At 42.6% G+C, this 72089-nt stretch overlaps 1 pseudogene; it reads left to right on the forward strand.

Moving 5' to 3' along the window:
* Positions 1-1905: 1905 nt before the first annotated feature.
* On the forward strand, positions 1906-40580 carry LOC118389411 (VPS10 domain-containing receptor SorCS3-like; annotated as a pseudogene).
* Positions 40581-72089: the final 31509 nt, after the last annotated feature.

Genomic DNA, 72089 nt, shown 5'->3' on the forward strand with positions numbered 1-72089 from the left:
GTTTAGCAAAATATTTTAAAGGATATGCGACGAAAAATCTGTGAAATGATATATACAAGGGACACGACAGGACAAAGACGTCTTGACTGCTACGCCATCTTGGAATTACCCACCTGGACAACAGGAACTCCTATGTGAGAATGCTATTCATTAACTACAGCTCAGCGGTCAACACCATATTGTCCTTAAAGCTCATCACTAAGCTAAGGAGCCTGGGACTAAACATCTCCCTCTGCAACAGGTTTCTGGACTTCCTGACCCCCCTAGGTGGTAAGGGTATGTAATAACACATCTGCCACACTGAGGAGACTGAAAAGATTTGGCATGGGTCCTCCGATCCTCAAAAAGTTATACAGCTGCACCATTGAGAGCATCCTGACTTGTTGCATCACCGACTGGTTTTCTCAACTGGGGCCAAGCTTCCTGCCTTCCTGGACCTCTTTACCAGGCGGTGTTAGGAAGGCCCTAAAAATTAACAAAGACTCCAGCCACCCTAGTCTTAGACTGTTCTCTCTGCTACTGCATGGAAAGAGATACCGGAGGGCCAGGTCTAGGTTCTTAACAGATTCTACCCCCAATCCATAAGACTCCTGAACAGCTAATCAAATGGCTACCTGGGATTTTAACCCCCCCCAAGGTTTACACGTGTTGTATTCGGCCCATGTGGCAAATAACATTTGATTTGATTTGATTTGCCCACATCTACATTCTAAACCACAAAGGGCATCGACAACAGGAGAGGACCTGAGAGGAGCAGTTTCTGCTGTATGCTAGCCAGGAGATTTTATTGTTATATTCTCAATCGAAACATCTGGAAATAGCCATTTAAATTCCTTATGCATTAATGTTCCTCTCTGACGAAGTATACACAGAGTGTACAAAACATTAAGAGCGCCTGCTCTTTCCATGACATTGACAAAACATTTAATTGCCTTTGAACTGGGTATGGTAGTAGATGCCAGGCACATTGGTTTGAATGTTTCAAGAGCTGCAACGCTGCTGGATTTTTTTGTGTTCAACAGTTTCCTTTGTGTATCAAGAATGGTTCACCACCCAAAGGACATCTAGCCAATTTGACACAACTGTGGGAAGCATTGGAGTCAGCATGGGCCAGCATCGCTGTGAAACGCTTTCAACACATTGTGAAGTTCATGCCCCGACGGATTAAGGCTATTCTGAGGGCAAACGGTGGTGCAACTCAATATAAGGAAGGTATTCCTAATGTTTGTGCACTCGGTGTATATCTTTACATCATAAGTAATGTCATGCATGTTCACTTGTTTGAATGATGCAAGATGAGTAACGATTGATACATTTATGAAGGTTTTAGATTCATCCAAGGAGTTAATTCATGTTGACAATAATGAGTCACAGATGTGCAGCATGGACAAATGATACAAGTGAACACAAAGGGAATACTCAGTGTCTTGGCTCAATGTGTTCCAGGTTACTACAGCAGGACAGGCCAGCTATTATGTTTCCTACCAGAGGGATCCATTCCTCAAAATCAAACTGCCGAAATATTCTCTGCCTAAAGTAAGCAACATTTATTTTACAGTGATAAACACATGCCTCCGGATATACAGTACATGCAGTTGATCAAATATTCAGATTGAGTACTTTTTAGTGTTTAGCAAATTTGTTATACTTTTTAACTCTGCATTGATGGGAAAGAGCTCGTAAGTAAGCATTTCACAGTAAAGTCTACACCGTGCATGTGACATTACTACACAATGTAACATTACTACACAATGATGTGTAGTCTCATAGTGTGTATTCTCACTCTTCTATTGCAGCTGTTAAAAGACACTATATGTTGTGTAGAGAACATTGGCAGCTATAGTGTTAAATATTCAATATGCACACCAGACCTGATCATGTGACACCCAACACGTACTCGGCAGCATGTTACAACCCCAACCCATAGGATCCATCATTGCGGCGGTGCAGGAGTGGAACCAGAATGACATATACAACTTGTACCTCTCCGACACCCTGGCTATTGAGAACGTCAAGACCACCCAGATGCTGGACCTGTATGAGGTAAGTGTTCACAGTGTGTGTGTGTGTGTGTGTGTGTGTGTGTGTGTGTGGACATGGGATGACACCTACCACCGACACCACCGGACTGGTAATAGCCTTCTTATTCCTTATGTCATCACATAGGTAGCCAAGTGGTTAGAGCATTGGAATAGTAACCGAAAGGCTGCAAGACCGAGTCCCCAAGCCAACAAGGCAAAACTCTGTCGTTCTGTCCCTGAACAAGGCAGTTGACCCATTGTTCCTAGACCGCCATTGAAAATAAGAATGTGTTCTTAAATGACTTACCTACTTAAATAATGATGCTGTATGTATCGCCTCAAAGTTTCACTTTAATACTATTGTTTTTGAAGAGGAAGACTATTCCCCTGAGTTCCTCTGAAAAATACTACAGATATAAATCTGTCCAAAGTACTTTGTAGGAGTCCGAAGTGTTGTTGTCACATACCCTGGAGTGCTGGGCTTCAGAAACACAGTTGCCTCAAAGGCTCTGAGAGAGGCATCATTCACTAAGTACTTTGAGCTCAACAGGGACAGAGAGACTGAGTGAAATATCACATAATTCATTGCCCCTTGTCAGTATTCTCTCACTATCTTTCTCAGTCTTTCTTTTTTCAAAGAAATTATATTTATTTGGGGTGGCAGGGTAGCCTATTGGTTAGAGTGTTGGACTAGTAACCAGAAGGTTGCAAGTTCACCCCCCCCCCGAGCTGACAAGGTACAAATATGTCGTGCTGCCCCTGAACAGGCAGTTAACCCACTGCTCCTAGGCCATCATTGAAAATACGAATTTGTTCTTAACTGACTTGCCTAGTTAAATAAAGAGAAATAAAAATATATATTTCCAACATTAGCCAAATGGGAGTAATTTGAGTGTCAGTTGGATTCAATCTGGATAATCTTTCCTTCAATCAAAATGTTTTTCTATAACTCCCAGTTGAGTTAATCTTAGCCAATTAGTGCTAGGTGATTGATTCAATCCACCTCCCAGAGGTATGAACTTCAAAACTGATAATTACCGAACTTTCCTAACACAGTTAATACTCAGAGTGGTAGGCCTACAAATGGGTGAACACAAGCCAGAACAGCTTCAATGCACCTTGGGATATATTCTACTAGTGTGTGGAACTATATTGGAGGGAAGGGACACCATTATTCCACAATTCCATTATTTGGGGTTTTGTTGAGGGTGGTGGTAAGCACCCTCTCAGGCACCGCTCCAGAATGTCCCATTGCGTTGAGATCTGGTGACTGAGACAGCCATGGCATATGGTTTACATATTTTTCACACTCATCAAACCATTCAGTGACGACTCGTGCCCTGTGGATGGGAGCATTGCCATCAGGTTTGAACTGCTTCACCATAGGTTGACGTTTATCCCTCAGAATGGTTGTGTATTTATTGGTATTTACCTTGCACTCTAAGGGGTTGAGTGGACCTAAATCATGCCAGGAAAGAGACCCCCACTACCCTCATTTACTCAAAAGTTTCCTTTATTTTGGCAGTTACCTGTAGGTCCATATGTAATATTACTATTAAATGACATCCACACATACAGTTCCAGTCAAAAGTTTGGAAACACCTACTCATTCAAGGGTTTTTCTTTATTTTTCTTTGACAGCTTTGCACAATCTTGGCATTCTCTCAACCAGCTTAATGAGGTAGTAACCTGGAATGCATTTCAAGTAACATGTATGCATTGTGTATTTTCTTTCCTTCTTAATTAATGCATTGGAGCTAAACAGTTAGTGGTGGAATACAGAAAATAGCCCTATTTAGTAAAATACCAAGTCCATATTATGGCAAGAACAGCTCAAATAAGCTAAGAGAAACAACTGTCCATCATTACTTTAATGGTCTGTCAATGCAAAAAAATTGACGAACTTTGAAAAAACCATCAAGAGCTATGATGATACTGGCACAAAATGAGGACCACCACAGGAAAGGAAGACCCAGAGTTACCTCTGCTGCACAGGATCATTAGAGTTAACTCCACTTTGGATTGCAGCCCAAATAAATGCTTTACGGAGTTCAAGTAACAGACACAACTCAACATCAACTGTTCGGAGGAGACTGCGTAAATCAGGCCTTCATGGTCCAATTGCTGCAAAGAAACCACTACTAACGGACACCAATCAGAAGAGGAGACTTGCTTGGGCCAAGACATACAATCAATGGACATGAGACATGTGGAAATCTGTCCTTTGGTCTGATGAGACTAAATTTGATGTTTTTTGTTCCAACCTTTGTGTCTTTGTGAGATGCAGCGTAGGTGCATGTGGAGATGATCTCCACATGTGTGGTTCACACTGTGAAGCATGGAGGAGGAGGTGTGATGGTATGGGGGTGCATTGTTGGTGAAACTGTCTGATTTGTTTGTAAAAAAAATCAAGTGTTCTATATATACAGTATATGTAAATATATATATATATATTTATTTATTGTCAGGGGGTGTTGCAGCACCCCTATGTCTGTCAGGGGACATTTTGGGTGCTGTTCAGTGCTTGAAAAAGTAAACAAAAGGCATGCTGGTCGCTAGCAAGAGGCTAGACAACCAGGTAAAGTCCTACATCACCTATAACAAGGGCCGTGATTGGAAGTTACTACAGGCCCCGGCGACAGACCTGGCTGGCAACGACATCCACTGTATACTGGTGAGTAATACTGAAGCTAACAGGGAAGGTTCATCGTTGTGGTGATCATTTTTATTCATTTCTATTTTATTTTACCTTTATTTAACCAGGTAGGCAAGTTGAGAACAAGTTCTCATTTACAATTGCGACCTGGCCAAGATAAAGCAAAGCAGTTCGACAGATACAACGACACAGAGTTACACATGGAGTAAAACAAACATACAGTAAATAATACAGTATAAACAAGTCTATATACAATGTGAGCAATGAGGTGAGAAGGGAGGTAAAGGCAAAAAAGGCCATGGTGGCAAAGTAAATACAATATAGCAAGTAAAACACTGGAATGGTAGTTTTGCAATGGAAGAAAGTGCAAAGTAGAAATAAAAATAATGGGGTGCAAAGGAGCAAAATAAATAAATAAATAAAATACAGTTGGGAAAGAGGTAGTTGTTTGGGCTAAATTATAGGTGGGCTATGTACAGGTGCAGTAATCTGTGAGCTGCTCTGGCAGTTGGTGCTTAAAGCTAGTGAGGGAGAAAAGTGTTTCCAGTTTCAGAGATTTTTGTAGTTCGTTCCAGTCATTGGCAGTAGAGAACTGGAAGGAGAGGTGGCCGAAGAAAGAATTGGTTTTGGGGGTGACTAGAGAGATATACCTGCTGGAGCGTGTGCTACAGGTGGGAGATGCTATGGTGACCAGCGAGCTGAGATAAGGGGGTACTTTACCTAGCAGGGTCTTGTAGATGACATGGAGCCAGTGGGTTTGGCGACGAGTATGAAGCGAGGGCCAGCCAACGAGAGCGTACAGGTCGCAATGGTGGGTAGTATATGGGGCTTTGGTGACAAAACGGATTGCACTGTGATAGACTGCATCCAATTTGTTGAGTAGGGTATTGGAGGCTATTTTGTAAATGGCATTGAAGCTTGCCTGGAGGGTTGTTAACACAGTGTCCAAAGAAGGGCCGGAAGTATACAGAATGGTGTCGTCTGCGTAGAGGTGGATCAGAGACTCACCAGCAGCAAGAGCGACCTCATTGATGTATACAGAGAAGAGAGTCGGTCCAAGAATTGAACCCTGTGGCACCCCCATAGAGACTGCCAGAGGTCCGGACAGCAGACCCTCCGACTTGACACACTGAACTCTATCAGAGAAGTAGTTGGTGAACCAGGCGAGGAAATCATTTGAGAAACCAAGGCTGTTGAGTCTGCCGATGAGGATGTGGTGATTGACAGAGTCGAAAGCCTTGGCCAGATCAATGAATACGGCTGCACAGTAATGTTTCTTATCCATGGCGGTTAATATATCGTTTAGGACCTTGAGCGTGGCTGAGGTGCACCCATGACCAGCTCTGAAACCAGATTGCATAGCAGAGAAGGCATGGTGGGATTCTAAATGGTCGGTAATCTGTTTGTTGACTTGGCTTTCGAAGACCTTAGAAAGGCATGGTAGGATAGATATAGGTCTGTAGCAGTTTGTGTCAAGAGTATCCCCCCCTTTGAAGAGGGGGATGACCGCAGCTGCTTTCCAATCTTTGGGAATCTCAGACGACACGAAAGAGAGGTTGAATAGGCTAGTAATAGGGGTGGCAACAATTTTGGCAGATCATTTTAGAAAGAAAGGGTCCAGATTGTCTAGCCCGGCTGATTTGTAGGGGTCCAGATTTTGCAGCTCTTTCAGAACATCAGCTGAATGGATTTGGGAGAAGGAGAAATGGGGAAGGCTTGGGCGTGTTGCTATTGGGGGTGCAGTGCTGTTGACCGGGGTAGGAGTAGCCAGGTGGAAAGCATGGCCAGCCGTAGAAACATGTTTTTTGAAATTCTCAATTATAGTGGATTTATCAGTGGTGACAGTGTTTCCTATCTTCAGTGCAGTGGGCAGCTGGGAGGAGGTGTTTTTATTCTCCATGGACTTTACAGTGTCCCAGAACTTTTTTGAGTTAGTGTTGCAGGAAGCAAATTTCTGCTTGAAAAAGCTAGCCTTGGCTTTTCTAACTGCCTGTGTATAATGGTTTCTAGCTTCCCTGAACAGCTGCATATCGCGGGGGCTGTTCAATGCTAATGCAGAACGCCATAGGATATTTTTGTGTTGGTTAAGGGCAGTCAGGTCTGGGGAGAACCAAGGGCTATATCTGTTCCTGGTTCTACATTTCTTGAATGGGGCATGTTTATTTAAGATGGTTAGGAAGGCATTTAAAAAGAATATCCAGGCATCCTCTACTGACGGGATGAGATCACTCTCCTTCCAGGATACCCCGGCCAGGTCGATTAGAAAGGCCTGCTCGCTGAAGTGTTTCAGGGAGCGTTTTACAGTGATGAGTGGAGGTCGTTTAACCGCTGACCCATTACGGATGCAGGCAATGAGGCAGTGATCGCTGAGATCTTGGTTGAAGAGAGCAGAGGTGTATTTAGAGGGGAAGTTGGTTAGGATGATATCTATGAGGGTGCCCGTGTTTAAGGCTTTGGGGAGGTACCTGGTAGGTTCATTGATAATTTGTGTGAGATTGAGGGCATCAAGTTTAGATTGTAGGATGGCTGGGGTGTTAAGCATGTTCCAGTTTAGGTCGCCTAGCAGCACGAGCTCTGAAGATAGATGGGGGGCAATCACTTCACATATGGTGTCCAGAGCACAGCTGGGGGCAGAGGGTGGTCTATAGCAGGCGGCAACGGTGAGAGACTTGTTTTTAGAGAGGTGGATTTTTAAAAACAGAAGTTCAAATTGTTTGGGTACAGAACTGGATAGTAGGACAGAACTCTGCAGGCTATCTTTGCAGTAGATTGCAACACCGCCCCCTTTGGCAGTTCTATCTTGTCTGAAAATGTTGTAGTTTGGAATTAAAATTTCTGAATTTTTGGTGGTCTTCCTAAGCCAGGATTCAGACACAGCTAGAACATCTGGGTTGGCAGAGTGTGCTAAAGCAGTGAATAGAACAAACTTAGGGAGGAGGCTTCAAATGTTAACATGCATGAAACCAAGGCTATTACGGTTTCAGAAGTCGTCAAAAGAGAGCGCCTGGGGAATAGGAGTGGAGCTAGGCACTGCAGGGCCTGGATTCACCTCTACATCGCCAGAGGAACATAGGAGTAGAATAAGGGTGCGTCTAAAAGCAATAAGAATTGGTCGTCTAGAACGTCTGGAACAGAGAGTAAAAGGAGGTTTCTGGGGGCGATAAAATAGCATCAAGGTATAATGTACAGACAAAGTTATGGTAGGATGTGAATACAGTGGAGGTAAACCTTGGTATTGAGTGACGAAGAGAGAGATATTGTCTCTAGAAACCTCATTGAAACCAGCAGATGTCATTGCATGTGTGGGTGGTGGAACTAATAGGTTGGATAAGGTATAGTGAGCAGGACTAGAGGCTCTACAGTGAAATAAGCCAATAAACACTAACCAGAACAGCAATGGACAAGACATATTGACATTAAGGAGAGGCATGCTTAGTCGAGTGATCAAAAGGGTCCAGTGAGTGGAGAGGTTGGTTGGGAGTCACGGCGATTTAAACAGCAAGCCAGGCCATCGGTAGCAAGCTAACATAGGATGGAGGTCTGTTGTTAGCCACCTCTTGCTTTCCGTCAGTAGATTAGTGGGGTTCCGTGTGGTAGAGGGGATTAATCCAAATCACACAACAACAACAAAAATAAAAACAATAGATATAGTTATAGAGGCCCAATAAGAAAACATAATAATAATAAAAAATAAATAAATTGTCCGATTGTCCACTCAGATAGCAGCCGGTAAGACAGCTAACGGTTAGCAGGCCGCAGATGGGCGTTCAGGTAACGTCGCGACGGAGGAGCCAGCCGGATCTCCTTTGAGTAGATAACGTCGGCAGTCCAGTTGCGAAGGCCCGGTGGGGCTCCGCGTAGGCAGTAAAACGGGTCCGGATAGGTGACTGCAGCCCAGGAGTGATTGATGGAACTCAGGAGTGATTGACGGAGCTGGCTAGCTCCGGAATAATTGATGTTTGCTCCGGAATCGACGAAAGCCGATAGTCACACAGATAGCAGCTGAATGTCCAGAGAGCAGTTGAAATCCAGGGACATGGAGAGAAAAAATTGGTCCGGTATGTTCCGTTCCGAGCCTCACTGCGCCGTACAAAACTGGCGATAGATTTTCGAGGTAAAGGATAGCTGATGACCACAAACCGAGGTTTGCTGAATACTAACGATTTGCCAGTAAAGAAGCTAACTAGCTTCTGAACTAGCTTCTGAACTAGCTTCTGATTAGCTTCTGGATTAGCTTCTGGGCTAGCTTCTGGCTAGCTCCTGGCTAGCTTCTTGGAGCTTCTTGGAGTTTCTGGCTAGTTTCTGGCTAGCTTCTTGGAGGATTACAGATTTGAGGTAAATAATACTTTTTTATAAATATAAATTGGTGAGGCGGGTTGCAGGAGAGTGTTTTGAAGATGAGTTGATGGAAAATAAAAATAAAATGTACGTGAAAAAAGTTGTAAATATATATATATACAGGACATGACAAGACGAGGACAAAAGACGTCTGAACTGCTATGCCATCTTGATCATACATGATCTAAGACTGCCTGAACTCTTTGATGTGCTTTCCTAGACCCAGATTAAGCCTTGTCCAGGAGATTAAAAAAACATACTCAATAGATACTCTCCAATGACAGTTTATTTTAATCCAGGAATATGTGTTCAGTTCCCTTCAAGTTCTATACATAAATGATAACAGTCGCGTTACATCACACACTCAAGTAAATTTGCTTACTCATCTTGACTGAAAGGGAATTACTTTACATAATCACATTTAAATGATGATATGAAGACAAATTGTGTACACACTCCTTGCTATTTACAGTTATTATTCATTTAGGTGCTATCTTCCCTTTTATCCCATGTGACGTGACTGTAAAGGATGACTATAACTTTGAGAAATTAGCAGTAAGAATTCATAGTGCTTAAAAGGCAAGGGAGGCAATTGTGGGGGCTGCACGCTGTACGCTGAGTGGGCTACAGGTTGTATATGATTGTTCATTCATGTGACATTCTAATTACAGATTATTTTTGATGACCTTACAGCAAAGATTAAAGCAGACATTATTGATTATTATTATTATTATTGATTATAATTATTGACAAGCTGAGACTTGACAATTTCATTTAAAAAATCCTCCCTCCGTCTCTGTATTAATTACTGATAACGACAATTACAACAAACTATGGAGTCGCAGCATGGTTTTTCGGAGGGAAATGGCTTAGTTGTGTTTAGTTTTATTAATGTATTGTTAGCCAAATATAGCTTGTTGTATAGGTAACTGCTTATGTTATCATTGTTGTTAACATTTGGTGTAAATGTAGCTCACTGGAAGAATTCAGAATCAAAAGGATTCTATTACTCTGTATCTTCAGGCTTTCCTTATCTAAAGGACCTTCTCTTGAAATAAAAATCATATGCTTTGAGAAACTTTGATGATCAACCCAATTGTGTTGTATGTAACATTGGTGATTTGATTGACCAGTGTATAATCGCTTCATCAAATATAATGGACTGTCTGTCATTTCTCACCCCTCAGGCCTTCTGTTCCCTCCATCTCCAACTGCAGATGTCTGAAAACCCCTAACTGTCAGGCAGCATATCAAACAAGGCTTCAGCACCGGGAATCATAGTGACCACAGGTGGCCACAGGTACGAGAATACAAATGAACATTTGATGTATTAGATTATATTCCCTTAATGTCCATTTATGTGGAAATTCACATGACTGAATAGAAAGAGATGTCTATTCAATGTAGGTAACTGTCTATCTTTTCCAGGTCAGGGCTGAAATTACATTTGACTGTGACCATTATGATGATTATCCAATCCCTAAAATGTCTGATAGGGATCTGCAGGTCCTGCTATAAACAACTCATCTTTGATTGTGTGTGAAAATATTGTATCTTAGCAAAGACAACAAAAAATGACCTACATCCATGAATATGCTTTCTTGATCTCTGTCCTCAAACAATATTTGCCCTGTCCCCTCCTCCTATCCTCAAATCTCTTACTGGATCTGTGAGATCCCTAAGCCACTGTGAGCCTGTATAAATGTACTGAATACCAGAGACACACTATAACACTTCTGATGTTGTCCTTACTCACAGACGTTAGGTTTTGATGACTCAAAGTCACCCGGTTTATTTAAGTGGGCCAGGGCAGACTGAGAATACATGACACAATTTATTATCAAATAAAATCAAATGTTATTTGTCACATACACATGGTTAGCAGATGTTAATGCGAGTGTAGCGAAATGCTTGTGCTTCTAGTTCCGACAATGCAGTAATAACCAACAAGTAATCTAACTAACAATTCCAAAACTACTGTCTTATACACAGTGTAAGGGGACAAAGAACATGTACATAAAGATATATGAATGAGTGATGGTACAGAGCAGCATAGGCAAGATACAGTAGATGGTATCGAGTACAGTATATACATATGAGATGAGTATGTTAACAAAGTGGCATAGTTAAAGTGGCTAGTGATACATGTATTACGTAAGGATGCAGTAGATGATATAGAGTACAGTATATACGTATGCATATGAGATTAATAATGTGGGGCATGTAACATTATATTAGATAGCATTGTTTAAAGTGGCTAGTGAGATATTTGACATAATTTCCCATCAATTCCCATTATTAAAGTGGCTGGAGTTGAGTCAGTGTCAGTGTGTTGGCAGCAGCAGCAGCAGTGGTGGCTGTTTAACAGTCTGATGGCCTTGAGATAGAAGCTGTTTTTCAGTCTCTCGGTCCCAGCTTTGATGCACCTGTACTGACCTCGCCTTCTGGATGATAGCTGGGTGAACAGGCAGTGGCTCGGGTGGTTGTTGTCCTTGATGATCTTTATGGCCTTCCTGTAACATCGGGTGGTGTAGGTGTCCTGGAGGGCAGGTAGTTTGCCCCCGGTGATGCGTTGTGCAGACCTCACTACCCTCTGGAGAGCCTTGCGGTTGTGGGTGGAGCAGTTGCCATAGCAGGCGGTGATACAGCCCGCCAGGATGCTCTCAATTGTGCATCTGTAGAAGTTTGCGAGTGCTTTTGGTGACAAGCCAAATTTCTTCAGCCTCCTGAGGTTGAAGAGGCGCTGCTGCGCCTTCTTCACGATGCTGTCTGTGTGAGTGGACCAATTCAGTTTGTCTGTGATGTGTATGCCGAAGAACTTAAAACTTACTACCCTCTCCACTACTGTTCCATCGATGTGGATAGGGGGGTGTTCCCTCTGCTGTTTCCTGAAGTCCACAATCATCTCCTTAGTTTTGTTGACGTTGAGTGTGAGGTTATTTTCCTGACACCACACTCCGAGGGCCCTCACCTCCTCCCTGTAGGCCGTCTCGTCGTTGTTAGTAATCAAGCCTACCACTATTGTGTCGTCCGCAAACTTGATGATTGAGTTGGAGGCGTGCGTGGCCACGCAGTCGTGGGTGAACAGGGAGTACAGGAGAGGGCTCAGAACGCACCCTTGTGGGGCCCCAATGTTGAGGATCAGCGGGGTGGAAATGTTGTTGCCTACCCTCACCACCTGGGGGCGGCCCGTCAGGAAGTCCAGTACCCAGTTGCACAGGGCGGGGTCGAGACCCAGGGTCTCGAGCTTGATGACGAGCTTGGAGGGTACTATGGTGTTGAATGCCGAGCTGTAGTCGATGAACAGCATTCTCACTATGTTTGTGTGTGAGTTCGGATATCTCTACATAACCCTCTGCCTCGGCCCAGTGAAGCACTCGCCCTTGCTCCCTCACACACATACGCACACACACATGCACGCACACGTACAAGTCAGCTGGTGCTTAGATCAGTTGGTGAACCTGACAAACATGACACAGTTCAAAACTCATGTTTGTTGTATTTTTACCACAGGGAATATTGAGTCTGAGCTGCCGTACTATAATGTTGGAATGTTCATCTCATCTGATGCTGGTAACGACTGGAGACATATGAGTTTAGACACAGAATATTGTAGACTGGAGAATAAGTATTTTGGACATGTACTGCTGTCTCTGCCTTTTGATCATGAGGTGTTTTGAAAGTCTAATTATTCAGCTGTAAACTGCTGTAGTTTCTTACATCCAGAGATAGATGTGTACAGTAGGTATATAGTACAAACTGTATGTAAATATTATATTGAATTGTCTGTGTGTACTCTTTCAGATATTCGAGAAGGAGCACAACATCTGGTTTATGGATAATGAGGGGCCCTTGTCACTGTAAAACATTTACAGTATGTTTAAACCTAAATCATTGTTTGTGTCTCTGTAAATGGGTTGCTGTAATATGTTTGCCCTTCTATTGATGTCAATATTTTTTTTTTAATTTCACTTTATCTGTTGATTAAAGACCGTATTCAAGGTTGGAAAAACTTGCAAAGCACAAATATATGAAATCAATTTGATGTCACCTGAGTCAGCTCTCCATATTCGACCTGAGGTGCGTGCTAGCCGTCTGGTCAAGACTGTGCCAGCCCCACGCACCAGGCCTTCTGTGCGCCTCCCTAGCCCTGCACGTCTTGTGCCAGCTCGGCGCTCCAGACTCCAGTGCGCCTCCACAGCCCTGTGAGTCCTGCGTCGGCTCTACGCACAGTTTCCCCAGTTCGCCAGGAGAACCCAGTGCTGCCTGTTCCAGCTCCCTGCACGTGCCAGGCCAAAGTTGGCATGCAGCCAAGAGGAGCGGTGCAAGTGCTAAGCACCAGAGTTCCAGTGTTCCCCCACAGCCCGGTTCGACCTGTGCCTGCGCTCTGGAGGTGCCGGGCTAGATTAGGTATTCAGCCTGGAAGAGAGGTGCCAAGGCTACGCACCAGATCTCCAGAGCTCCCCCATAGCCCGGTTCATCCCGTGCCTCCTACATGGACCAGGCCTCCAGTAGGTCTCCCCAGCCTGGTTCATCCCGTGCCTCCTCCACGGACCAGGCCTCCAGTAGGTCTCCCCAGCCTGGTGAGTCCGGTGCCTGCTCCACAGGGTGCCCAGTCCGGAGCCTGCAGTGAGGGTGCCCAGTCCGGTGCCTGCTCCAGGGGCCAGTCCGGGGCCCTCAGAGAGGGTCCCCAGTCCGGGGTTGGCTGCGAGGGTCCACACACCAGAGGCACTATCAAAGTGGGGTGAGCCAGAGGTGGAGCGGGGTCTACGTCCCGCACTAGATCCGCCACCGCAGATAGATGTCCACCCAGACCCTCCCCTATAGGTTCAGGTTTTGCGGCCAGAGTCCGCACCTTTGAGGGGAGATACTGTCACGCCCTGACCTTAGAGAACCTTTTTATGGCTCTATTTGGTTTGGTCAGGGTGTGATTTGGGTGGGCATTCTATGTTCTTTATTTCTATGATTTATATGTCTATGTTTGGCCGGGTATGGTTCTCAATCATGGACAGCTGTCTATCGTAGTCTCTGATTGGAAATCATACTTAGGCAGCCTTTTCCCACCGGTGATTGTGGGTAGTTGAGTTTTGTTAGTGGCACTATAGCCCTGTAAGCTTCACGGTTGTTTCTTCGTTTGTTGTTTTGTTGGCGACATTGTAAATAAAATAATGTACGCTCAACACGCTGCACTTTGGTCCACTTCTATCGACTGCCGTGACACATTTTGGTGTTCGCTAAAAGGCATGTGGGAGACTCCCCAAACATATGGAAGGAGGTACTCTGGTCAGATGAGACTAAAATTGAGCTTTTTGGCCATCAAGGAAAACGTTATGTCTGGCACAAACCCAACAACTCTCATCACCCTGACCCCACCATGGTGGTGGCAGCATCATGCTGCGGGGATGTTTTTCATCGGTAGGGACTGGGAAACTGGTCAGAATTTAATGAATTATGGATGCACTAAATACAGGGAAATTCTTAACGGAAACCTGTTTCAGTCTTCCAGATATTTGAGACTAGGACGACGGTTCACCTTCCAGCAGGACAAGGACCCTAAGCATACTGCTAAATTAACACTCAAGTAGTTTAAGGGGAAACATTTAAATGTCTTGGAATGGCCTAGTCAAACCCCAGACCTCAATACAATTGAGAATATGTGGTATGACTTAAATATTGCTGTACACCAGCGGAACCCATCCAACTTGAAGGAGCTGGAGCAGTTTTTCTTTGAAGAATGGGAAAAAGTCCCAGAGGCTAGATGTGCCAAGCGTATAGAGACGTACCCCAAGAGTCTTGCAGCTGTAATTGCTGAAAAAGGTGGCTCTACAAAGTATTGACTTTGTGGGGATGAATAGTTATGCACACTCAAATTTTATTTATTGTTTGTTTCAAAATATGAAAAATATTTTGCATCTTCAAAGTAGTAGGCATGTTGTGTAAATCAAATGATTCAAACCACCCAAAAATCTATTTAATTCCAGGTTGTAAGGCAACAAAATCGGAAAAATGCCAAGGGGGCTGAATACTTTCGCAAGCCACTGACTGCATAATCATTAGTTTTCATGCCTTCTTAGGCTACATGTTTTGCTCCTGACTCGTTTAGAGTTATTATGTTGTTTAACCTCTCTGGGCCAAAAGCCAGAGAAAATACAGAGCACCAAATTCAAATAAATTACTATAAAAATCTAACTTTCATGAAATCACACATGTAAGATACCAAATTAAAGCTACATGTGTTGTGAATCCAGCCAACATGTCAGGTTTAAAAAAGGCTTTTCGGTGAAAGCAAACCATGCTATTATCTGAGGATAGCACCTCCATAAACAAAAGAGAGAAAACATATTTCAACCCTGCAGGCACGACACAAAATGCGGAAATAAAAATATAAATCATGCCTTACCTTTGATGAGCTTCTTCTGTTGGCACTCCAATATGTCCCATAAACATCACAAATGGTCCTTTTGTTCGATTAATTCCGTCGATATATATCCAAATTGTCCATTTATTTGGTGCATTTGATCCAGAAAAACACCCGTTCCAACTTGCGCAACGTGACTATAAAATATCTCAAAAGTTACCTCTAAACTTTGCCAAAACATTTCAAACTACTTTTGTAATACAACTTTAGGTATTTATTTAAGTAAATAATCGATAAAATTGAAGACGGGATGATCTGTGTTCAATACAGGAAGAAAACAAACTGACGCTACCTTTCTGGTCACGCGCCTCGTTTTGAACAGGGCTACTTCTTCATTACACAAAGGAAAAACCTCAACCAATTTCTAAACACTGGTGACATCCAGTGGAAGCGGTAGGAACTGCAAGAAGGTCCCTTAGAAATCTGGATTCCCAATGAAAGTCCATTGAAAAGACAGTGACCTCAAAATAAAAATCTGAATGGTTTTTCCTCAAGGTTTCGCCTGCTACATACGTTCTGTTATACTCACAGACATGATTCAAACAGTTTTAGAAACGTCAGATTGTTTTCTATCCAAATATCCTAATAACATGCATATCTTATCTTCTGGGGATGAGGAGCAGGCAGTTGAATTTGGGCATGCATTTCACCCGGATGTGAAAATACTGCCCCCTGTTAATACCCTGTTGAAATGTCAAACGTCAATTGATAGTGACAGAATCACACATTACTTCTCAAGCAAAGTACATGTTTTGTCTCCTCGGCTATAGAAGGTTGTAGCACAGCCTTTGAATGTCATAAAAACAAACCAACGATATCCCATCTGCATTGGAGTCACGTCTTTACCCACCATTTCACAGCTTGTTTCTAGCATTGCGGACTAATGCATCATTATAAAAATGTTTTCCCAAATTAACAAGTGAACAAGGGGGTAGGCTTATGCTTTTAGTAAAAAAAAATGTATTTAAACAAAAGCTACAATACCCTCACAGACATTTTTAAGGAGTGTTTGGTGTCTGAAGCACTTGGCTGGCAGTGTATGGATAGTAGACTATAATTGAATCTGCCTAACAGGTCGGTCTACCTCTTATTTCTTGAATAGGAAGAAATAGGCTCCCACACAAAGTCCTCTTGTTGTTAGTAGCCTAAAGTCAAATTAAACTAGTGCTGCTTCATAACAATTTAAGTTATGTAAATTACTTGAATATGGCTTATTGTGAGGTCAATACATCTGATTAACAGCTTCAATTCTCTCAGTAGCAAGCTCACCTCCGGTCATCCTTTTCATCTTCGTTCTCTACCTCTCAAACTGAACAGGGCATCAGTAGACCTAGTCCACGTGCACAGATATATACTTTTTTGACAAATAAAAAATCCAGAAGGAAGCCTTTGACTCGCCTTCTAAAGTGCCATCATACACAGCATAGTCATTCTGTTAGGCACCACAAAAGTGTTTACATCAGCAAGAGCAGGGCAAGCCGGGGCTCATGATTGGGAATGCCTATCCATTGCAGTGTGTAATGCAGTGTAACCTAGTTTTATATACACCATGCCAGCAGTGCAAAAACTTGCAAGAATGTTCATTTTCTTAGAAATATAACTTTGCCTTGTGCTTCTCCTTGAATGCTATTCGTAACGCCTAGGCGTATAGCATACGGCCTTATTCTAAATCTGATTAAATCGTTTTTTCCCTCATCAGTCTACACACAATACCCCATAATGACAAAGCAAAAACACATGTTTTGAAATGTTTGTTAACTTATAAAAACAAACAACTGAAATATCACATTTCAATAAGTATTCAGACCATTTTCTCAGTACATTGTTGAAGCACCTATGGCAACAATTACAGTGTTGAGTCTTCTTGGGTATGACGTGACAAGCTTGGCACACCTGTAATTTGGGAGTTTCTCCCATTCTTCTCTGCAGATCCTCTCAAGCGTATGTCAGGTTGGATGTGGAGTGTTGCTGCACAGCTATTTTCAGGTCTCTCCAGAGATGTTGGATTGGGTTCAACTCAGGGCACTGGCTGGGCCACTCAAGGACATTCAGAGTCTTGTCCTGAAGTCACTGCTGCGTTGTCTTGGCTGTGTGCTTAGGGTTGTTGTTCTGTTGCACTGTAAACCTTTGACACTGTCTGAGGTCCTGAGTGCTCTGGAGCAACTTTTCATCAAGGATCTCTCTGTACTTTGCCTCGATCCTGACTAGTCTCCCAGTCCCTGCCGCTGAAAAACATCCCCACGGCATGGTGCTTCCACCACAATGCTTCATTGTAGGCATGGTGCCAGGTTTCCTCCAAACATGACACTTGGCATTCAGGCCAAAGAGTTCAATCAATCTTAGTTTCATCAGACCAGATAATCTTGTTTCACATGGTCGGAGCGTCTTTAGGTACCCTTTGGCAAACTCAAAGAAGGCTGTCATGTGCCTTTACTGAGGAATGGCTTTCATCTGGCAACTCAACCATTAAGGCCTGATTGGTGGAGTGCTGCAGAGATGGTTGTCCTTCTGGAAGGTTCTCCCATGTCCACAGAGGAACTACGAAGCTCTGTCAGAGTGACCATCGGATTCTTGGTCACCTCCCTGACCAAAGCTCTTCTCCCCCGATTGCTTAGTTTGGGTGGGCGGCCAACTCTGGAAGAGTCTTGGTGATTCCAAACTTTTTCCATTTAAGAATGATGGAGGCCCCTGTGGTTTTGGGGATCTTCAAATTTGTAGAATATTTTTGCTACCCTTCCCCAGATCTGTGCCTTGACAAAATCCTGTCTCGGAGCTGTATGGACAATTCCTTTTGACCTCAAGGCTTGTTTTTTTTCTTTGAAATGCTCTGTCAACTGTGGGACCTTATATGGACAGGTGTGTGCCTTTCCAAATAATGTCCAATCAATTGAATTTACCACAGGTGGAGTTCAATCAAGTTGGTGAAACATCTCAAGGATGATTAATAGAAACAGGATGCACCTGAGCTCAATTTTGAGTGTCATGGCAAAGAGTCTGAATACTTATGTAAATAAGGTACTAGAGAGAACAAAAATATAAATGCAACATGCAACAATTTCAAAGATTTTACTGAGTTACAGTTCACATGAGGATATCAGTCCATTGGAAAAAAATAATTAAATTCACTAAACTATGGATTTTTCATGACTGGGAGTAAAGATATACATCTGTTGGTCATAGATACCTAAAATAAATTAGCCTTACGAGTCGTCACAGTATTTCTGTGCAAATTGTATTTATCACATTTCGTAAACAGCAGGTGTAGATTAACAGTGAAATGCTTACTTACGGGCCCTTCCCAACAATTCAGAGAGAAAAATATAGAAAAATAAGAATAAATACATAATGAGTAACAATAACTTAGCTACATACACGGGGAACCAAGACCGAGTTGACATAGAAAATAATAATAAATACATAATGAGTAACGATAACTTAGCTACATACACGGGGAACCAAGACCGAGTTGACATAGAAAATAATAATAAATACATAATGAGTAATGATAACTTAGCTACATACACGGGGAACCAAGACCGAGTTGACATAGAAAATAATAATAAATACATAATGAGTAACGATAACTTGGCTACATACACGGGGTACCAGTACTGATTTGACATGCAGGGGTATGAGGTAATTGAGGTAGATATGTACATGTACAGTAGGTAGAGTTAAAGTGTTGATATTGATCGCATTCTCTATGTGATTTGTTATAGTGATTATGGCTATGAACGGCATAGTGAATGGAACTGTCTACCAGCGTTCTGGTTCAACCCAGCTGTTGTATTAAGGAGCTGCAGCCAAGGACAGAACTACCTCAACAGCACAGGGTGAGTTGCACATAAGGACACTATTTTGTAGCGTTTCTATGTTGTCTATTCTAAATCTGTGTCCTAGGACTCTTGAAAGACCTGTGGAGCTCTCAGCAGTACACTATGTCACGCAGTATAGATCTACTGTCTGGTGAATGACTCAGGTCTAAAAAGCCAATATCACTATTCACACTAGGAGCCGTGCCAGAGGGTGTGACACCCTGACAGTGTTTCATTACAGTGGGAGATGGGAAGATGATAAGCATTGGCCAACCTATACAGAGAGATACTGTAGCCACTGTAAGTTTTAATGTGTTTTTGTACCTCTCTTTTGATATGTGTGATACCTATTCAGGCTTTTTAACATGGATCATATTATAACCATCATAATGTTTTACAAAATTAAATGGAAAACATTAAAGGAAAAATATTTGACCTTTCATTGAGCAGAAATATACAGAAGTGTTGCCTTCACAGATTAGGACACCTGAGGATGGATGAGGTCTGAGAAGAATGGAGAATCCTTCATTTTTGCATTTGTTTCCCCAAGGTTAAAAGTCAAGTTTTGTCTGGAGTTAGTAAGCATTTTGTAGTTTTGTCGATGTGACCGGCAAATACTGTACATCTTGTGTCAGACATTAACTTTCAGGGTTAAAAGTCATGTTTTGTTTAGTAATTACTAAGCATTTTTACGTTTAGTCAAATAATAGCAAGTCTTGTTCACTAGCTCAGTCACTTCCACAATCACTTCGAGGTTAAGAATAAAAACGTTGCGATTTCTTGTCAAGCTTCATTGATTTACGTGACCAATACCGTAGCCTTGTTAACTAGTAGTGTCATGAAGCCATAACCTCAGTCAACCACGCTTAACATGTACAAACTCATATATTCATATGGTATCTCCTTAAGGTACCGAAAGTGGTGTTCCAACAACTGCATCAAGGGAGTCAAGGACATGTACACACCCAGGAAGCAGATGTGTCCCAACAAGGTTCCAAAAGGCCTTTCTCTCTCCACCAGAGAGGGCAAGCTTACTGCCGACCTGCACACCAACGTCACCTTCCTGGTGCATCTGGATGAGGTAGGACTGGGCCAAAAGCCAAAATTGCCTCCTTTTTGTATATCATTCTTATGGGCCTGTAGGAGCCCCAATTGATGCCTTTGTATGCATCACTGTTATGAGTTGAATTGATTTCTACCTTAAGCCATGGAATATAAAACAACTTATTTTGTATTGTTATGCGTGGTTGTAAAAGTAGAACTAGCATCTGGTGTACAACTCACTCACTGTAGGCCTATGTTACTGAGTGAAATTTGGATGCATTTCCCATGTTCGACATGGATGCTTCTCCAGGCATACGCCTGAAATGATTTCCCTGTTATGTCATCCCATACACCATCTTCTGAAAGTTTGCAACACGCCATCACACACACACAGCTACAGGCCCCAAGCCCCGAGCTGAGAGACAGAGTAAGAGCTAAAGACCTAAGAGAGAGATGCACCCCCGTAGACCCCTTTATAGAGTGATAAACTCAGAGTAGCCTCCTTCTAGGGCCAGGGCCTTGCCTCGCTCCCTTCACTCCCTAGACACTGTTCAACTACCTAACATTAAATTCAGGTGGAATATGTGCGGTAGTGCACTGCTTTCCCCCTGCACTGCAGCTAAGAAGTAAGTGTCTCTCCAATGAGGTTTCTCCCGGGCCCAGCTGTCATATTACAGTGTGATGAGTTGAGGAAATGAAGATATATTTATTTCATTAAGAGAGGATTCCTCTGATAAGAGAGACATATGCCATGTGGTCAAAAAGTTTATGAAATGTATCTTATAATAGTTTCAGTCCCCCAAAAATTACAAACAACTATTACTATCACATGTCAAGATTTCAATATCACAAAGTGATCTTATAGCATGTCATGTGTACACCAACCATAAATCAAATAAAATCAGATTGTATATGTCACATGCACCGAAATCAACAGGTGTCGACCTTACAGTGAAATGCTTACTTACAAGCCCTTAACCAACAATGCAGTTTTAAGAAAATACATAAAAAAGTCAAAGATAAGAATAACCAACAATTAAAGAGCAGCAGTAAATAACAATAGCAGGGCTACAGTATATACTGGGAGTACCGGCACAGAGTCAATGTGCGGAGGCACCGGTGTCGAGGTAATATGTACATGTCGGTAGATTTATTAAAGTGACTATGCATAGATAATAACAGAGAGTAGCAGCAGCATAGAGGGTGGCCATTTAGTCTGGGTAGCCATTTGGTTATATGTTCCGGAATCTTATGGCTTGGGGGTAGAAGCTGTTTAGAAGCCTCTTGGGCCTAGACTTGGTGCTCCGTTACCGCTTGCCGTGTGGGAGCAGAAAAAACAGTCTCCGACTACGGTGGCTGGAGTCTTTGACAATTTTTAGGGCCTTCCTCTGACACCGCCTGGTATAGAGGTCCTGGCTGGCAGGAGGCTTGGCCCAGGTGACATACTGGGATGTACACACCAACCTCTGTAGTGCCTTGCGGTCAGAGGCCAAGCAGTTGCCATACCAGGCAGTGATGCAACCCGTCATGATGTTCTCGATGGTGCAGCTGTAAAACCTTTTGAGGATCTGGGGACCCATGCCACATCGTTCAGTCTCCTGAGGGGGAATAGGTTTTGTCATGGCCTCTTCATGACTGTCTTGGTGTGCTTGGACCATGTTAGTTTGTTGGTGATATGGACGCCAAGGAACCTGAATATCTGAACCTGCTCCATCCACTACAGCCCTGTCAATGAGAATGGGGGCATGTTCGGGCCTCCTTTTCCTGTAGTCCACATCTCCTTTGTCTTGATCACGTTGAACGAGAGGCTGTTGGGCTTGCACCACACAATCAGGTCTCTGACCTTCTTCCTATAGCCTGTCTCTTCGTTGTCTGTGATCATACCTACCACTGTTGTCGGCAAACTTAATGAAGGTGTTGGAGTCGTGCCTGGTCATGCAGTCATGAGTGAACAGGTAGTACAGAAGGGGACTGAGCACGCACCCCTGAGGGGCCCCCGTGTTGAGGATCAGCGTTGCGGATGTGTTGTTACCTATCCTTACCTATTGGGGGTGGCCCATCAGGAAGCCTTTCAAAGCATTTCATGTCTATATATTTACTGTACATTAGCTACCTTATGGCATGCAATGTACACCAACCATATTTACTGTACATTAGCTACCTTATAGCATGTCATGTTTACACCAACCAGATTTACTCTACATTAGCAACTTTATAGCATGTCATGTGTACACCAACCAGATTTACCCAACATTAGCATGTTATATTTACACCAAACATTTTTACCCAACATTAGCTACCTAATAGCATGTCATGTGTACACCAACCAGAACAGATGGAATAATCCCAAAAGTGACAATCTGTCCATCTAGCTCTCCAGGCAGGCTCAATCAAACGCCCAAAGCATTTCAAAGAAAGCAAAAACTATTTGAACCCAGGTATGACACACCATCAGCATGACAGCACTGACTTCACACCGTTTTTACCATCCTTTGTGTGTTGACATTCACCTGAACAAGAGTCCTGTTCGCAGTCCTGTGTTTGGACCTGAAATAAAAAAAAACATTATTGTCAACCAGCACTGCTGTCCAGACCATGACACTTACCCTATTATGCATTTTGGATTTGGTGGCCGTCTGAGTCACACATGGAGCCACGGACACAAAGCTTGACATTTAGCCAGCAGGCCAGCATCAGTCTCATGCAGATTAGCTAGTGATCCCAGGACACCTCGATAGAGAACTAGAAGTGTTCAGAGAGTGTGAACAACGGATATCAACAAAAGCCTGTGTGACATCGACGACACTGAAGACCTATTCCGAGTGCCATTTTGGCAAAGGATTGTGGGCCATTACAGTTCCACACAGTAGCTATCACTGTAATCCCTTTTCTTCCATTTTATTCTGCCTTTATTTATTTGGCTTATTCATATTTTTACATTTTCTGGGTATAATGGCGTGAAATATACCCCCAGAAGCCTTCCCCCATACACAACCCTCCCATGTTTTCACACTCTGCTGCGCTTGAAAAGAAGAAAAACAGATAGTGAATAAGGAGAGAGAGAGAGAAATCGTTTTTTTTTTGTTTGTTTCAGGACCGGAGCCCCCTTGTGCTAATGATTTGTTACAAATAAAGATCCCAATTGAATTGCGTTACAATGTGCTGCAGGGAGGCTGGGAGCTAGTTGTGATTGCTCGCAGGGTACCGGCGGGATAAGTGGGAGGAATTGGTCACAGTGGCAGCTGGAGCCACTGACAACTGCTGCAGATACTGTAAAGGCAGAGCAGGTAGTGTCTAACACACACATTAGCTCTTTCTCATTCACACACAGAGAGAGAGAGAGAGAGAGAGAGAGAGACACACACCCCATTAGCAGTAACAGGCAAACACACTGCTCTCACCGTGGGGCAGAATATGATGCAACCCCAATGTTTAGGGTAGTTCTGACTGCTTGTATCTGTGTGTGAATGTAGCCCAGCAGTCTGTCGACTCGTATACCTTTCACCCTACTGTCTCTTGATTACTACACTGTCTCGACCTCCCTGTGGTTCTCTCTCTCCATCTCACACGCACACACACACACGCACACACACACACACCACAGGAGCCAGACACTCCCAGTGGTGTTATATAACATGTCAGACTCAGAATGCAGTTAATGTGTCACACCAGCTGTTAGGATTTGGACAAAAACAAAGAATGATGCCCTGCCTGTGCCCATGCATGAGTGCTCATTACTGAGTGGTACTGTGGTTTTGCGGCATTGTATTAAACCCCATTTCAACAATGATATTGTCACGCCTTGGTCTTAGTATTTTGTGTTTTCTTTCTTTATTTGGTCAGACCAGGGTGTGACATGGGTTATTGTGGTGTGTTTTTTGTCTTGGGGTTTTGTGGGGTGACTAATTAGTCTATGGCTGCCTGAGGCGGTTCTCAATCAGAGTCAGCTGATTTTCGTTGTCTCTGATTGGGAACCATATTTAGGCAGCCATATTCTGTGAGTGTTTTGGTGGGTGATTGTTCCTGTCTCTGTGTTCGTTATCACAAGATAGGCTGTATAGGTTTTCGCGGTTTGTTTGTTGTTTTTGTATATTTAGTTATTTCATGTATCGTCTATTCTTCATTAAAGAACATGAGTAACCACCACGCTGCATTTTGGTCCGACTCTCCTTCAACAGACGAACGCCGTTTACAGATATGCATTTAAGTCTAGAATAAACACAAGTGCAAGCATCTGGCTGGGCTCTCAAATACAATTGCTGTATGTTTTTTATAATGATGAACTTTCTTTCTCTTTCTTTTTTTCTTTCTTCATCTGTAGTCCCTACTTGAGACTTCACTTGCTTTCCAGGGTAACTCAATGAGAACCAACATCCAACTGGATTTCGGAGATGGCACGGCAGACTCCTGCTCCAACCTGAGCTGGATCGAAGAGGGGATCAGACACATTTACAAGACTGCTGGATATTCCGTTTCTCGGCCTTGGCGGAAAACACCCTGGGATTTGATGCTACCACCTTGTATCTCCATGTTACGTGTACATCACCTCTATACATTCATCTATTTGACAGGGATATTTAATTTTCTGCCATCGAGGAATTAAGTACTTTTTGTTTTAGTTTCTACTATACCTGGTAGATAATTGGTCAGTTACTGTTATCTTCTTCGAGATAGGGGGCGCTCTTTTAATTTTTGGATAAAAAACGTTCCCGTTTTAAACAAGATATTTTGTCACGAAAAGATGCTCAACTATGCATGTAATTGACAGCTTTGGAAATAAAAAAACTCTGACGTTTCCAAAACTGCAAAGATATTATCTGTGAGTGCCCCAGAACTAATGCTACAGGCGAAACCAAGATGAAGTTTCATACAGGAAATGCCCCAGATTCTGAAGGCGCTGTGTTCCAATGTCTCCTTATATGGCTGTGAATGCGCCAGGAATGAGCCTGCCCTTTCTGTCGTTTCTTCAAGGTGTCTGCAGCATTGTGACATATTTGTAGGCATATCATTGGAAGATTGACCATAAGAGACTACATTTACCAGGTGTCCGCCCGGTGTCCTGTGTCGAAATTATTGCGTAATCTCTAGGTCCATGCGCGTTCCATTTCTTCAGAAGAGAAAGTCAACTGCCACGAAGGATTTATCATTGATAGATATGTGAAAAACACCTTGAGGATTGATTCTAAACATCGTTTGCCATGTTTCTGTCGATATTATGGAGTTAATTTGGAAACAAGTTAGCGTTTTAATGACTTAATTTATGATAATTTTTTTATATTTTTTTATTACCCAAACGTGATGAAGAAAAAGGAGCGATTTGTCAACACAAATAATCTTTTTGTAAAAACTGAACATTTGCTATCTAACTGAGAGTCTCATTGAAAACATCTGAAGTTCTTCAAAGGTAAATTATTTTATTTGAATGCTTTTCTGGTTTTTGTGAAAATGTTACATGCTGAATGCCAGGCATAATCCTAGGCGATCAATATTGTTGCAGAAATGCTTGTTTAGCTATGATTCAAAAGCATATTTTGAAAATCTGAGATGACAGTGTTGTTAACAAAAGGCTAAGCTTGAGAGCAAATAGATGTATTTCATTTCATTTGCTAAGCTTGAGAGCTAGCATATTGATTTCATTTCATTTGCGATTTTCATGAATAGTTAACGTTGCGTTATGGTAATGTGCTTGAGGCTGTAGTCACGATCCCGGATACGGGATGGCTCGACGCAAGAAGTTATGTTGGCCATTGATTGGCCAGATTGGTCGCTCACCTGGTGACCCAGGTCTGAATCAGTCCCTGATTGGAGGGAAAGGATGGAAAACAACAGTGTTGTGGTTCTCATGGATCAAAATTTAATATATCTGCCTTATATTTCTCTGTAACTAACCATCTTTCTAAGTATACAGCAGTGTACAATGGAGCCAGTTATAGGCAAAGTACCAGAATGCTTTGCACATAGTACAGCACATTGATGCTTTCTTGCTCTTTTCCTCTTGTAAATCAAATAGAATGTTACATACACGTGTTAAGCAGATGTTATTGCGGGTGTAACAAATTACTTGTGTTTCTAGCCCCAACAATTTCACAACAAAACACAAAATACACGTAAATTAATGGAAATAAAAATATATAAATATTTGGCCAATAATAATGCTAATTATGTGAACTGGAACACCATTTTAAGAGTGATTTCAGGTCTATGTAAACTGCTCAAAAAAATAAAGGGAACACTTAAACAACACAATGTAACTCCAAGCAAATCACACTTCTGTGAAATCAAACTGTCCACTTAGGAAGCAACACTGATTGACAAGAAATGTCACATTCTGTTGTGCAAATGGAATAGACAACAGGTGGAAATGATAGGCAATTAGCAAGACACCCCAAATAAAGGAGTGGTTCTGCAAGTGGGGACCACAGACCACTTCTCAGTTCCTATGCTTCCTAGCTGATATTTTGGTCACTTTTGAATGCTGGCGGTACTTTCACTCTAGTGGTAGGTAGCATGAGACGGAGTCTACAACCCACACAAGTGGCTCAGGTAGTGCAGCTCATCCAGGATGGCACATCAAGGCGAGCTGTGGCAAGAAGGTTTGCTGTGTCTGTCAGCGTCGTGTCCAGAGCATGGAGGCGCTACCAGGAGACAGGCCAGTACATCAGGAGATGTGGAGGAGGCCATAGGAAGGCAACAACCCAGCAGCAGGACCGCTACCTCTGCCTTTGTGCAAGGAGGAGCAGGAGGAGCACTGCCAGAGCCCTGCAAAATGACCTACAGCATGCCACAAATGTGCATGTGTCTGCTCAAACGGTCAGAAACAGACTCCATGAGGGTGGTATGAGGGCCCGACGTCCACAGGTGGGGGTTGTGCTTACAGCCCAACACCGTGCAGGACGTTTTTCATTTGCCAGAGAACACCAAGATTGGCAAATTCGCCACTGGCGCCCTGTGCTCTTCACAGATGATAGCAGGTTCACACTGAGCACATGTGACAGACGTGACAGTCTGGAGATGCCGTGGAGAACATTCTGCTACCTGCAACATCCTCCAGCATGACCGGTTTGGCGGTGGGTCAGTCATGGTGTGGGGTGGCATTTCTTTGGGGGGGCCGCACAGCCCTCCATGTGCTCGCCAGAGGTAGCCTGACTGCCATTAGGTACCGAGATGAGATCCTCAGACCCCTTGTGAGACCATATGCTGGTGCGGTTGGCCCTGGGTTCCTCCTAATCCAAGACAATGCTAGACCTCATGTGGCTGGAGTGTGACAGCAGTTCCTGCAAGAGGAAGACATTGATGCTATGGACTGGCCATACCGTTCCCCAGACCTGAATCTAATTGAGCACATCTGGAACATCATGTCTCGCTCTATCCACCAATACCACGTTGCACCACAGACTGTCCAGGAGTTGGCGGATGCTTTAGTCCAGGTCAGGGAGGAGATCCCTCAGAAGACCATCCCCCACCTCATCAAGAGCATGCCCAGGCATTGTAGGGAGGTAATACAGGCACGTGGAGGCCACACACACTACTGAGCCTCATTTAGACTTGTTTTAAGGAAATTACATCAAAGTTGGATCAGCCTGTAGTGTGGTTTTCCACTTTAATTTTGAGTGTGACTCCAAATCCAGACCTCCATGGTTTGATAAATTTGATTTCCATTGATCATTTTTGTGTGATTTTGTTGTCAGCACATTCAACTATGTAAAGAAAAAAGTATTTAATAAGAATATTTAATTCATTCAGATCTAGGATGTGTTATTTTAGTGTTCCCTTTATTTTTTTGAGCAGTGTATATAGGGCAGCAGCTTCTAATGTGCTAGTGATGACTATTTAACATTCTGATGGCCTTGAGATAGATGGTCTCTCACCTTCAGTCCCACACCTTATGGATGATAGCTGAGGGAACAGGCAGTGGCTCGGGTGGTTGTTGTTCTTGATTATCTTTTTGGCCTCCCTGTGACATTGGGTGCTGTAGATGTCCTGGAAGGCAGGTAGTTTGCCCCCAGTGATGCATTGGGCAGACCGCACCACTCTCTTGAGAGCCCTATGGCTGCGGGCGGTGCAATTACCGCACCAGGCGGTGAACAGCCCGACAGGATGCTCTCAATTGCGCATCTGTAAAATTTTGTGAGGGTTTTCGGTGACAAGAAGCCAGACAAATGTCAAGTAAATAATATCAGGGAGGCTTTCATCAATTTGTGAAGGTGCCATTTAAATGGTGTCTCTGGTCACCATAACACTTTCAATCAGTGTACTTTTTGATGGCATATATTCTTTTTTTTTCTCAATGGTTTGGACCATTTTGAGGTCATTTGCAGGGGAGAGAGTGGGCAGGTGATGATTTTAGCACAATACCAACACATATTTACATTTTTTATATTTTGTACAACAGACACAGTTTAGGAAGCCTGTCCAAATGACTCACATCACACACACACACACACACACACACACACACACACACACACACACACACACACACACACACACACACACACACACACACACTGCATTCATTTCAAAGCTTGGATGATAAAGATAATGATAAAGATTAGTCTCAGTTAAAGATGATAAGAGTTAACCGAAGCCCAGGAGGAGACATACACATCAGAGCGCCAAGTCACACCACTGTCGGCCTGAGTTTTACTGTTAAAATAGCGTGTTATATCTCCACTATAGGAAACTTCACCACTTAGATCACGATAATGCCACATACACCCACGTCAACTCCCATTATGGTCTCAGCATGTCAGACCACAGTATTACTCACATGGTATCACATCATAAACAGGATAACGCCAAAGTGTTTTAAGTCAAGAAAAATCTTGTTCTTCAACTAAATTCCATCAAACTATAAAACATTATGATAGTTATGATAATTGTTGAGTAAGATTTCATTCACCTTCCCTTTTCAGCTAAAATAGTCTTATTGAAAAGAATGTCCCATACATTACCCCAGTGATAATGATAAATGATACTGGCAAGCGCAGTGTGGGAGATCTTGTTTTCTCTAATTCTTCATTTAAGACAGTTGCTATTTTTTTCCAACACAACTGTAAAAGTAATCTTCAGATGTGCCAGTGCTTTTCATATTTAAACAAAAAATAGATATTTCGATGTGCGAGTGCTTTTCATATTGTGAAGAAGGTAGTCTGAAACAATATCCATGTAATTCCAATCATATATGGAGTCTGAATCATCCAACACTGAATCTGAATCATCATCTGTGTTTGTATCAGCTCCTGTGGCAATGTATCAGGTCCGTTTGTTGCCATCAAGAACAAGGAAGTAAACTTAACAGCGATGGTCTGGCCCATCCACTCTAGGACCCTCACCTATTTCTGGTGACTGGGGAACAGCAGCGAAGTAAACTGGACTTTAAACAATTGGTGTACAGAGAAGGGGGCCTAGAACTGAACCCTGTGGGACTCCAGTAGTGCAAACACATGGTGCAGACACAGATCCTCCTTTGATGTTGTGTATAGTGTACAGTATTCTGTATGTGGGGTACCAACTATACAACTTTAATAGAGGTGAACTGACACTATTCTACCATATAGTGTACATGTACTGCAGTGGTGGCTGGTGTCACTGCAACTAAATCAGAGGAGAGGCTTATTGTCATGGCTGGAATGGAATCAGTGGAACATCATCGAACACATCAAAGACCTGGTTTCCATCCCAGTTCAGCCATTATTATGAGCTGTCCTCCCTTCAGTAGCCTCCACTGATGTATATATGGGTTATACATGATGTCTATGGTATTACGTACATGAATCTCTTCTTTGATTGAAGGCGGCTATGATAGAGGTGGAGCAGTCTCTGATTTTGTATTTTGTTCAAACATCTTATTAGTGTGTCATAAGTTATTACCTTCGCTGCATTGGTTCTAGGTCTAATGGGGAGGATGTTTTTTTAAGGTTTTACTCAAGTCAGAATTTCATCAACTCCAACTACTCCAGTCAGAAGTTATGACTACTCTTAGTGAAAAGTTCAAGGAGAAGTTGTTATTATCTGAAATTGGTTTCTTTCGTGTTCCAGGGTTTTAAGCTAAAGGTTTTTAGGTGAAAGGATTATTACCTGATCAAAGTGTGATCACTCATTTTGTCCATGTTTCTTCTTCCTCCAGCCGGTGAACAGCTTACATGGGAGCATCTCGTACCCCTTCACCAGCGAGGGAATGAACACTGTTACTTTCCAAGTGTCTTCTACCAATGCCATACCTCAAGACACCAAGGCGATAGAAGTCCAAGATAAGGATCAGTAGTGATCTCCCCGAGTGGAGACAGGATTTGGGGAGAGTCATTAAGAAGGCTCTGCTTCAAGTAGGAGTGAATTCCTTCCTTCTCTCTTTTACTCCCTCTCTCTCTTCTCTTTCTATCCACTCAGTCGCTTCGGCATTCGCCCTTGGGCAGTCATGTTATTCGTTATCACACAGGTGCGAGAGACTCGGCTTCTTCTCCCCCCCACGAGGCAGCTTGCTAAGCGATAATAACTTATTTTCAGAAGTCAGAGTGATGAGTTACGTTCTTCGGAATTGGTCTGGAATGAAGGAGATCTTAGCCATTACTGTCGCATTGGATGTGCGTAGTATCTGCGGAGGAGGGCTAGTGCTGATATGACATAGTTAAGTGTGTTATTCTTCCACTTCATGTGAAGGTTTAAGCCTATAGCATGCAACTTGTGGTCTCTCTGTGTCTTCACCAACTCCAACATGGATTTGACATGAGAGCAGACTAAGGTGAGCTAGTGGTGTGGGGGCTGTGCTTTGGCAAAGTGGGTGGAGTTATATCCTTCCTGTTTGGCCCTGTCCGGGGGTGTCCTCGGATGGGGCCACAGTGTCTGCTGACCCCTCCTGTCTCAGCCTCCAGTATTTATGCTGCAGTAGTTTATGTGTCGGGGGCTAGGGTCAGTTTGTTATATCTGGAGTACTTCTCATATCCTATTCAGTGTCCTGTGTGAATCTAAGTGTGCGTTCTCTAATTCTCTCCTTCTCTCTTTCTTTCTCTCTCTCGGAGGACCTGAGCCCTAGGACCATGCCCCAGGACTACCTGACATGATGACTCCTTGCTGTCCCCAGTCCACCTGGCCGTGCTGCTACTCCAGTTTCAACTGTTCTGCCTTATTATTATTCGACCATGCTGGTCATTTATGAACATTTGAACATCTTGGCCATGTTCTGTTATAATCTCCACCCGGCACAGCCAGAAGAGGACTGGCCACCCCACATAGCCTGGTTCCTCTCTAGATTTCTTCCAAGGTTTTGGCCTTTCTAGGGAGTTTCTAGGGCTCACTCAGTTATAGAAAGCCAGAGATCTAGCTTGGGCTGTTAATTTCTAGCCTCAATAGTGTTACAGCACCTCTTTTCATATAAAATGTTTTGTTATACAACCTTTTAGGACCTACAATAGATACTTTATATGGTATATGGGTCTCTATTGAGTTTGTAAACACTAGTTCATGTGTCATGTGCTCCTCCATATACAGTTTAATCCTCCTTTCATCTCTTTCACCATTTCGCTAAAATAAATTACTATTAAGGCCTATTTATCCATGTACTGCTAGAGTTGACATAAGGTTCATAGTCTAGATATTGTGCAACAACCGCCATACAAATTTATATTTTTCTGCGGTTCGCATTCAGTTCACCTCCAAGTTCAAACATATTCCGTGTAAAGGTAAACAACTCCCCACAATAAAGCCAAGATGAGGAGAAGGGGCATCAACATCGCAATTAAAGTCAGGGTCCATTAAACTGCAGTGTTGCCGTATTACAGTACAGCTCTATGGCTGACAATAGTGAGAGTCAGGCAGGGATGCACTGTTGCTCCTCAGCTGATTCCAACCCAATGCCTAATAGAGGTTTGAATGGGGAGTTCAGTATTAGAAGCTAATTTAAGTTATTTTCAGAAGTCATTCCATCTCTCGTGTTCCAGACAGTGACTGGCCGGGGCTAAGAGATCCATTGGCAAATTCATATAATTTAGTATGTGTTGCGGATGCCCCCCTGGTTTCACCACCACCTGTTAAACTTATTGGTGACAGGGGGCAGCATTTTCACGTCCGGATTAAATGCTTGCCCAAATTCAACTGCCTGCTACTCATCCCCAGAAGATAAGATATGCATAATATTAGTAGATTTGGATAGAAACACTCTAAAGTTTCTAAAACTGTTTGAATCATGTCTGTGAGTATAACATAACTTATTTAGCAGGTGAAACCCCGAGGACAAACCTTTCAGATTTTGTTTTTGAGTTCACTCTCTTTTCAATAGGTTTTCATTGGGAATCCAGATTACAAAAGTAGTTTGAAATGTTTTGGCAAAGTTTACAGGTAACTTTTGAGATATTTTGTAGTCACGTTGCGCAAGTTGGAACCTGTCTTTTTCTGGATCAAACGCACCAAATAAATTGACCACTTGGATATATATTGACGGAATTAATCGAACAAAAGGACCATTTGTGATATTTATGAGACATATTGGAGTGCCAACAAAATAAGCTTGTCAAAGGTAAGGCATGAATAATATTTTTATTTCTGTGTTTTGTGTCACGCCTGCAGGGTTGAAATATGCTTCTCTCTCTGTATACTATGATGCTATCCTCAGATAATAGCATCGTTTGCTTTCACCAAAAAGACTTTTTGAAATTTGACATGTTGGCTGGATTCACAACAAGTGTAGTTAGATTTTTATAGTAATTTATTTGAATTTGGCGCTCTGCATTGTCACTGGCTTTTGGCCAGGTGGGACGCGTCCCACTTATCCCAGAGAGTGTGGTGCAAGAGGTTAACATGTCCTCTTTTTTACCCAAGAGTGTAACGGTTTTCTAGGTGTGAAGGAGAGTCGGACCAAACCGCAGCGTGTAGATTGCGGACCTTCTGTGGCTCAGTTGGTAGAGCATGGCGCTTGTAACGCCAGGGTAGTGGGTTCGATTCCCGGGACCACCCATACGTAGAATGTATGCACACATGACTGTAAGTCGCTTTGGATAAAAGCGTCAGCTAAATGGCATATATTTTTTATATATTTTTTTTAGATTGCGATCCATGTTTAATAAACAACGTAAACACGAATAAACACAAACACTACAAAACAATAAACGTAACGAAAACCGAAACAGCCTATACTTGTCAACTAACACAGCGACAGGAACAAAAACACTAAGGACAATCACCCACGACAAACTCAAAGAATATGGCTGCCTAAATATGGTTCCCAATCAGAGACAACGATAAACACCTGCCTCTGATTGAGAACCACTCCAGACAGCCATAGACTTTGCTAGATACCCCACTAAGCTACAATCCCAATACCAACACCAAAACCCCAAGACAAAACACACCACAATACAAAAACCCCATGCCACACCCTGGCCTGACCCAATACCTGAAGATAAACACAAATACTTCGACCAGGGCGTGACAAAGAGAGTGCATTTCTTGTGGGCATCCCTTTCTCATTATCGCCCCCTTCCTTTCCTGGGTGACAACTGTACTTTACTTCACAGAATAAAGTTATAGGTGAATCGTCATAAACTATTTATAACAACATTGTTGGAAATAATGCACTATGGAAGGTGTGATGAAGATATAATAACCCAATATCGTTCACGAAGAATGAAAAACAGAATCCACTTCATGGTGTGTTTATAATAGTATTTGACAACTGTTTCATCTGATTTTTTTTAAAGATATCGTGATTTTTTTTCAACATTTTGTTAAAAATCGCGCAAAATTTCAACGTCCTGCTACTCATGCCAGGAATATAGTATATGCATATGATTATTATGTGTGGATAGAAAACACTCTGAAGTTTCTAGAACTTGTTAAACCATGTCTGTGACTGTAACAGAACGTGTTTAACAGGCAAAACCCGAAGGAAAACTGTTCACCAAAAAATAAAATATCAATCCGCCAGTTGGCTGTATTGTCTATGGCAAGGGAAAATAGATAGCTCCCAGTTTACAAGTCCTACAGCTTCCACACGATGTCGCCAGTCTTGGCAATTGGCTTGAAGTTGATCCTTGGTGAAATGAAGAAGAGGCACTTCATGTCATCCGGTACACGACAGGAAGTTTTGAAAGGGAGAATATCGACCATAATTTCAAGACGTGGAGCTATTGAATACACATCGCCCCGTGATCAATTTGATCGATTATTAACGTTTACTAATACCTAAAGTTGGATTACAAAAGTCGTTTGAAGTGTTTTGTCAAAGTTTATAGGCAACTTTTTTAATTTAAAAAAATGACGTTGCGTTTTGTACAAGCAGTTTTTTCCTGGATCAGACGGGCTTCATAAATGGACATTTTGGGTATACATGGACGGATTTAATCGAAAAAAAAGACCCAATTGTGATGTTTATGGGACATATAGGAGTGCCAACAAAGAAGCTTGTCTGTCACGCCTTGGTCATTGTATTTTGTGTTTTCGTTATATATTTGTTCAGGCCAGGGTGTGACATGGGTTTATTGTGTTGTCGTATTGGGATTTTTGTAGGCATTGGGATTGTGGTTGATTAGGGGTGTGTCTAGTTTAGGCTTGGCTGCCTGAGGCGGTTCTCAATCAGAGTCAGGTGATTCTTGTTGTCTCTGATAGGGAACCGTATTTAGGTATCCTGGGTTTCTCTGTGTATTTTGTGGGTGATTGTTCCTGTCTCTGTGTAGTTGTTCACCAGACAGGCTGTATTAGGTTTTCACGTTCCGTGTTGTTTTTGTATTTATTAAGTTATTTCATGTATCGTCATTTGTTTCATTAAAGACATGAGTAACCACCACGCTGCATTTCGGTCCGACTCTCTTTCGACGAACGAATGTCGTTACATCGTCAAAGGTAATGAATGTTTTATATTTTATTTCTGCGTTTTGTGTAGCGCCGGCTACGCTAATTCTTTTGTTTACGTCCCCTTCAGGTATTTCGGGGTGTTGCATGCTATCAGATAATAACTTCTCATGCTTTCGCCGAAAAGCATTTTAAAAATCTGACTTGTTGGTTAGATTCACAACGAGTGTAGCTTTAATTTAGTACCCTGCATGTGTGTTTTAATGAAAGTTTGAGTTTTAGCGAGTACTATTAGCATTTGGCATTGCGCATTTGCATTTCCTGTTGGCTAGCGTCTCACCTTGCTCTAAGAGGTTAAAGAGACAAGATACAGCCCTGCAGAGGTGTTTTTTCAGCCACATTTGGGCTTGGACAAAATTCCCTCAAACGCTCACTCATCTGACAGTCTGACCCACCTGCTCTCCTCCCATAACAGATTTTTCACTTGACTTTTCCAATGAGTGGGGGGCATAAAATGCCAGCGCTACCCAAGTACTCGGAGCCAGAAGGCTTTTTAGACTAATGAGTAATCGCAATTGCATCCTATCCCATTCCCTCTCCCATTCCTTCTTTACCTCTTTCCCTCATTGCAAGTCATTCCTTTGCTCTCTATTTGTCCACTACTTTGCAACTCAAATAGTGATTTTAAGGCTTGAAAATGTATGTCCTTCGTGTGTATGTGACTTGCCGACTACGCCACTCCATTGTCTGCTCTATAAAGAACCCATAAAAACATTAGTGGCATTTAAATTGGACACTTATTGCTGGTTGGAACCCGTGCCTCGCTGGTAAAGTGGATAAAGGCCATTATAAAGAAAAACATTTAGTAGCAGCTATTTTGAGGTCTTGGAAAAATAGTTATTTGGCAAGATGTACTTTTCCCCTCAAGAAATAAATACACTTTCGCGAAAACATGGAGCTTGAGATTGGATTGAAAAATGGGTAACATTTTATTTGGCACCTAGGGTCATAATACATTATGACACGTTCATAATCATGTCATAGAAGGTCATAATAGCTGAATCAACAAACTCTCATTATATGGTCAGAACATTGTCATGGCACATGTATATAGACCTTTTGTGACATTTTTATGGCTGGTTATGACATCTACATAAGAGTGTCAAAACCTACAAAACCTACCACACAAAGCAAATAATTCCATTACATCGTAGCCTACTTGTAAACAGTATGTTTATGTTATATTACATTTTATAATGTCATGAAGTGCATTTTCTTAGTCCAAGAAATGAGACACAGGATGGTCATAATGCTTCATGACAGTATGTTTTTTCCATGGGTTACTCAAAATACGATGAAAAAAAATAATTGCAACAACATCAAAGGATTTAACTCTAAATTGTATTATTTATTCAAATGTGTTTTTTCCCTGCCAAGAAGCTTCCTTTCCCTTGGATGCAGCAGATGAACATAATCGAGAATGCTGCAATGCAGTGACACCACTAAAGAAAGCTAAAAACTTAAACTTCATACCAAATATACTGTATTATGGAAAACAGCAAACACTTTCACACATTCTCAAATATATTACAATCCTGTTTTCTAAATGTTTTATTTTCTAAAGCTTGCTCTCAACTACTTATGTATCTAGCTACTTAAATGTTAGCTACCATCTAGTTACAGTAGTGTTTGTTTAGCTAAGGTTAGCTAAAACACAAACAGTACATCAGATTCACTATCTCTATATAGTGCTACTTGTACAAATGAATTATAGAAGAGTCTTGTGTGCTAAATGTAACAAAAACCCATTGACAACGAACAACAATTAGCTAGCTATGGTTGGCTTGCTAATGTTAGTGGTTAAAACTTGTTAGGGATTTGGTTCCGCTGTCGGGACCAAATCAGCGGAAATTTCAAGAGCACCACCTATAGTTTTTGATAAAACTCAAACTGTCATTAAAACACACATGCAAGGTACTGAATTAAAGGTACTAAAATGAAATTACTCGTTGTGAATTTAGCCACCAAGTCAGATTTGTCAAATGCTTTTCGGCGAAAGCATGAGAAGCTATTATCTGATAGCATGCACCCCCCAAAATACTGGAACGTCACCTAAAACAACAGATTTTGCGGTAGCCGGCGCTACCCAAAACGCAGAAATTAAATATAAAACATTCATTACCTTTGACGAGCTTCTTTCTTGGCACTCCTATATATCCCATAAACATCACAATTGGGTCTTTTTCCCGATTAAATCCGTCATTGATGTTGAGATGTGTCTGCTACTTGAACTCTGAATTAGTTATTTGGGCTGCAATTTCTGAGGCTGGTAACTCTAATTAAATTATTGTCTGCAGCAGAGGTTACTCTGGGTCTTCCTTTCCTGTGGTCGTCCTCATGAGAGAGAGAGTTTCATCATAGCACGTGATGGTTTTTACGACTGCACTTGAAGAAACTTTCAAAGTTCTTGAAATGTTCCATATTAACTTTACATCATGTCTAAAAGTAATGATGAACTGTTGTTTCTCTTTGCTTATTTGAGCGGTTCTTGCCATAATATGAACTTGGTCTTTTACCAAATATGGCTATCTTCTCTATACCGTACCACCGCTACACAAGACAACTGATTGGCTCAAACGCATTTAGAAGGAAATAATTTTAACAAATGAACTTATAACAGGGCGCATGTGTTAATTTACATGCATTCATGGTGAAGCTGGTAGAGAGAATGCGAAGAGTGTGCAAAGCTGTCATCGAGGCAAAGGGTGGCTACTTTGAAGAATCTCAAACAGAACATCTATTTTGATTTGTTTAACAGTTGTTTGGTTACTACATGATTCCATATTTGTTATTTCATAGTTTTGATGTCTTCACTATTATTATACAATGTAGGAAATATAAAAATTAAGAAAAACCTTTTAATGAGGAGGTGTGTCCAAATATTTGACAGTTTTTTTTTCTTTTGGAAATGTTTTGTTGTTGCATTTCCTTTAACATCCCATATATTTTTTGCACATTTATACACATAAAAACTGCATAAAAGCATAAAAAACAGCATTTGAATATTACATGTAAATGTGTTAAAAAGTAGATGTTGTTAAAATCAATTGAAACAACCATGAATAAAAGTATTTTTTCTTGTAAAAACCATCCAACACTCTAAAAGCCATTTAAAATGTGTACAAATTATTTAACAAAGGTAAAACATTTTTAAGACATGACAAACATGTTAAAAAGTCACTGTTAAATGGCTGTCTTCGGTCGTTTGTACAGGAACGGGGTGAGTCCTTATCAAACTCGCCTCCTGCTCCTCCGAATCAATTATCGTCCTGTCAGTCGCGGCACAGAGGAGATACCTCCCCTAGGCGTGTCGCCCGAGGCGCCGCAGCGCTGTCAGGCCGTGGCCGCCAGGACCTTGGGTGTTGTGGGGGACCTTTCGCCTTGGGTCGAGGCCCCTTTTCTTCTGTACCACCCCAGTACATGCCCAAATTTATTTAATTGTCACCTCCCTCTCCTATATATAATAATAATATATGCCATTTAGCAGACGCTTTTATCCAAAGCGACTTACAGTCATGTGTGCATACATTCTACGTATGGGTGGTCCCGGGAATCGAACCCACTACCCTGGCGTTACAAGCGCCATGCTCTACCAACTGAGCTACAGAAGGACTCTCCTTTGATGTCAAACATATTAAATATTAATATAATCTAAGGGCAGTAATTTGGACTGTAGATTAAGAATACCATACAAGTATGAACATATTGTAACAGTATTGTCAACAGGTGTCAGACTTTCCAGAGGATCAGCTATTGTTTGCAGTGTTTCCAGGTGTGCCAACAGCCGCTGAGCTCTTCCTGTTACCACATAAGAACCAAACAGAGGGCAAGAAACAGAGCGAGGTGGAGCTAGAGCAGGTATGGGATAGTTAGATTGGACACAGACATTTTGAGTGTCATTGTAATTCTGTCATTGCATGTATGACAAATTGTTCCCAATCCGTCACGCCAATTCACACAATAGGTTAAAGACATTGTCATGGCTGAAATGACAGACACAGAGACACTAATTCTATGTGCCCGAGTCTGACAATTGAGACAAATGAACCAAAGTGGTCAGTATCATGACAAGATGTATATTTAATTATGCAGTGTGTGTGAATTGAAAGAGCTGTAAAGGGTGATAATTGTTTGACTAAATTATGTTTCTTTCATCTCCTTCAACAGATCTCTGAGATACTTGCCAGCACTCTGAACTAGAATCTGGAGGAGTTTAAACTAAAGCCAGAAGCAAGAGTAATTGTTTACATCACACAGCTAACTGTGGGTAGGGAAAGAAGTTAGTATCAATCAGGAATCAAGGTAAGACCCAGAATCAGACACATAGTATTGGCAATAGTTTAATATTCCAACAGGGGCAAGCAATTGACAGGTCAAGGGAGGCAGGGGTCAGTAAAACAGAGGTGGGGCAAAGGTACATGTCAGCAGGTAGGCACAGGGGCAGGCAGAGTGGTCAGGCAGGTCGGCTCAGAGTCAGGACAGGCAAGGGTCAAAACCAGGAGGGCGAGACAAATGAGAGACTGGGAAAAGTAGGAGCTGATAACAAAAATGCTGGTTGACTTAACAAACAAGACAAACTGACAACGGACAAACAGAGAACACAGGTATAAATACACAGGAGATAATGGGGAAGACAGGCGACACCCGGAGGGTGGTGGAGACAATCACACGGACAGGTGAAACATATCAGGGTGTGACAATATCAAAATAATGACATAAATTAACTGTATGTACTTGCTAGAGAAATCATTATTTTCTCTACATATTCTACAGTTTCTTTAGCTGTGTTTGTTTAGTTTTGTAACGTCAGAAATGCAATGTCATTTACTGGAGATGAGCCATATTTGGATAGGATAAGCCAAGCACATGTTTTGTTCTGTTTTTAAAATGCATTATATGTTCGTCATCATCCTTGGTGTATGAAGATTGGAGGAGGACAATGGAGGAAAGGAAGGCTGGATTTTATTTTAAAGTGGAACTTCTTGAGACAAGGCATATTTTATATCTACCATCAGGATGCCCAACGTCTGTTCACTGTAAGTTTGGTTATAAATATATGCAGAATTCAGAATGTCCTAAAAATGATCAACATCATTACATCAGTTTAAGTATTGGCTCAAAATGAGAACAAACAAATAACTGCTCTTGGCTGCAAATTAAATGATTTGCCAGCATCTACCCCAAAACAACACAAAATCTCCCCCACAATGGAAAAGAGAGTATATTGAGAGTTGAGAGTATTGAATGGATTCAGAGCAGTAGTCCAGCCTCTTTCTATATACTCATACAACACCATACTTACGACACCAGCTGGGTCCATATTGAAGAGTTGAGGGTTAAAGTTGGAGCGTGGGTGGGGATAGGTGTGTGTGTTTGTTTGTGTTTGTGTGTCTCTCACCTTAGAAAAAGTGGGAAGAGCCTTCAAGCAGCTTCAGAAAGGCCATTGACATCAGAGGCCACCTTTCAGAGCTGGGGCTGGAAAAAATACAAAGTATAAAATATACTGTGTGCTAGCTTTGATAATAGTTATTAATATGCATTACAAAGTCAATGTATTACCCCAGAGAGAGGGTGAGATGAATGTGTTGAATAGTATAATCAGCATCACAATATTCCAGTTTATTCCACAGTAAATGTTGCACTTTATTTGTGACAGTTGTCATTGTAAAAGGCTAGTTTTTAGCATAATTTAGCATTTACCTTGGAATATGATTGTCGCTATGCTTATTTTAAGAAGATGGCTTTTAGTTAGAGAAAAGGGCGCAAGGGCGAAGCTTCAGGGGCGTGCCCGAGCGCAGTGATAGCACAGCTCCAACACCAGCCTCAGACACGTCCACCTCCACTATGAATGCCAAACAGGGGCCCGGATACGCCAATATGGGAGCATCGGTAAACAACGCCTTCAGACGACCAAAAGCCCTGTCCGCCTCCGCCGACCACCACAAACGCACCCCCCCCCCCCCTTTCAGCAGTGAGGTAATGGGAGCAGCCACCTGCCCAAAACCCCGGATAGACCTCCGGTAGTAATTGGCAAACCCTAAAACCGCTGCACCTCCTTTACTGTGGTCATAGTCGGCCAATTACGCACGGCCGCAATGCGGTCACACTCCATCACCACCCCAGATGTGGAAATGCGATAACCCAGGAAAGAGACGGCTTGTTTGGAGAACACACATTTCTCGGCCTTGACTTACAGGTCATGCTCCAACAGTCGTTCAAGTAACCTAATCACATGCGCGGTGCGTGCGGCGGATTAGATCAGAATGTCATCGATGCAAACCACCACCACAGCATGTCCGTGCAGATCCCCGGAGAATCTAGTCTACAAAGGATTGGAAAACGGCTGGAGCATTTTTCAACACATACGGCATGACGAGGTACTCATAATGGCCAGATGTGGTACTAAACCACATGTCGATCAGTTGGTCCAGAGTGAGGGTGGTGTCTCGCCAAGCAGATGTCCTATCGCAGGCTACATTTATAGTGGTCCATCAGGGCCCTGTCATTCCAACCCGCACCGGCGGCCAGAGTCCGGGACTCCAGTGCGAAATCCTGTGCGCTACTCATCTCCTGCCTCAGGTGAAACAGCCGTTCACCCGCAGCTCTGCACTCTGGTGGGTGATCGAACACAGCCCGGAAGCGGCAGGTGAACTCTGGGTAATGGTCCTTCGCCGAATCTGGACCCTCCCAGAACTCGTTGGCCCACTCCAGGGCTTTGCCTGAAAGGCAGGAGACGAGGACGTTGACACTTTCCTCTCCCGAGGGAGTCGGGTGAACGGTAAAGCTCCAGGGAGTCGGGTGAAAGGTAAAGCTCCAGCTTGAGTAGGAACCCCTTGCACCCGGCAGCCATCCCATCGTAGTCCCTCGGGAGCGTGGGCCGAATCCCGCTGGGGCCGGATGCCGCCGGAGAAGGTGGTGGTGCAGGCTGGAGAGTGGCTGAAGGCGGGGTAGGGAGGCCGCACGTCTCCCATCTCTCCATTCTCGCCATCACTTGATCAATAGCCGTCCCCAGACGGTGTAGCACGGCTGTATGCTGGAGGACACGCTCCTCCATGGACGGGGAGGGTGCGTTCGCTCCTGCTGACTCCATGATTTGCGGTGCGGGATTCTGTCAGATTCACACTAGGAGAGGTGGGTGTGGAGTCAGGCGCAGAAGAGAGCAAATTGCAAGAAAGGGCATGTATTTACAAGTCCAAAGAACAGAAACAGGACACCAACAGTAGCCACAAAACGACAGGAATGAATTCCAGAAAAGAAAAACACTTGTTCCACAGAACAAACCCAAACAAATGACAGTTACACAAACAATCCCGCACAAACCCAAGAGGGTAGGGCGAGATTTAATACCCCACTAAAAACCTAAACTAGAACCAGGTGAGCAACAAGACAGACAAAACCAAACAAAAAAGAAAAGGGATCGGTGGCAGCGCCGCCCGAACAGGGAGAGGAGCCACCTTCGGTGGAAGTCGTGACACATATCATCTTTCGATATCTGTTATCGCTCTGTATATAATATATGTATATTAACTTTCCACATGCTTCTAGTAAACGTACAATGCCGAACACAGCAGATCTAGTTATGGCCTGTTATCAGTTCTTAAAAGTTTGTTAAAAAGAATGATGTTACTTATAGAAAGAGTCCAACTTTGTTTTTAATGAGGTCCTTGGCTTGTGCATGTTATTATTAAGTACGAGATGTATGTGTTGTAGATAAGAAAGTGTTGTAAATAATTATTTTCTATTAATTAAAAGAGCTCAGCCATTTTTACATACAGTATATATAAAGACTTGCATATTATTAATTTAGTTAATTTATGGCTATACAATGTATCTGTATTGTACAAAGGGTTTAACTGTTAAGATGGGCATCATTTTCTAAATATCAAACCAGGTTTACACAACGCCTCCCCTGCTTGAAATAAAAAAAAACACAGAATTGGTGGTAATTTTTACCTGCATCTCAACAGTTAAACTCTTTGTAACAGACAACACTAGCCATAAACATCATGGGATTATTTGTATTGTTTGCCTTTGAATGTAACGAGAAAAGTGGAATCAACCATTTATGATTCATGAATATCATTTTTGTCTGACTCATCATGTCACGCCCTGGCCTTAGTTATCTTTGTTTTATTTAATATTTTGGTTAGGTCAGGGTGTGACATGGGGGGATTTATGTGTTTTGTCTGGTCTAGGGGTTTTGTATGTTTATGGGGTGTAATCTGCTCTAGGTGTTTATGTAAGTCTATGGTTGCCTAGATTGGTTCTCAATTAGAAGCAGGTGTTTATCATTGTCTCTGATTGTGAACCATAATCAGGCAAGCCATGTTCTTTGGGTATTTTGTGAGTGATTGTCTTCTGTCTTTGAGTCATTGCACCAGATAGGACTGTTTCGGTTTTCACATTTGTTGTTTTGTATTTTGTAGTGTTCTCGGTTATCGTATATATTACAGATGTTGAACACTAACCACGCTGCATTTTGGTCCTCCTCTCCTTCAGAGGAAGATAACCGTTACACATCAATATGATGAGTATATTGTATAAGGCCTATCAGCGTGACAAGGACAAGTAGCTTCGGGGTAGTTTGCAGTGATGTATTTGATCATGTCCTTTGCTGGCATCTATTCATAGTGTTCTTTCTCTGTAAAGCATATCAACTCTCATAGAGTTTCATGGTAATCTCCTCAAACATTATCTCTCAAACAATATTTCCATACAAGAAGGAAACAAAACAACATCGTGGTGACTTTCCACTCATCTGATGAGATGTCTTGAGTAAAAACTACACAAGACAATGATTTTAACCCACCATCCCATCCATATGAGTCTTATCAAATCATCCCACTATCAACACATTTCATCAGCTTCTTTTAGAAATTAGAAACCAACTGTCGAGTCAAGTTCCACCACTTGAACTCCCTACTGTAGTGAAATAATGTACACACAATAGTGTGCATGCTAGCAAGTAGCTAGGTTCCTCCACTACACCGCTGTGCAATGCAGTCCTCTGAAAACTGTCACTAGCAGGAGTAGCAGGTAGATCCAGTCAGCCAGCCAGCGGCTTGAAGGCACGCACAGGTCCCTGGCAGCAGGTGTAGCCAGTCTCTCGGTAAGCGTAGCACCGCATGCACCATGCCAAGCTATCCCACAGAGCTATCCCACAATGCCGTGCCTGGAGTCGGCATGTGACTACACACATGAGAGTGAGAGGAGAGAAGGACAGGAATGTTTAGAGATTGTTTGTTGCACAAGGAAAGTGATTCCCATGATCGTGTATATACGTTCAGTAGTAAAGATAAGAGGTGGAGCTTCTTTGTCTGTAGTCCCTTGTTACATTGTAACAAGAGTGGAGTTACATTTTAATATGAGTGTTATAGCAGTTGTCATAACAAGCTTTTGCAATAGCAACAATCTAACGTTGTTAGGATGCATGAAACTCCATCCACAGAGGCATTCTTCCTGACATGACATGACGCAACACTTTGTTTTGTTGAATGATAATTGCATCATCCTCACTCATCTGATTTTCCCTATTCATCACTTTGATGTTCTCAAATTTCACGCCGGCTTTGTTCAAATACTTATTAAAAAGAAACACGATTAACGTAGTGACAGATAGCGGGAACATTCAAGTGTTTTTTCTTTGTGTCATCTCTGCCACCACCAGTTCCTACTGCAACTCCTCCACGGGCAGACAAAGCTGAACTAGCTGAGTCTTATGGGATTTTTATGAATAATGACCAAATGATGTATACATTTACGTAGAAATATAAATAACCGAATACCACCCTGTCATTGTATGATTGTATGAATCTTATTAGAATCATTACACTAAATATAATGTGTGAAGTTTTAGTTCTGAATTAGAACAAAGACTTTCTGTTCCTTGTTAGAAACAAATGGAGCTATCGTCAGACCGGCTGGAATACTGTGTTCCTTACAGGACATTCTGTCCCCACCCAGGGAGGGGAGAGACCTTGGGCTTGTAGTAGATTGTTTAACAGGTGGCAGACAAGGTGAGAAGACTTGTGAACTATGTTGCTATTGTATCTGAGGAGGAGGGACATTTATGACAAAATGTGAGGTATGTAAACCAATGTACAAGGTATTTGATAAGAGCTCTCGAGAATAAACGCTATTGGTTAATGTTGATGACTGTGTTCCTTACAGGTCTCTGTCTATTTTATGTAAATGAGAACCTTACAATTTCTTATAAACAGACGTAGTGTTTTAACTAGCTAGGGAGTTTTATTCCTCTGCTGGTAGCGTGACTACAGCTCAAGCTCATTACCATAACGCAACGTTAGCGATTTCTAAAAATCGCAAATGAAATGAAATAAATATGCCTGCTCTCAAGCTTATCCTTTTCTTAACAATCCTGTCGTCTCGGATTTTCAAACCAGAGAAAATCAATAATTTGTGTAAGAGTGGTGATAGCTAGCTTAGCATTTAGCGTTAGCATTTAGCACGCAACATATTCACAAAAACCAGCAAAGGGATCAAATAAAATAATTTACCTTTGAAGAACTTCAGATGTTTCAATGAGGAGACTCCCAGTTACATAGCAGATGTCCAGTTTTTCCTGAAAGATGCTTGTGTAGGACACAACGTTCCGTTTTGTTACTATGCATTTGGCTTAACCGAAAATTCAGTCACCTAAACGTTTTTCCGAATTAACTCCATAATATCGACTGAAACATGGAAAACGTTGTTTGAATCAATCCTCAAGGTGTTTTGTCATATATCTCTTCATTGAAATGCCGTCCCTGGAAGCATGCATTCTTCTCTGATTCGGATGGAAAAATACTGGTAGCTGACTTTTGCGCACCAATTTCCACGCAGACACCGTTTGGCAATTGTAGTCTCTTATGGTCAATCTTCCAATGATATGCCTACAAATACGTCACAATGCTGCAGACACCTGGGGGAAACGATAGGAAGTGTCCGTTCATTCCTGTCGCATTCACAGCCATATAAGGCGATCATGGAAAACGTGCCTTCAGAAATCCTGTTGATTTCCTGGTCGCTCAAACATCTTGGTTTTGCCTGTAGATTTTGTTCTATGGCACTCACAGTGAAAATCTTTGCAGTTCTGGAAACGTCAGAGTGTCTTCTTTCCAAAACTATCAATTCCAAGCATAGTCGAGCATCTTTTCGTGACAAAATATTGCGCTAAAAACGGGCACGTCTTTTTATCCAAAAATGAAATACTGCCCCTATAGGACTAACAGGTTAATTGAATTGGTTAATTAACACATAGAAACGAAATTCCTCTAACACTGAGGTAAAAGGTCACTCAGAGTTCATCCACATGAAAAATTCATTTTATTTCTCCTGACTTTCTTCGTAAATACTTTCCTTTGACACGTAAGGCCATTAGAACGGTGGATTACAACCATTCATCCCATGAGCCTCGAAGCTCCTTTTACCCTATGAGCGGGAAACATGCGTTGACATTTTAGCCTTGGTCGTCGACCATTCAACAGTGCTGTTCTTCATACATCCTTCAGAAGCAAGACCTATTTTGAAAATATATTTGTCTGTACGGCTGCAGGTTTGTAGGGAAAGTAGTTGGGTTTTGTTACATTTGTTACAGTATGTGTGCTTATATATTGGTTTAGATATTTTATTCTGCAATGTTCGTTTTAATAGTTTTCTCCTATGTTCATTGCTATACATCAGATTCTATTAAGTTGGTTTGATAATTTTTTGGTATGTAACGGCGTTCTTCATTTGTCAAAAGAGAGTCGGACCGAAATGCAGCGTAGTGGTTACTCATGTATTTAATGAAGAGATCGTGATACATGAAATAACTTATACATATACAAAAACAACAAACGGAACGTGAACCCTATTACAGCCTATCTGGTGAAACTACACAGAGACAGGAACAAACACCCACGAAATACAAAGCGAAACCAGGCTACCTAAATACGGTTCCCAATCAGAGACAACGAGAATCACCTGACTCTGATTGAGAACCTCCTCAGGCAGCCAAGCCCATACAACACCCCTACTCAGCCATAATCCCAATAATACAAAAACCCCAATACGAAATACAACAACATAAACCCATGTCACACCCTGGCCTGACCAAATAATAAAGAAAACACAAAATACTAAGACCAAGGTGTGACATGGAACAAATGTTGAAAACCTATAAAATCGGAAAGGGAATCAAGATTGTGAGAAAGGGAAATTAAGAAATGTTAGTGTACACAGATGCAGTAATGAGGTCAGTTGAACTCGACCAAATGAATGTAAATGCCATGAACACGCGTGGGGGGAAAGATGACATGGGGAAAATTACCTGAAACTCCTCATTGCCCCACAGCAAAATTTGCCTACATTTAGGCTTTTGTTTTCTTCACTGTGATGAGGTAGAAATTGGAGTTCAAGCCTTGTATGGATGTCATCTTGACCAATCAACTGCAATGCAGTTAAAACGACGTTGCCTACCATCACAGATCTCTTTCGTACACTTGCTGTCTCGAACTCTGAGCGCTCGGCTGTTAAAACCTGTTGGGGATAGGGCTGTTTACTGCCCCCTCTGGAGTAATTGCGTGCCCATAGTAAACAGATTTTATTTTGTCAAATAAAAAATATTATTGAATAGAAAACACTCTAAAGCTTCTAAAACCGTTTAAATTATGTCTGTATGTAAAGCAGAACTCTCAGGGCAGTCATTCTCCCAAACTCTCTCTTGTCATCAGAAAAGTTGGCCCAACTTTGACGTCATCGCCCCCACCCTTCCCAAGCACCTACAGGTCTGGGAACAGTCTCTTTGTCTTCAGCGCGATGTCTGCTTCCAATGGGGCTTCTCATTGTGAGAATCGCGCGCTCACGAGAGTTTTGGCGGGCCGAAACCTTTCGGTCACGCGAAAAAACAGGTTACTCTCATGCGCGCTCTGCTCCGGTCCTGTCTTTTTTTCCAAGATCGATTAAATGGTGCCTGTGTTTCTGTTCGTCCTCACGATTGCTGTACACCTTTATAATATCTTAAAGCTTGATTATGAATATAGTTTGACAAGTTTAGTCGACATATAATATGTAATTTTGACGTTTTGGTGCGCATCCACTTGACTTTTGGCTGCATTTCAACCGAAATGTGTCGTGTTTGAGAACCGAAAGACACAGACTGCAAAACTAAACGCTGTTTTTGGTAAGTATAATTCCTTCCAGGTCTTCTGATGGAAGAACAGCAAAGGTAAGGGAATATTTATGTGGTAATTTTGGGTTTCTGTGGACTCCAAGATAGAGGAGCCATAATGCTACTTTTTGAGCGCCGAATCATAGTATAGCCTAGTGAACGAAACCTGTAACGTTAAAAATAAATGTAACACAGCGATTGCATTCAGAAGAAGTATATCTTCCTATATATATGTAGAACATGCATATTTAGTCAAAGTTTATGATGTATATTCCTTGTTAGCTGACGTTATCTGCCGGAGCTATCGTCATTTCTCAGGAACATTTGAGTAGCATTTTTGAATGATGCATCATTGTAAACAGAGATTTATGGATATATATAGCATATTATTGAAAAAAAACATAAATGTACTGTGTAACATGTTATATTACTGTCATCTGATGAAGATTTCAAAAGGTTAGTGAAATTATTTTTCTTTTAATCCTGCGTTTGTTGATTGCATATTTTTTTCAACTTGGCTATGCAAATTAGCTGTGTCTTCGGTGGTGGTTTGACATAAATATGTGCTGTGTTTTCGCCGTAAAACATTTTAGAAATCTGACTTGCTGGGTAGATAAACAAGGTGTTTATCTTTCATTTGAGCCATTGGACTTGTTAATGTGTGGAGGTTAAATATTTTTAGGAATATTTTTGCATTCCATGCGCCACCTTCCTGCTGAACGTGGGGGGGGAGTTCCCAAATGGGAACCATAACCCCCTTCTGGTTAACCTTTTGCGACGAGCAAACCCGTATCCGGGAGCGTAATCATAGCCTCAAACGCATTGGCATAACGCAATAGACATAAATAACATAAACTTTTCCTATTCATGAAAATCGCAAATGAAATGAAATAAATATATTCAAACACAAGCTTAGCCTTTTGTTAACAGCACTGTCATCTCAGAATTTCAAAATATGCGTTACAGCCAACGCTAGACAAGCATTTGTGTAAGTTTATCATGGCATAATGCTATGCTAGGCTCTGCTGGCAGCATGCAACATTTTCACGAAAATAAGAAAAGCAACCAAATTAAATCATTTACCTTTGAAGAACTTCAGATGCTTTTGCTCAGGAGACTCCATGTTAGATAGCAAATGTTCCTTTTTTCTAAAAATATTATTTTTGTAGGCGAAATAGCTCCCGTTTGTTCATCATGCTTGGCTGCGAAATCGACCCTAAAATGCAACAACTATAATGCCAAACCTTTTTCAAAATTTGCTCCATAATATCGACAGAAACACGGCAAACGTTGTTTAGGATCCATCCTCAAGGTGTTTTTAACAAATATATTCGATAATATATCCGTCGAGGCAGTTGGTTTCTCATAAGAAGCGATTGGAAAAAATGGCTACCTCAGTATTTTACGCAAGGTTTTCTGCGGGACACACCATGTGACCACATGCCATATATGGTCCCTTACAGCCATTCTTCAAGGGAAATGCCTAAAAGGACGTCACAATGCTGTAGACACCTTGGGGAAAACGTGGAAAATGTAAGCTCATTCGTAGCTCATTCACAGCCAGTCATTGGCATGAGGCGGTTTTAAAAAATGCGGCACTTCCTGGTTGGATTTTTATCTGGGTTTCGCCTGTAACATCAGTTCTGTGGCACTCACAGACAATATCTTATCAGTTTTGGAAACGTCATAGTGTCTTCTTTCCAAAGCTGTCAATTATATGCATAGTCGAGCATCGTTCCGTGACAAAATATCTTGTTTAAAACGGGAACGTTTTTCATCCAAAAATGTAAATAGCGCCCCCTAAATCCAACTGGTTAAAAGCCAACTGACATTTACTCCTAAGGTGCTGAGCGGTTCCACCCTCTATAACCACTGTTTATATTATTTGACCCTGCTGGTCATCAATGAACATTTGAACACCTTGAAGAATGATCTAGCCTTTATGGCCATGTACTCTTATTATCTCCAACCGGCACAGCCAGAAGAGGAGCCACCCCTCAGAGCCAAGATCCTCTCTAGGTTCCTTCCTAGGTTCCTGCCTTTCTAGGGAGATTTTCCTAGCCTCTGTGCTCTCACATCTGCATTGTTTTTGCTCTTTGGGGGTTTTAGGCTGGCTATCCAAGCACATAATGAAAACTGCTGATGTTAGAAGGGCTTTATAAAATACATTTGTTTGATAGATTGATGGTTGTTAAACTGATGTTATGCAGATCATTCCTTCTTCATTAGAGTTGTCCAAGTATTACAGTGTTAAAACAGTGTAGAGAAAAATATTGTTTTGGGAAAACCAGTGCTGAAAAACAGTGTCAACAGTGTTGTGGAAAAAAAGTGTTCAAAAAGCCCAACTTCAGCACATACCTTTACTCAAAGTATAACAACTCCGGTTTCTCCTAGTTCATCAGCACTGAAGTCATTAAGGAGCCAGCAAACCGCATCACTGTACACTGTCTGACAAACCTTGATACATTACACCTGCTTCAGCCAGCTACAGAAGCTACAGACGGGAGCTAAAGTGTCCACAATGCTCTCCCTAGCACCAACACTGCAGATCAGAATCAGCCATCACTTACTTTCACTGCTGCAGGCATTTAGACAATATACTGCTGTATTCCTGTCTGTCACGATGTTACTGTGTGAAAGAGAAAACATTATCTACAGCTATTAGGGGGATATGTATGTGTGTGTCTAGTGACGGGCATGCAATTAGCAAATAGCAGCTACAACAGTTATTGTAAAATACTTGCAAAGGCGGTAAGATAAAGGTATAGAATTAATCTTGTTAATGATATAGTTTGTGATAGCAGTCACCGACACTTGTTCAGTAATGATAAAATCACTTATGTGTTACAAGTTAATCTTCCGATATTGCAGGCATGTTATACAGTAAGTTCCTGTTAAACCCACTGCATCTTGATACTGTAGATATTATACTGTATCTCATTATTGTAGATACTCGACTATCTTGTTATTTTAGATACTATACTGTATCTCATTATTGTAGATACTGTACTGTATCTTGCTATTGTATATACTATACTGTATATTGTTCTTGTAGATACTATACAGCATATTGTTGTTATATATACTATACTGTATCTGGTTATTTTAATATATAATATATAATAATATATGCCATTTAGCGGACGCTTTTATCCAAAGCGACTTACAGTCATGTGTGCATACATTCTACGTATGGGTGGTCCCGGGAATCGAACCCACTACCCTGGCGTTACAAGCGCCATGCTCTACCAACTGAGCTACAGAAGGACCATGGTTGCGAGGTCACTGAGTGTCTCCTTTCTGAACCCAAACAGGTGATGAGGTATTGCTATGAGGCACTGGTTTACTTATCACCACGGCGACAGGATGACTTCACGGTATTATGGGATGCCACTTCCCCTTCTGATCTGTTCTTTTGACACTGACAGGTAAATCATCCGTAATTTGACAGCCACGCCATGTGACACCTGCTACCACTCGAACATCAACAATGAGCGTTGTCTAAGTGGCTACTCTTTTTTTCATTATCCTCTAGCCACCTATAGACGGTAACAGGGGACAAAGCGGTGAAGAATTGATTGGAGGCAGACTTTAAAGGTACTCTGTCAGTTATTGGCGAATAAAGACTGTCCTTCGAATACAGTTTATTTATGTTTCGCAGTTTCTGGCGTCGTTGGCAGATGGGCAGACTTGGAAATTAAATGAATACCGCTGGACAGCAAAGCCTGGTATAAACAAGGGCCATCAGAGGGGAAAGCCTTCAGAGCAGCCTCATTATACCTAGGGTTAGATTAATATTGGGGCCTTTCTCCCTCTTTCACCATGGGACCCATCACAATGTCATGCAGGTCTCTTAGGCTGTGTTTACACAGGCAGCCCAATTCTGATATTTTTACCACTAAGTGGTATTTTGACCAATCAGATCAGCTCTAAAAAAGACTGAGGTGAAAAGATCTGATGTTATTGGTCAAAAGACCAATTTGTGGACAAAAGATCAGTATTGGGCTGCCTGTGTAAACACAGCCTTAGAACCCCAAACACATACTCTAGTGATTGGCGAGGGTTGCTGTTAGACATGTGGGTAGGGTAATAAAAGCTAGGCAAAAGTGTATTTACACATTGTTTTAATGTTAGCTGGGCTCCCACGCATATTCAAAGCTCCCACATGTAGGATAACACTGATATTGGTTAGGAAGGCACAACTGTGAAGAGGTGGTTTGATCATAAGGATGTACATTTTGAGACCTCCCAGGGCCCAATACTGTTGTGGTGCTTAGGATAGTTGACTGTGAGTAAGCATAACAAAAATAAAGATTTCAACAGCTAGTTTTTTCTGTAATAAATTATTTTAGGATTACTCCATATGTTGTTTATCATATGTCAACTAAAATGAACTTGGCTTTCAGTATAATCACTCAAACATTGACTTACTTATATAATACTTATTTTGATTATAGGTATAGGTCAAGTATAGGTCCACAGTGGTATGGCACAAACAGTGATGTCATGTGATGTACAATGGTGTGGTCTTGCTTGAAAACTGCAATATCATCATCTTGTGTCTCCCATTGAGCATAACGTAGAGGAAAACAACCTCCATACACGTCATTTGCCTCTGACTTGGGGTTATTTTCCTCTGCCTACAGCAGGCAGGCTAGAGGACAGCTTTCCATTGTCTTACATCCCATAGGGACAGGAAGAGGACATGAAGCCATTACAGGGGTGGCTTATGCATATTGTAATAATAATAGATCTACCACCCCTCATAGCCTGCATGAAGCCTATTATATAAACAGAGGCACTTAGCTAGATGAAAAGCCCTTCTAGTCACTCTGTCACAACTCCCGCCGAAGTTGGCTCCCCCGCCTGTTCGGGATGGTGCTGGGCGGTCGTCGCCACCGATCCCTTTTTCTTTTCGGTTAGTTTTGTCTCATTTGTTACACCTGTTCCCATTTTGTGTGTGTTTGATTTGCTTCCCTATTTAGCGTGTGGAACCCGCCCCTTTGTTGTGCAGGATTATTTTCATGTTCACGTTGTGTCGTTGGTGTTGTTTGTGCTCTGGACCGTGTTACCTGCTGTTATGGGTTGGTCAGCTTTTTTGAGCCCTGCGTGTTTGGGCAATTACTTTGGTGCCACATTAGTGCAAGTGCATCTTTCCCCTGGACCTTTCTGCTCTCTGCGCCTGATTCCTCTCTACACACCTAGCCAGCCGTGACACACTCAAGAGTTCGGCAAACACTTACACTGAAGAGAGGGGATAGACATCAACCTCTGTCGACTATCATAAGAGAATCGGTTTGATATCCCCTTAAATTAGCTCAGAAACTTTTTGACTCTTCAAGTGGGAGTAAATTTATACATTTAACATTAGAGATTATCTTAATGAAAAATGTGAAATGAGTGCGAGCCCATATCAGCAACATATTTAGTATTCCTTCTAGGGTCCTACTACAGACTGAAGAATCTGAGGAGACGTACTGCTGTCCACAATATTTGAACAATATCTCTCAGAGTTTAGCATAAATAAATTCACAAAATCACATAAGATGAGTAATGAAACATTCATAATTATATAATATTTTAAAAACAAGGGAATAACTCATTTATTTATTGGTGATTTCACACGGTCAGCAGACTAAAGAATATGCATTATTTACCTCTCTTCAAAATGGAGCTGTCAGACATGCAGGCATTTTTGATCAGTTAGCACGACAACGCCGGAGGCTATTTGTTGTAATTCAAAGGCTGAATATGTATCGGTGTAGCCATATCAAGGTAAACTTTGTTTGAAAAATGATCTGCACTAACACGCTTGGACATGAGCTCCATCTAAAGCAAAAAGGAAATACGCTACGTTCTAGTTTAACTTTCATTTATGAAGGTAATATAATTGGCTAAGCCTGATAGCAACTCTATGACCTCATGATAACAGGTTCATGGAGGAGCATGGGTGAGCAGAAGGTCCAGCTTCACTGCAGAGATTTAGAAAATAGATAAATAAGGTAGATATGGAGAATCCGTTTGGTAGATAATGAGCTTATTGTCAATATCAATATATTGATCGTAATGTAGATATTTGGATTAGCAATATCCATTAAAAGATAAGGGTATGTATGTAAGAATATCAAGGCACATACATAAACTTGTTAAGTTTGTAATATTCTGTCATGTATGTCTTTGAGAGTGAGAGAGAGAGAGAGAGAGAGAGAGAGAGAGAGAGAGAGAGAGAGAGAGAGAGAGAGAGAGAGAGAGAGACAACCAACTCACTCGGGGGCCCTCCGTTGTCACGTGTTGTGGACAAAACTCTGAGGGTGACTTCCAGAGAGTGGGGATGGGATCAATAAACCCATCAACTTCGGGACACACTCCTGACTTGGATGATGCAATTCATGTTACACTTTTAAAAAATAAAACAAGCATGAAATTCTAATGAACAAATCCCCCCTGTCGTTTCATATATAATTTCGGAAGTATTTCGTCTTTTACATGTCAAATCTCAAAATCTCTATTTTGTATAAAATTGAGCAAACTTAAAACATATGGCATTGCGTGCTGGGATAGCACTTTGCACTGAGGCCAGCAGGCTTGCTTGTTCAGTCGACGTGGCTATCTAAGGGTCTAGTTAGCCCCTCTATAGTTTTCACTCCCCCAGCTTTGGGACACGTGCATGCATAAACCCCATACATTTGTGTGAAAGAACCAGCACACACTAATGCTGCACATGACACTGTCTAACATTGGACTGTGGAGACAAGATAACATAACCTGCTTTCTATTGCTTTCCCTCAATGATATGATTTGACTCACCTTAGATAGAAAATGTAACTTATACCTTATGTAAGTGGGGTTGTCAGCCTTCGCCTGCACTGAGCAGCATATACTCAATGGTTTTGGTATTTCGTGACACTTTTAAAACTCTTTGAGGAAGAGTGATCCCCGAATGTACTAAGACAGCATCTGTGCTTTCATTTTCAATTTCACCGCCACCAAAGGACCATACTGAATGTGTCTAAAGCTATTGTGTCTGAAGCTATTGTGTATTCAGATCATCGAGCTCCTTACACAATGCCGCAAGGTTTCATCTCTGAGTTTTAGCACGGCATCTTCTCAGTGTGCCAGACACATAACCAATTCAGCGAGGCTCATAAATAGAAATGAATATCACTTGAGCTTTTGTTTTTGCTTTGTTTCTGTCAGTCTCAAGAGTGGAGGCAATTTTAGTGGAGGAAGATACAGGTAACTGACAAAATAAAGGAAACACCAACATAAAGTGTCTTAATAAATAGGGCGTTGGGTCACCACAAGCCAGAACAGTTTCAATGCACCTTGTTTACTTAGGTGTTTCCATTATTTTGGCAGTTACCTTTATGTTAAATACATTATCAACGCATCCACCTGTGCCGCTGAAGATATACACTCAAAGGCCTCTATTCGATCCGTAGTGCTGAAGATTAAATGCGATGTTCCCACATTTGTGGAGACTGTATCCATGGTAGGTCCAAACACTGCATTTGTCCATATTTTGGATGTTTTTAACATAAATGTTCAATAATGTTCCAACCGGAGAATTCCTATGTCTGAAGAAAACCAATGGAACGAGAGCTAACTCGTCATGAGACCAAGGCACTCTGCCAGACCACTGACTCAAACAGGTCTCATGAGCCTCTCCTTTATAGTAGAATCCTCAAACAAGTTTCTAAAGACGGTTGACATCGAGTGGAAGCCTTACGAGGTCAAAATGACCCGATAGACAATGTGCATTTGATAGGCCAAGCTTTGAAAACCTACAAGCCTCAGATTTCCCACTTCCTGATTGGATTTGTCTCAGGTTTTCGCCTGCCATATGAGTTCTGTTAAACTCACCGACATCATTCAAACAGTTTTAGAAACTTCAGAGTGTTTTCTATCCAATACTCAATACTGCCCCACTGTCACCAAGAAGTTAACTGATTTTTGTACATGGGTAGGTGGAGGGAGTCTGGAAGGGCATCTAGGAATCTTTGGGTTGTCAGAGATTTTATAGCACGGCTTTGATGATCCTTGGTTGGGGTCTGAGCAGATGATTTGTTGAGATTGCAAACATAATAAAATTGTGGTCCGGTAGTCCAGGATTATGAGGAAAAACATTAAGATCCACAACATTTATTCCACGGGACAAAACTAGGTTCAGAGTATGTCTGTGGCAGTGAGTAGGTCCGAAGACATGTAGGACAAAACCCACTGAGTCGATGATGATTCCACTAAGCTGGCAGCCTGAAAGCCTTTTGGAGTGGGTCTGTGGACTTTTCCATGTGAATATTAAAGTCACCAACATTTCTGCAATGACTACACGATCCAATAGGCATTTGGGGAACTCAGTGAGGAACGCTGTATACGGCCCAGGAGGCCTGTAAACGGTAGCTATAAAAAGTGATTGAGAAGGCTGCATAGATTTCATGACTAGAAGCGGGTGATATGGTCACTAGTGTAACCAGAAGGAGAGGCCTCATTTAACACAATAAAGACATTTTTCAGTCAGGCCAATCACATCAAGATTATGATCAGCGACTTGTTCACTGAATATAAATGCCTTGGAAGCGAGAGATCTAACATTAAGAAGCTCTTTTTTGAGGTGTGAGATATCACAATCTCTTTCAATAATGACAGGAATGGAGGAGTTCTCTATTCCAGTGAGATTGCTAAGGCGAACACCACCATGTTTAGTTTTGCCCAACCTAGATCGAGGCACAGACACGGTCTCAATGGGGATAAATGAGCTGACTACACTGACTGTGCTAGTGGCAGATTCCACTAAGCTGGCATGCTGGCTAACAGCCTGCTGTCTGGCCTGCACCCTATCTCATTGTGGAGCTAGGGGTTAGAGCCCTGTCTATGTCCGTAGATAAGATGAGAGCACCCATCCAGCTAGGATGGAGTCTGTCACTCCTCAACAGGCCAGGCTTGATCTTGTTTGTGGGTGAGTCCCAGTAAGAGGGCCAATTATCTACAAATTCTATCTTTTGGGAGGGGCAGAAAACAGTTTTCAACCAGTTATTGAGTTGTGAGACTGCTGTAGAGCTCATCACTCCCCCTAACAGGGAGGGGGCCAGAGACAATTACTCGATGCCGACACATCTTGCTAGCTGATTTACACGCTGAAGCTATGTTGAGCTTGGTGACCTCTGACTGTTCCATCCTAACATTGTTGGTGCCGATGTGGATAACAATATCCTTATATTCTCTACACTCACCAGTTTTTTCCTTAGCCAGCAACATCTTCAGATTAGCCTTAACGTCGGTAGCCCTGCCACCTGGTAAAAGGTGTATGATCGCTGGATGATTCCTTTAAAGTCTAATACTGCGGGTAATGCAGTCACCAATGACTTGGGTTTTCAATTTGTCAGAGCTAATGGCTTCGGCGTCTCAGACCCTGTAATGGGAGGAGGAGAGACCAGAGAAGGCTTTGCCTGTGACCCGTTGCTTAATGGGAAGAACCGGTTGAGATTTCTGTCGGCTGAATGAGCGACGCCGGTTGAACATTCCTACAGCATTCCTTCCAGAAGCCATGAGAAAATCGTCTTGTGCGGGAACTGTGCGAGGGGATTTATACTACTATCTGTACTTATTGGTGGCACAGACGCTGTTTCATCCTTTCCTACACTTAAATGACCCTTGCCTAACAATTGCGTCTGAAGCTGGGCTTGCAGCATGGCTATCCTCGCCATAAGGCGATAGTTCTCCTGTATATTATGAGTACAGTGACCGAATTAGAAGGCATAACGTTAATGTTACTACTTAGCTTCGGCTGGTGGAGGTCCTGATGAACCACGTCCAGATAAAGCGTCCGGGGTGAGAAAGTTGAATGAAAAAAGCTTGAGCGAGGGAAAAAAATCTAAACTGTATGTAGCAAAGTACGGTTAGCAACAAACCTCATGTAGCACGTAACACAGCAGCACATAAACAATTCTACAAGTTGTGACCGGAAATAACAGTGGATGGGTCTATAACAGGTCTGTAACCTGTCATTATGTTGTACCTCTCAGTTTCAGTAGAGGAGGCAATTTCAGTGGAGGAATATGTGTTGAATACATTATAAACTCATCCACCTGTGCCGTTGAAGATAGACAACCAAAGACTTATCTTAAAGTTTAGGTACCAACAAGGTTGAAGCTTAGCTGTGTCAACAACAGTAAAGTCAGAGAAAAAAATGGAAGCTAGTTTTGTTTTTTAAGAACTGGATATCCCCTTCCCCAAATGTAATACCTTGGAGATCCATAAAACTGAGTGGGTATTCTGATCCTCTCTGATGCACATTGATATGACACTGTTTTGATATAAGATTCCCTGACAGGGTTTTGCTTTGCATATGGTTAGCTACAAATTCAAGATGCTTTGTATGTCAGAATGTGTGGGAAGTTGTACGATACACATTTAGTAAGAAAGGAGCACTGTTGAATGGGATGAGCCAGTTGGCATAACAATGAGTGTGGCTTTTTCAAGTCTCACTTATTGAGTCCCTTAGCATTTTAAGTCACCTGTCAAGCACAGTTCACCTGTGTACTTGGTCTCTCAACTGAACGTCACTTGGTCTCAAGATGTTGTCATCTTGATTTGGTTTTCATCTTTACGAACAAACAAGTTTTTAAACATATTACTTTTCCATCAACAATGGATGGGAAAAGAGGACTATGATCTCCTTTATGAAATGAAAAAAAAGACCAAAGATGCTGGAATTGTAATTAACTTCCCTGATCCCCGATGTTTGATGTTAATGACTTTCGCATAATTTTAAATAAATAAACACTTTTTATTATTACATCTCGAAATCCACAGATAATGTAAAATAATCAATAGGCCGGCAGGCCATGTTTGAAACGTGAATCATTAGCAATAGCACAAAATTAAACAATATGATTGTGTTCATATGTATATCAAAGGGTATCAAAAGTGTTGCACCCACAGAAGTTGTTTTGTCATTTCAAACCCAAAATAGAGATAAATAAACACGCATATGGATCTGCCTGTGGTTGTACTCAGTCAACGGAAAATGAAAGACACACATCTCAGCTGTGAAATGTATCCAGATCATTGGGCCAATGTTACATCAATGTTAAAAAGTAACTTTCACCTCATGATTTCAGCAATTGCTGGAAGATTCTGAAATATTCTAGTACTTTTTCAAAGCCAGAGTGGAGTGCAAGCTGAGTGGAGTGCAGATGCCGCGCACTACAGAATAACATGAAAGTATAATGATGAAAGACATCAAGTCCTAATGAAGCATCTGGAATCATCAAATAAGAAGACAAACTGGTGTACTCCTTTCCACCCTCCCTCTCTGGTGGATGCTTGTCCTTGATGCTTAGCGCCTTGATGCTGTGGGGAGTTACCAATAGTTCATGTGTCGGGGGGCTAGGGTCAGTCTGTTATGTCAAATCAAATCAAATCAAATCAAATTTTATTTGTCACATACACATGGTTAGCAGATGTTAAATGCGAGTGTAGCGAAATGCTTGTGCTTCTAGTTCCGACAATGCAGTGATAACCAACAAGTAATCTAACTAACAATTCCAAAACTACTGTCTTATACACAGTGTAAGGGGATAAGGAACATGTACATAAGGATATATTACATTACATTTAAGTCATTTAGCAGACGCTCTTATCCAGAGCGACTTACAAATTGGTGCATTCACCTTATGACATCCAGTGGAACAGCCACTTTACAATAGTGCATCTAAATCTTTTAAGGGGGTGAGAAGGATTACTTTATCCTATCCTAGGTATTCCTTAAAGAGGTGGGGTTTCAGGTGTCTCCGGAAGGTGGTGATTGACTCCGCTGTCCTGGCGTCGTGAGGGAGTGTGTTCCACCATTGGGGAGCCAGAGCAGCGAACAGTTTTGACTGGGCTGAGCGGGAACTGTACTTCCTCAGTGGTAGGGAGGCGAGCAGGCCAGAGGTGGATGAACGCAGTGCCATTGTTTGGGTGTAGGGCCTGATCAGAGCCTGGAGGTACTGAGGTGCCGTTCCCCTCACAGCTCCGTAGGCAAGCACCATGGTCTTGTAGCGGATGCGAGCTTCAACTGGAAGCCAGTGGAGAGAGCGGAGGAGCGGGGTGACGTGAGAGAACTTGGGAAGGTTGAACACCAGACGGGCTGCGGCGTTCTGGATGAGTTGTAGGGGTTTAATGGCACAGGCAGGGAGCCCAGCCAACAGCGAGTTGCAGTAATCCAGACGGGAGATGACAAGTGCCTGGATTAGGACCTGCGCCGCTTCCTGTGTGAGGCAGGGTCGTACTCTGCAGATGTTGTAGAGCATGAACCTACAGGAACGGGCCACCGCCTTGATGTTAGTTGAGAACGACAGGGTGTTGTCCAGGATCACGCCAAGGTTCTTAGCGCTCTGGGAGGAGGACACAATGGAGTTGTCAACCGTGATGGCGAGATCATGGAACGGGCAGTCCTTCCCCGGGAGGAAGAGCAGCTCCGTCTTGCCGAGGTTCAGCTTGAGGTGGTGATCCGTCATCCACACTGATATGTCTGCCAGACATGCAGAGATGCGATTCGCCACCTGGTCATCAGAAGGGGGAAAGTATATATGAATGAGTGATGGTACAGAGCAGCATACAGTAGATGGTATCGAGTACAGTATATACATATGAGATGAGTGTGTAGACAAAGTAAACAAAGTGGCATAGTTAAAGTGGCTAGTGATACATGTGTTACATAAGGATGCAGTCGATGATGTAGAGTACAGTATATACATATGCATATGAGATGAATAATGTAGGGTAAGTAACATTATATAAGGTAGCATTGTTTAAAGTGGCTAGTGATATATTTACATAATTCCCATCAATTCCCATTATTAAAATGGCTGGAGTTGGGTCAGTGTCAATGACAGTGTGTTGGCAGCAGCCACTCACTGTTAGTGGTGGCTGTTTAACAGTCTGATGGCCTTGAGATAGAAGCTGTTTTTCAGTCTCTCGGTCCCAGCTTTGATGCACCTGTACTGACCTCGCCTTCTGGATGATAGCGGGGTGAACAGGCAGTGGTTCGGGTGGTTGATGTCCTTGATGATCTTTATGGCCTTCCTGTAACAACGGGTGGTGTAGATGTCCTGGAGGGCAGGTAGTTTGCCCCCGGTGATGCGTTGTGCAGTCCTCACTACCCTCTGGAGAGCCTTACGGTTGAGGGCGGAGCAGTTGCCGTACCAGGCGGTGATACAGCCCGCCAGGATGCTCTCGATTGTGCATCTGTAGAAGTTTGTGAGTGCTTTTGGTGACAAGCCGAATTTCTTCAGCCTCCTGAGGTTGAATAGGCGCTGCTGCGCCTTCTTCACGACGCTGTCAGTGTGAGTGGACCAATTCAGTTTGTCTGTGATGTGTATGCCGAGGAACTTAAAACTAGCTACCCTCTCCACTACTGTTCCATCGATGTGGATAGGGGGTGTTCCCTCTGCTGTTTCCTGAAGTCCACAATCATCTCCTTAGTTTTGTTGACGTTGAGTGTGAGGTTATTTTCCTGACACCACACTCCGAGGGCCCTCACCTCCTCCCTGTAGGCCGTCTCGTCGTTGTTGGTAATCAAGCCTACCACTGTTGTGTCGTCCACAAACTTGATGATTGAGTTGGAGCGTGCGTGGCCACGCAGTCGTGGGTGAACAGGGAGTACAGGAGAGGGCTCAGAACGCACCCTTGTGGGGCCCCCGTGTTGAGGATCAGCGGGGAGGAGATGTTGTTGCCTACCCTCACCACCTGGGGGCGGCCCGTCAGGAAGTCCAGTACCCAGTTGCACAGGGCGGGGTCGAGACCCAGGGTCTCGAGCTTGATGACAAGCTTGGAGGGTACTATGGTGTTGAATGCCGAGCTGTAGTCGATGAACAGCATTCTCACATAGGTATTCCTCTTGTCCAGGTGGGTTAGGGCAGTGTGCAGTGTGGTTGAGATTGCATCGTCTGTGGACCTATTTGGGCGGTAAGCAAATTGGAGTGGGTCTAGGGTGTCAGGTAGGGTGGAGGTGATATGGTCCTTGACTAGTCTCTCAAAGCACTTCATGATGACGGAAGTGAGTGCTACGGGGCGGTAGTCGTTTAGCTCAGTTACCTTAGCTTTCTTGGGAACAGGAACAATGGTGGCCCTCTTGAAGCATGTGGGAACAGCAGACTGGTATAGGGATTGATTGAATATGTCCGTAAACACACCGGCCAGCTGGTCTGCGCATGCTCTGAGGGCGCGGCTGGGGATGCCGTCTGGGCCTGCAGCCTTGCGAGGGTTAACACGTTTAAATGTCTTTGTCTTGAGCATTTCTCCTGTCTCATCTGGTGTCCTGTGTGAATTTAAGTATGCACCCTATAACCCCCCGCTCCTGGAGGACCTGAGCCCTGGGACCATCCTCAGGACTCCTTGCTGACCCCAGTCCACCTCGTTGTGCTGCTGCTCCAAATTTAACTGTTCTGCCTGCGAATATGGAACCCTGACTCGTTCACCGGACGTAGTACCTCGTCCCGGACCTGCTGTTTTCGACACTCTCTTTATCGCTGTCTCTAATTGAATGCTCGGTTATGAAAAGGCAACTGACATTTACTCCTGAGGTGCTGACCCTTTTGCACCCTCTACAACCACTGTGATCATTATTATTATTTGACCCTGCTGGTCATCTATGAATGTTTGAACATCTTTGCCATGTAACATCTTGGCCATGTCATTTTCTATGAGTTTGTCTGAAACGTTTCTTAAATGTTTGAAGTAGGTGATGAAATTGATTACAATCGAAGCTTGCCGGGCTAGGTTGAACTAGACCCTGCACATTTGAAATTTGAAAGACATACTTTGACATACGCACATTTGAAAGACGTATTTTGTATTTCACAGAGTTGTGTGTCGAGTGGGGAGATATGGTGGCATTTGTTTCATCAAAGCAATGATAGATACCAGCACACAGGGGGATCTTTAATGCAGGTATAGCTGTCTGTAACGGTGTGTGCGCACGTACATGAATGTGTGTGTTGAGAGGATGGACAGTATTTTCAACCTTCCTCCCTTGATTATTTATGCCTGTATTTACATTGACACAAATCAACAGAGCAAGGCAAGGACAGCTTAAAAGCTTACCCCGCAAGGTTCAAATATCAGTTTAAAGGTCAATTAACTTTTATATCCTCTCTGACTCGGCACAAAACGATGTCTCGTGGGCAGTGGTGGAAAAAGTGCACTCTTGACTGTTGGGTTGAGAGCCCTGACACAAAGATTACAAAGATACATCCTCTTAGTCTACATGACAAACAACAGATGTATGGAATGAGTCATAAGGTTAGCGTCTGTATGAAAGAAAATAATAATTCACAGCAGGCCGTATCTGCTGTGAAGACTGTTCTCACTGTAAGGAAACCAGGGTTTAGCCCCCAAAACGAGGTTCTTCTCAACCCGAGCCATCTCTTCCTGGTACCTTCCATTACACAAACACCAATTCAGTGTATGTCCTGCAGGCTCAGTCAGACCGGAGCCGTCTCCCTCACATTAATGGAATGTGGCTTGTTAGGTTTATCACCTAAGGCATGGTAAATCTACTGTCAGTTTACTTCTTAGGGCTAGGCCTCTTGATCTCAATTTTTGCCTGAATGATGTGCCCAAAGTAAACTGCTCGTTGCTCAGGCCCCGAAGCCAGGATATGCATATAATTGGTACCATTGGAAAGAAAACACTTTGAAGCTTGTAGAAATGTTAAAATAATGTAGGAGAATATTACACAATAGCTTTAGAAGGAGAAAATCCAAAGAAAAAACAAACAGATTTTTTTGAGAGAGACCATCCTCTTAGAAAGGCAAGTAAAAGGTCATGTTGAAAATTAGCACCCGCATGCAATTCCTATGGCTTCCACAGGGTGCTAGCAGTCTATGTTCAAGGTTTCAGGCTTGTAACCAAATAAGATATATCAGTTTTAGTACAGGGACACTGTCTTGGAAATTTGTGTTTGAGCGAGCCATGAAGACAGTACGCACAATGCTAAAATTGGTTTCCTATTGAACTTAGTTCTTTCCGCAAGAAATATTATAGTTTCAGCCTAGTATTGTTCTCAATCAGAGGCAGGTGTTAGTTGTCTCTGATTGAGAATCATACTTAGGTAGCCTGGGTTTCACTTTTGGATGGTGGGTGTTTGTTTCTGTGTGAGTGTTTGTTGCCACACGGTACTGTTTCGGTTTTCATTCATGTTCGAGTTTATTGTTTTATATTTCTTAGTGTTTAGTTTATATCTTATAATACATGTTATGGACACTTACCACGCAGCGCATTGGTCGTCCGATCCTTCTCGCTACTCCCCCTCAGAAGAGGAGGAAGAATGCCGTTACAAAAACAGCCACCATGAAAGGACCAAGCAGCGTGGTAAAGGGCAGCAGCAGCAGAGGCAAAGAACACAGGACTCCTGGACATGGGAGGAGATTCTGGACGGCAAAGGACCCTGGGCACAGCCAGGGGAATATCGCCGCCCCAAAGCAGACCTGGAGGCAGCGAAGGCAGAGAGGCGCTGGTATGAGGAGGCAGCACAGCGGCGAGGCTGGAAGCCCGAGAGATAGCCCCAAAAATGTATTGGGGGGGGGGAGGGGAGTGTGGCGAAGCCAGGTAGGAGACCTGCACCAACTTCCCGTGCTTACCGGAGAGCGAGAGGGACCGGGCAGGCACCGTGTTATGCGGTGGAGCGCACAGTTTCCCCAGTGCATGTGCATAGCCCGGTGTGGTACATTCCAGCTCCTCGTATCGGCCGGGCTAGAGTGGGCATCGAGCCAGGTGCCATGAAGCCGGCTCTACGCATCTGGTCTCCAGTGTGTCTCCTCTGGCCGGCGTACATGGCACCAGCCTTACGCATGGTGTCCCCGGTTCGCGAGCACAGCCAGTGTGGTGAGGTGGAATAGCCCGCACTGGCCTGGCTACGGGGAGCATTCAACCAGGTAAGGTTGGGCAGGCTTGGTGCTCAAGAGCTCCAGTGCGCCTGCACGGTCCGGTCTACCCAGTGCCACCTCCACGCACCAGCCCTCCAGTGGCAGCCCCCCGCACCAGGCTGTCTCTCCATCTTCTGCCTACAGGTGTTCCCGCCTGTCCAGCGCTGTTAGAGCCTTCCCCCTCTCCAGCGCTGCCAGAGTCTCCCGTCTGTCCTGAGCCATCAGAGTCTCCAGTCTGTCCTGAGCCGCCAGAGCTGCCAGTCAGCTAGGAGCCGCCAGTCAGCCAGGACCCGCCAGAGCCGTCAGCCAGCCAGGAGCCACCAGAGCCGCCAGTCAGCCAGGAGCCGCCAGAGACGCCAGTCAGCCAGGAGCCGCCAGAGCCGGCAGTCAGCCAGGAGCCGCCAGAGCCGTCAGCGAGCCAGGAGCCGCCAGAGCCGTCAGCCAGCCAGGAGCCGCCCGAGCCATCAGCCAGCCAGGAGCCGCCCGAGCCGTCAGCCAGCCAGGAGCCGTCCGAGCCATCAGCCAGCCAGGAGCCGCCAGAGCCGTCAGCCAGCCAGGTGATCCCAGAATCTCTGGAGCTGCCGGAGTCTCCCGCCTGTCTGGCGTTGCCGGAGTCTTGCGCCTGTCAGGCGCTGCCGGAGTCTCCCGCATGTCTGGCGCTCCTGGAGTTTCCCGCCTGTCCGGCACCGCCGGAGTCTCCCGCCTGTCCGGCGCTGCCGGAATCTCCCATCCATTCGGGACCCTTTTGTAGGGTCCCCAGTCCGAGGTCGGCGGCGAGGGTCGCCGTGTTTAAGAGGCCACGGAGGCGGACAATGAGGCGGAGAAAAACTGTGGTGAAGTGGGGTCCACGTCCCGCGCCAGAGCGTTTGAAAATCTATGATTTACTTTACTATTTATATTTTTGACAACTTGTACTTTTACTTGACTACATTCCTAAAGAAAATAATGTACTTTTTACTCCATACAATTTCCCTGACACCCAAAATAACTAGTTACAATGCTTAGCAGGACAGGAAATGGTCTAATTCAGACACCTATCAAGAGAACATCCCTGGTCAGTCCTACTACCTCTGATCTGGCAGACTCATGGCAGTAAAATTGAAAGTCACCCAGTAAAATACTACTTGAGTAAAAGTCTAAAAGCATTTTGTATCAAATATACTGTTATTGCAACAATGTTTGTTTTATGCAATAGAATACAGTTCTATTAGTACACGCTTATCTGTGTCTGTATTAAAAAAACGTAGGGATAGGCGTCCTTGTAACTGCATTCTTCCTCCTCTTCTGAGGAGGAGTAGCGAGAAGGATCGGAGGACCAATGTGCAGCGTGGTAAGTGTCCATAATGTTTATTATAAGATATAAACTAAACGCTATGAAATATAAAACAATAAACATGAACATGAACGAAAACTGAAACAGTACCGTGTGGCAACAAACACTCACACGGAAAGGAACACCATCCAAAAGTGAAACCCAGGCTACCTAAGTAGGATTCTCAATCAGAGATTTAAATGTTTAAATATGAAACTATTTGTGAAAAGATTAAATGTAATTTTAGTTTTTAAAATGAGAGAATTGATTTTCATAAATAAAATATGCTAATCAGTGGCCATGCCCACGTGAATAGGCATTGGTTGGAAATGATGATCCAACGCCTTTTCTACATTTCAATAAGAGCCCCCTTGACCCAATTCATGGTGAACTAAGTCAACGTCAGCGTGACCTCTGGTTGCGAATGGTTGAACGACTACAACCTAACGAAATTAACATTGTGTTCTCGATGACGTGAGGACTGATATCCATACGTTTAGAAGGGCGAATTTCAATGTGGAGGTGACAATTGCCACGCTGACAATTGCCACAACGTATCCGCCCAGAAAATTTGGGTGATCTCTGGTGGGCAACACAGCCTTCCATCTTCGACCAATCTATCGAAGCGTAGCTCAGAGTAAATATATTTCCTGCATTGTCCTTTTCCGAATGGGCGGTTATTTAGAATACATAAGATTCTGTATTTATGATGGCATAGCTTCATAAGGTCCGATAGAGACCAAATCCTTTTGTACCTCAGTCTTCCCGCGTTTTCATTCAAACCCAACGACCTTTCTTTGTGTAACCAGCCATCATATCAATTTTGTCTGCCAGGGACGTTTTCTTTTATTACATAATTAGTCATCAATGTATGATCCCTCATGTGTATATGTAGTTCTGTGTGATTATTTAGGTTTTTTGTAAATAAATAATTCAACCAAATGTTGTATTGCTGATTCAACTTGTTAGCCAGGGTTCGTGAAAATAACCAATAATTTGACAATGTTCAGATGAGACTGAATAAGGTGCAGATTAATAATTGACTGCCATTGATATAAAAGATTACCAGGTCTTTAAGAGTTTATTCGGAAGACAACAGCTCTATGAACATTCTTCTGTAGTGCCCCGACTTCCTAGTTAATTACATTTACATGATTAGTTTAATCAGGTAAATCAAATCAAATCAAATTTTATTTGTCACATACACATGGTTAGCAGATGTTAAATGCGAGTGTAGCGAAATGCTTGTGCTTCTAGTTCCGACAATGCAGTGATAACCAACAAGTAATCTAACTAACAATTCCAAAACTACTGTCTTATACACAGTGTAATAATATTAATTACAGAGAATTTATTTCATGAAATAGCATGTTATATAATTTAATCCATAGTAAAGACACGACAACATTGTGCAACATCAAAACCACATTATTTCCATATTTTTGCAATATTCACGAATTTCGATACTCTCGTCTTGGCCTCTGCTCCCCTCTGCTGACTGACGGATGGATTATTGAGTAATTAATCAACTCACGAGTCGGCCGCATAATTGCAAATGGGGGCCGATATGAGTCTGAACGGCACACTGAAACTCGATGTTTAGGACTTTGCAATTAAAAATGCAATATCTAGTCTTCTCCTCCAATGATTATCTTGGTGGAGATGGATGACTCTGGGTTATGTCCTTGCGAAGGGGAAAAACTGTCAAAAGTGTCAAAAGTGAGTGTTTGCACACCTTAGGTTGAAGTTTTACTGTCATGTGCACAAATACAGTGGAATGCCTTTCTTGCAAGCTCAAAAACACAACAATGCAGTAACCTATATCAATGTAGTACCAAAAATAACATAAAGTAGAACAAAAACATGAGTAATAAAAAAAAGAGAAGCAAGCTATACACAGGGTCAGTTCCAGTATCATATTTACAATGTGCAGGGATTCTGGAGTGAAAGAGGTAGATATGTATGTAGATATGGGTCGGCCGTCATTGTAAATAACAATTTATTCTTATTAAACTGACATGCCTAGTTAAATTCGGGTAAAACAAGTTTTAAATGTATAGGGGTAAGATGATTAAGCATCAGGATAAAGCAAATGGTGTGTGGGTGGGTGGGTGGGTGGGTGCGTGCATGTGTGTGTATGTTTAAGTGTAGGAGTGCGTGAGTGTATAGAGTCCTGTGAGTGTGCATAGAGAATTTGTTTTATAAAATACAAGGGTCAACTCACGTACTTTTCCAGTTTGTTGGCTATTTAGCAGTATGCTTTGGAATTGGGCTGCTAATGGGTGAGAACTAACACTATTTCTTGGCTATTGTTTCTGACAGTCTTAAAAGTCACAGTGATTTCATGTAACTCTGGTGGTGTGGATCTGCTGGTAGAATACTACAACATGATGACTCATTAGTGTTTAGGGAATATAAAGTAATAAAAGGTGACTGCAGGTCAAAATTCCTCTTGTTTTACTGCTAATTTACAACAAAACATGAATGCAACTATGATGACATCAAATCTTTTTCATTTGGGTAATTTTCCATCAAATGTATTTCTTTGACTAAAGACACCAATTAGACTTCTGTAGCTCAGTTGGTAGAGCATGGCGCTTGTAACGCCAGGTTAGTGGGTTCGATTCCCGGGACCACCCATACGTAGAATGTATGCACACATGACTGTAAGTCGCTTTGGATAAAAGCGTCCGCTAAATGGCATATATTATTATTATTATTAACTAGAGATGCAAGATCTTAATTTGAGCAAGTTTGCTACAGCAGGGAAATAATCATGCTGCAACAAGAAAGGTCAGTTATTATGTGGATTATAACTCATGGACATTACGTAGGGGTTAATACATTTTTCGTTAGGCCAAATCAAGTCTAAAATGTCAAAGTGGAAATTACAAACTCTAGAAACTTTTTTAAACCTCAAATACACAAATAATTTAGCATTTCCTATAGTGTAGGAAAATTCCTATCAAATGAAGATCCTACATCGATAGTACACAAAAAAAACATTGAATTCCTAAATCCCTCGGTCCAGTTGTACTACAGTAGGTTCTGTACTAGCCATGCATAATTAGAGATCAAGTCACTAAATCAAAACTTTTTCTCCAAAGGTCATGCATTACCAAAACTTCCTGTAGCATATGTCCTGTATCAATTGGAGAGATAAACATAATTAGCTGAGAGAAAATGGCACAGAAGACCTGCTGAGAGATGCTGTGTTAATCGAGTTTCAACCACTGGTGGTTCACATCTGAACATAGAAATATAATTACTGGCATGGGTACACAATATGGCCGCTAGCCTATCCGTCACAGAACATTTAGTTGTAGTTCTAGTAATCATATTTCTATGTACAGTATGTGATGTCACAAGCTGGGCCAGACATGGCTGCCTCCTGTGAGTCCTCGACACTGCAGCTGTGGAGATTGACAGTTGGCAGTGTCAGTGGAACGTCAGTTTCCTGCTTGGAAGCCGTTTGATTAGAGGAACAACTGATGCTCTCGTTCCAGCGGGGGCATTTGTTGGTACAAAATTGTTATAGGGTTTTCACTTCTACCATTTACGACATTTGACTCCAGCTTTGTCTTGTTTATTTCAGATAATGTGTTATTGGGCATCATGAATGACTGTATTTAGCAGGATGTTGACAAGGGATGTTCTGACATAAGTGGTGGAGCACAGTGTGCGTTCACATATGAGACATTGGCATCCCATACGTATGGTACTCAGGCTGAACTACCTGGTGACAAAGTACCATAAAGGTATTAAAACGGGATCTTCCATCAGGAGCTCGCCAGCTAACTAGCTGCTAGTTTTTGTTGGCCACGGCTAGAGTTCTTCACCTTTTTCTCGGTCACCAGCCAGCCAGCCTTAGCTCGGACAACAGCTGCCTGTTTGCTCAGCGCGATATCAACCAAAGCATATCGGACAGCTTCTCTCTACCCATCACCGGATTCCTGCTGGTCTTGATCATTACACCGGATCATAACAGCTAGCTAGCTGCAAATGAGTGGCTACTTTAAGCTAACGCATATGTCCCAAAACAAGCACCAGCTAGACTTGAGCTAGCCTCAAGCTAGGACCATATACCAGCTAACTCTAGGGCTACAACACCTCCTTTGCCAATTGGCCTGGACCCTTTATTTTTGTCACGGAGCCCCGGACTGCCAACGTGATAGCACTACAGTTGAAGTTGGAAGTTTACGTACACCTTAGCCAAGTACATTTAAACTCAGTTTTTCACAATTCCTGACATTTAATCCAAGTAAAAATTCTCTGTCTTAGGCCAGTTAGGATCACCAATTTATTTTAAGAATGTGAAATGTCAGAATAATAGTAAAGAGAATGATTTATTTCAGCTTTAATTTCTTTCATCACATTCCCAGTGGGTCAAAAGTTTACAAACACTCAATTAGTAGTTGGTAGTATTGCCTTTACATTTTTTTACTTGGGTCAAACGTTTCTGGTAGCCTTCCACAAGCTGACCACAATAAGTTGGGTGAACTTGGACCATTCCTCTTGACAGAGCTGGTGTAAATTAATCAGTTTTGAAGGACTCCTTGCTTGAACATACTTTTTCAGTTCTGCCCACAAATGTTCTATATGATTGAGGTCAGAGCTTTGTGATGGCCACTCCAATACCTTGACTTTGTTGTCTTTAAGCCATTTTGCCACAACTTTGGAACTATGCTTGGGGTCACTGTCCGTTTGGAAGACCCATTTGTGACCAAGATTTAACTTGATGTCTTGAGATGTTGCTTCAATATATCCACAAAACTTTCCTTCCTCATAAAGCGATCTATTTTGTGGAGTGCACCAGTCCCTCCTCCAGGAAAGCACCCCCACAACATGATGCTGCCACCCCTGTGCTTCACGGTTGGGATGGTGTTCTTCAGCTTGCAGGGCTCCCCCTTTTTCCTCCAAACATAACGATGGTCAATATGGCAAAAAAGTTATATTTTTATTTCATCAGACCAGAGGACATTTCTCCAAAAAGTACAATCTTTGTCCCCATGTGCAGTTGCAAACCATACTTTTTTATGTCGGTTTTGGAGCAGTGGCTTCCTTGTTGCTGAGCGGCCTTTCAGGTTATGTCGATATAGGACTCGTTTTACTGTGTATATAGATACTTTTGTACCTGTTTCCTCCAGCATCTTCACAAGGTCCTTTGCTGTTGTTCTGGGACTGATTTTCACTTTTTAGACCAAAGTACGTTCATCTCTAGGATACAGAAACCAGGGTCGAGACTCAAGCTTAATGTTGAGTTTGGAGGGTACTATGGTGTTGAATGCTGAGCTGTAGTCAATGAACAATATCTTTACATTGATGCTATTGACCTGGATCACTGGTTGCTGCGGAGAAGGAGGAGGTCAAAAGGGGGGTGAGTGTAACCGGTGTGAAATGGCTAGCTTGTTAGCGGGGTTTGCGCTAATAGCGTTTCAATTGGTGACGTCACTCGCTCTGAGACCTTGAAGTAGTTGTTTCTCTTGCTCTGCAAGGGCTGTGGCTTTTGTGGAGAGACGTAACGATGCTTTGAGGGTTGCTGTTGTCAATGTGTGTCGAAGTTCCCTGGTTCGAGACCAGGTAA

This window comes from Oncorhynchus keta, chromosome 10, assembly GCF_023373465.1.
Source record: "Oncorhynchus keta strain PuntledgeMale-10-30-2019 chromosome 10, Oket_V2, whole genome shotgun sequence".
In the NCBI taxonomy this organism is placed as follows: Eukaryota; Metazoa; Chordata; class Actinopteri; order Salmoniformes; family Salmonidae; genus Oncorhynchus; species Oncorhynchus keta.